This window comes from Orbicella faveolata, unplaced genomic scaffold (assembly GCF_042242905.1).
Source record: "Orbicella faveolata isolate gen_17 unplaced genomic scaffold, um_ofav_v1 contig_48, whole genome shotgun sequence".
Lineage (NCBI taxonomy): Eukaryota > Metazoa > Cnidaria > Anthozoa > Scleractinia > Merulinidae > Orbicella > Orbicella faveolata.
Genome location: NW_028301578.1, coordinates 2,683,272 through 2,755,360, shown reverse-complemented (window position 1 = coordinate 2,755,360; position 72,089 = coordinate 2,683,272). Strand labels below are relative to the sequence as shown.

The 72,089-nt window shown below is 39.5% G+C and overlaps 2 protein-coding genes and 3 pseudogenes across 6 annotated transcripts in view; 3 read left to right on the top strand and 2 right to left on the bottom strand.

The window, feature by feature from the left end:
• The window catches only part of LOC110053456 (uncharacterized), a 32,628-nt gene extending 18,891 nt beyond the window's left edge, over nt 1-13,737 (top strand). For all 3 annotated transcript variants that reach the window (XM_089280805.1, XM_089280803.1, XM_089280804.1), the window contains 5 exons: nt 1-611; nt 3,928-4,167; nt 6,057-6,500; nt 7,988-8,152; nt 11,507-13,737. The exon at nt 1-611 is cut by the window's left edge and continues 573 nt beyond it. In XM_089280805.1, the coding sequence (XP_089136931.1) occupies nt 1-611; nt 3,928-4,167; nt 6,057-6,500; nt 7,988-8,152; nt 11,507-12,360 (2,314 nt within the window). In that variant the 3' untranslated portion in view covers nt 12,361-13,737. The remainder of the gene's footprint in view (nt 612-3,927; nt 4,168-6,056; nt 6,501-7,987; nt 8,153-11,506) is intronic.
• A 4,868-nt stretch (nt 13,738-18,605) lies between these two features.
• LOC149095959 (uncharacterized) lies at nt 18,606-20,206 on the top strand (annotated as a pseudogene).
• Nucleotides 20,207-33,240: 13,034 nt separating this feature from the next.
• On the bottom strand, nt 33,241-44,351 carry LOC110053455 (uncharacterized). The gene is made up of 4 exons (XM_089281304.1): nt 43,534-44,351; nt 40,761-41,204; nt 39,287-39,454; nt 33,241-35,886 (listed from the first exon to the last, which is right to left on the bottom strand). Exon 4 carries the CDS (start codon nt 35,882-35,884, stop codon nt 35,033-35,035), a length of 852 nt encoding a protein of 283 aa, XP_089137430.1. The 5' UTR covers nt 35,885-35,886; nt 39,287-39,454; nt 40,761-41,204; nt 43,534-44,351; the 3' UTR covers nt 33,241-35,032.
• Nucleotides 44,352-51,054: 6,703 nt separating this feature from the next.
• Nucleotides 51,055-62,418, top strand: LOC110053442 (uncharacterized; annotated as a pseudogene). Its single transcript, XR_016204650.1, has 4 exons — nt 51,055-51,298; nt 54,620-54,968; nt 61,362-61,552; nt 61,673-62,418. The product of XR_016204650.1 is annotated as an uncharacterized LOC110053442 (transcript).
• A 923-nt stretch (nt 62,419-63,341) lies between these two features.
• On the bottom strand, nt 63,342-68,744 carry LOC149095958 (uncharacterized; annotated as a pseudogene). Its single transcript, XR_016204574.1, has 2 exons — nt 64,299-68,744; nt 63,342-64,149 (listed from the first exon to the last, which is right to left on the bottom strand). The product of XR_016204574.1 is annotated as an uncharacterized LOC149095958 (transcript).
• Between the last annotated feature and the right edge of the window lie 3,345 nt (nt 68,745-72,089).

The following is a 72,089-nucleotide window of genomic DNA, read 5'->3' as shown; positions in this document are numbered from 1 at the left end:
TGGCGGTGGCGGTGGCGGCGCCGGCGGCGGTGGCAATGGCGGTGACCGCGGCGGTGGCGGTGGCGGCGGCGGCGGCAGTGGCGGTGGCGGCGGCGGCGGCGGTGGCGGTGGCGGCGGCGGCGGCGGCGATGGCGGCGGTGGCGGCGGCGGTGGCGGCGGTGGTGGCGGCGGCGGTGGCGGCGGCGGTGGCAGCGGTGGTGGCGGCGGCGGTGGCGGCGGCGGTGGCGGCGGTGGCGGCGGTGGCGGTGGTGGTGGCGGCGGCGGCGGCGGTGGCGGCGGCGGTGGTGGCGGCGGCGGCGGCGGCGGCGACAGTGGTGGTGGTGGACGTCCCAAAATTGCTATTTCTATTCTTGTCTTTCTACTTGTTCCAGTAGTTTTAGTTCCTCCTTTGATAGTTCTTCCATCCCTGGATCCTTCTCCATCTAACCCTAACAATCCCGAACAGACCAAACCGAGTCCAAATCTGCCAACACTGAAGCCTACACCCCCCGAGGAATGCAAGAAACCAAAATCAGTCGATGGGCAATGGACTCAATGGTCGGCTTGGCAGGACGCAGGAACGCAGAGTACACGGTTCCGATACTGCAATAGTCCCAAACCAAGAGATGGAGGTAGGTGCACACTGATAGATGTTTGCACTAGAAGTACATACTAGAAGTTTTCAATGAGAAGTAAAGTGCTGCCGGTAACACATAAATAATATGGGAATGTAAACAGGTGAACTAGGGCCAAAAGTTGCATATGAAGTATACCGGTAAGCCATAAGACAATGTTGAAAATCAAAATTCCCACGCATGTCAATCAAAGTATGAAACTCGTACTTCTACAGGCAAAAACTAACGATAGACAAATCCGACGTTTCGGCGACATCTTGGCGCCATTGTCAAGGGAAACTAATTAAATATGCGATTTCAAGAGTAACTAAGAGTTCAGAGTTTCTAATTTGCATAAGTTAGACAAAGACTTTAGCGCGAACTGAGTCTGATTGTACATTTAAACACGGTCGTAATTGTTTAATGAGTAACATCTCATTAATGAGACAATCAAACTTGTTGTGGCATTTTTTCAACACGCTAAAACAATTGCGAAGGTCATCCGGAATCCTGCCTGCGTGTCTATTATCATAGTGATTGCGTACTGACGAGGTCTTGCTTCTATGTCCATCAACGCGTACGAACAGATGGCCACGGGTGTAACCGACATAACCAGCATCGCACTGGTCACACTTGAAGTTATACACAACGCATTGTTGATCAATGAGCTGAGGCTTAGGTTCGCTTGTCGGGAACTCCTGAGCAATCTTGCGGCTCGTAAACACCGGTTGAACACTAGTCTGCAGCTTCACACTGAGATCTTTCAACTGTGTCTTCACGATATCAGCAGACTCCTGGTCTTTAAAGGGTATGACAACCCGAGTAGTGTTTTAATGTACAATCAGACTCAGTTCGCGCTAAAGTCTTTGTCTAACTTATGCAAATTAGAAACTCTGAACTCTTAGTTACTCTTGAAATCGCATATTTAATTAGTTTCCCTTGACAATGGCGCCAAGATGTCGCCGAAACGTCGGATTTGTCTATCGTTAGTTTTTGCCTGTATATGTTTATCTAAATCATTGTTGATTAGAAACTCGTAATCTAGTATATTATATTTTAACCTGATTATGAAATTTTTTTTAAGATTTTACACAACGATGCTTCTAAAGAGTGAACTGAATAACAAAGACAAACTAAAACTAAAAAGATTGAAAAAATTTATTAACGAAGCAAGCAAGAAGCAAAAAGCAAGCAACTGAAATTGCCTAAGTGCGCGTGTGGCAACACACGCTTGCATATTTTTAACGGACGATAACATCAAAGCCATAACACGCAAAGACAAACGAAAGTATAGTCTCAAATAATCAGGCAAACGATTGTTATTAAACAAACTGTGGTGATTTCCTAAGTTGAAAAAATCGATTTCAAGTTGATTTATAAGCTTGCTGTGTTCTGAGAATAAGGGACTCCCAAACGCAAAACTGCCGTTCATCGCCTTTGCGACGTTGATGTCCTCCTTTTGTTCGATCGAATGTCCTTTAGGGTTGTTTTCTCCCGTTTTGAATTCCAAAAAGGAGAGAAATATCGCAGGGAGATATCGTCTTGAAAATTCAGCGGGGCAAACGTGATAGACGCCATTACACATATAAAAGCGAGCCGCTGATTGGATAACATTTACTCCTTGAAGAAAGTGCTCGCTGATTGGCTTCTTCTTGGATATCCCAGATATTCGACCATGGAAGGAAGGAACCAAGGGCGCGTTCCATTCGACCAAAATTTCCGGAAATTCCGGTTCAAAATCGAATAAAACAGAAAGTTTCCGGAAAGTCGTTTCGAAATTCTGGTCAACCTCTCGAGGTTGTCCTTTTTTTCGGAGATTTGGAGATTCCGGAAATTTCCTGTTCCATTTGGCATTTCTACCCGGTATGAATCGGCCCCAGTTCCTCTAGTCGTGAAAAGCTACAAGATGGCGGCCAATCGACAATACACTGGATGCAAAACGATCTGCCACAGTTCGAGCCTTTTATTGCTTACTGCACTTTAATAAGACAGCCACTTTGTCATTATCCTTCAAAATTTTGTCGAGTAAATCTTGGCGGGAAATGTGCCTAAGCGGGAATAGAACGAGATTGGTCCGGCCTGATGGAAAATACCGTTCCGTTCGCCATACAAATATTTCGGTAATTCACACCGGAATTTTTGGTCGAAAGGAACGCGATCCAAATATCTCAAATTCTTCCCAGAAAATGTGTGCTGCCTTGCTAATGCTGCGGCAGTAATTAATGCTGAAGTAGATGGACAATTTGACAAACTTTTCTTTACTTAAATGCACAAAACGGAAGGGATAGTTACTATAAAATCTTACATCAGACGCCCAGGGAAATGATGAACCGAAGGCATTCGAGATAAACACTCTAGGGACCATCCAAGCATCTGTAAAGACAACTTTTAAAACAAGTAAAGGCAACAACTTATCCAGGCAGTGTCCGTTAAGCCAGAGCTCACTGTTTAAACATCGCCCACAATGCTATTGTCTTTTGCGACATGTACTTGCAGTGTCCATTTCATATATTAGTGCGCGGCGTAATAATTTGGATATTCAGAACTAGTCAGCCGTGATTGGTCAACAGACTTAGCTCTGGGAATACCTCGAGTCTCTTCGCGATTCCACTGCTGTCAATCAACGGTTGGGCGTGTGAAGCAAATTTCAGAGTGCGATAAAGTGGACAATAGCGTCCTAATTAGTCATAGTAAACAAAAAAAGCGGTTCTTAAAAGCGGTTGAGACGAACGCAAAACGTCACTTGCTGCCTTGGGAGGACCGCCAGAAATTATTTCTCGCGCTTTGTTAGAATTAAATTTCCAGAAAATCCGGCCTGTCAGTACCTGTGTTGGCTTGCGAGCTTGAGTCACAAATCCGGACAAGCGTGAAGAGTACCTTCACCACGCGCCTTTGAAAAGCGATAACAAACAAAACTTACGCTTTGGAAAAATAAATTTTACTCCCCGCCCCCCGAAAACAAGCTTTTGCTAGCTCGTAAGAATCAAGTAACGGGGAAGAATTTGTCACGCGCGAGTGAAGGTACGCGAAAAATTGATATTTGTTGGGATCTTTTGCTTAGATCCTGTAGCCGACTTAGAAAACATGATATTTGGTGACAATAACACTCTTTAGCTTGGTATATTGTACAAATAAGTTGTTCTTCGGGAGCCTGCAATCGTTATCCTAGCTAGCATTTTTAATTTGATTTAATATTCCGCCTTCCCTATTTCTGTTGACGTTGTAATAATGAAGGAAAAAGACTGTACAAGGCTGATCTTTTTCTTGATAAACTAGTAGGGCAATTATGCTATGTGGATAATCCCTCTTGTTTTTTTGATCTTGTTCTTCCTAGGGAAAGTGTGCCCGGGTGAACCATGTGAGAAGCGAGAATGCGAGCAGAAAGAAAAGGTAATAACGTGTAAGAACGGGGAAAGCTACAAGACAAAACGATGGCAATGCATTGCAGGCGATGAGGCAGAAATTGAACAAGAACTCTTTGTTCGTTCGACATGGGACAACAACCGTTACCGGTTTGCTTTTGATGACAAGAAGTCTGTATTGGAATTAAAGCAAGACATTGAGCAAAGTCTTGGTAAGGTCGCTGTATGTCTATTTTATTCAGCATTAGAAGCTGAGTCCATGTTTTTGTTAGGTAGATTGGACCGATATATCGGTGGATGCATCGGTTGATAGTCGGTCGACAATCGACCGATACATCGGCCGATAGCTGGCAGATAGTCGGTCGGCAATCGGCCGATAGTCGGTCGATGGTCGGCCGAGAATTGGCCGATACTCGGTCGATAGTCGTGCGATAGTCGGACGATATATAGCGACCAACTCTCGGCTGAGTGTTGGTCGATACGTTGTGGAGGCATCTCGATCGAGTGTGGGTAGTATGTTGGAGGTATGTCGGTTAAGTGTCGGTGTTATATCGGTCAACTGTCGGTCGAATACAGTCATTTGTCAGGTATCGGTCAAGTGGGATAGTTTAGCTACTGAGTAGCAGTTGTGCACTATCGGGGGTTGAAGAGGAATAATGGAATAATGGTTATTTTACGGCTTGAATAACGGAATGATGGCTTTGTTTCGGTGGGATAATGGAATAACGATTTCATTTTGGAAAACTCTCCAAAAATAGTGTCTCCCAGTTTACAATACTTGTGCTGTAATGGTTCAGCACTGCAACCTTATGTAGGTTGACGATAAAAAGCTCTGGCATTAGGCAACTGCTTGAACGTTGTTGATCATGTTATTTTCATCTTCTTTGCTGAACAACTTATCGTAAAATGTCATAACCTGCTGTCGAAAACGAGCTTGGTGCTCTTGACGTTTAGTCCTATTTTTCATACAGCTATCCAGCTACATATAACTAAATAGGCGTGTTTACTTTGTATAAACCGTAAACATGTATGTAATATGTCCATGTCACCGTATGGCACACAAATCAGGTTTTATATTGAAGCAACCTTGTGCATTAATAACCAAAACAATTGATTCTAAAGGGGTTTAAAATAGCAATAGAAGTTTGCCATTTCTTAATAGAGTAGACTTTATGTAATAGGCCAAGACTGACCTGTACAGATGGGTTGTGCTTTAGTTTTATACTTGCTTCACGTAGTAATTCGACAACCCTGGAGGGTGTTCAGCGTTGCATTTTGTATCGACCGAGCCGGTTGGCCGACTGTCGACCGAGTGTCGGCCGATACGCGTTGAATTATCCGCGAAGTGTCCACAAAGTGTCGGCAACGTGTGCGCGAGGTATCGGTGAACTAAAATCTCTCGACAAACACCTCGACCGACTATCGACCAATTGTTGGCCAACTATCAACCGACTATCGACCAGAACATCAACCAATATATCGGTCAAGACTACATGATCCGCTGAGTCCTCACACTGCTTTTGATGGATGGAGTCACTCAAATTTTAATATTTTCCTTCAGTATGTTGACAAAGTTACCAGACTTTGATGGTACAAACTTGGCATTGTTCCCCGCGATCTATGGAAGACAGAGGAGCCGGGAGTGCCTAACTGCATTTACCCTGTATACAGCTACATACACTCACTGAGAATAGATATTTCATTCTAAGCCTAACATGTTTTGTGTTATTTTTACGAAACATCTGTAACCATGCCATGTTTTCTTTATTTTCAAGCCTGTCTATCCAAATTTTCGAGATGTCTCAAAACCATTTTGGATTCACTGTCGACGGTGGGAAGAAAACTTATGTTTAAGTTAATTAGGGGTAATATGGATCAAACGTAACTTTGTGAATTCTTAGCTACTTTGAACTGAAAACCAATGTTGAATGAAATGCTATGCGTTTGCTTTTACTGAGCTGCCCGCAGTACTCAACAATGACATGATAAATCCACCCTAAGAGAATAATGCTCTGATAATGCCATAATGATGATGATAATGATGATGATGATGATGATGATGAAGAAGAGGATAATGCGCGATTTTCCTTACTTTTCCTAGATATCACGACGGTCCGACAAAAGCTATCCTTTCACGGCTCTATGTTGGAGGATGCGAAGATGTTGTCATATTATGGCCTCAGCGCTGGTGATATCGTCGATCTGCAGACAAAATGCACTGAGTGTGATCAGTCTTGTGATGTCGCACACAATAACCTGGGTCTTCGCAAAAGACGAGATATCACCAAGAGAAAAACCGTCTTTGACCATCAATCAAAACCAGAATTCATGGCCGCATGTGGTAAAGATTTCTTTTTGGACGGGAAATTTCCGGAGGGATTTGAAGAAACCGATTCCAAAAAATTTATATGCCAGACATACAAGAAGGGCCTGCCATATTTCGCCACTAAGTTTGACACGACTAGAAAAACTGCAGACTTTTCAGCCTACAAGCCGAACATCGGATATGATGGTAGACCCACCTGGAAGGATTTGTATGAGCACGGTACATATATAAGCTATATGATATACATGTATTTCTCCTCCCATATTCCTTCAACCTGGGCTTTTTCATGCTGCCTTCTTCAACAATATTCAAAGCTTAGAGGTATGAAGAACAAGCCTAGTCTCGGTTGTTCCGTGGATAAATTGCTATTCGGTGAAAATAAACTAAAATGCTTTCACTCGTGATTTGACAATGACAAATTTTATCCACCTGGTTAACAGCTATCTGCGCTTTGAACAACTGGGCCTTGGTTCATCATTAAAAGGTTTCTCTCCAGCTTACTAGCTGAAAAAAGGCAATAACAATCAAATTTGAACAAAACCCTTGTTTCCGCAGAAACAGTAAATGTTCCACCGGATAAATACTCCTTGAAAAAGTAAAATTGGCACAACTTCGTATAGCTCCATCATTGGTCAAAACGTTCTCGTCATTTTTGTGTGCTGAAAGGCTACCACAGCAAAAGTATAACCCATTAAAAACACCCTTAATTTCAGCTTTTAGTGCTTTTAACTTTATAGTTAACTCGGTGACCCCCATTTTTTTATAATCGAGTTATGATCAGCATGCAATGTTACAGCTATTAGCAAAGTTACCAAAGATTCTATTCTAGGGCGCCTAAATTTTCAAAACATCATGGTGGTTCTAAACCTCTCCAAAAGAATTATTTTGAACTTTGCAAAACGTTGTACCATAACATGGTGATCATAGCCCTATAATAAAAAATGGGGGTCACCGAATTAACTTTTAAGTTATTAGCTCTTAAAGCTATAATGAAGGCTGTTTTTAACGGGTTATACTGTTGCCATGGTAACCTTTCAGCTTACAAAAATGATGACAATATGTTGACCAATGCTAGAGTTTTAGTTTGATATCATTATTGTAGCAGCATTGGATAAAGACTGGCAGTTATGACCCTTCAAAGTTTAAGGGCTAGAAAATGATGGAAACTGTAACCAGCCACTTTAAGTTACATGAGAATAAATTTAAGGAGCTTTCGTAACGTTCTCATATGCACACCATTGCCACGGTCTTTGCCCTCATCATCAGCCAATATCACAAACAAGCATTCAAAGCTCAGTCCAGTCATCTATTATATGTCGCCTTGTATAGGGTGTATGGGGGACATGCTCCCTCAGAGGTCTGTGAAAATTGAGAGCATTTAATACACAATTGGCTGCATTTTCAGACAAAAATAGCCAAACTACAGCATGTTTGAATTTATGATTTTGCAACATACTTGAGCCCCCACCTTACTTGCCCTGAAATGAGCACCTCCTGCTTTTGTGAGGCTGATTTTAAGTAGGGCACTCCCTACCACACTCGTTCAATCCTCCTACACCCCGCCTCCCTTCCCTAGACCATAAATACAGACTGGTCCCTTATTTAAAAATGAATTCTGAAAGATGAAATGAGACGTTCAGCATTGATTCTAGGATATCCACAGATGGCTAATGTTCCTGTGTCAATATTTCGTATTTTTCCAACAGGACTTTACGATAACGATAATGGAATACAGTGGTACGGAATTGACACAAGGTGTGCCTGGTCAAGGTATCCTTACTCAGCTGTAGCATCCACGCAAGGCACAGACAAGACTTATTACAGGGCAGGAAAGACATTCAGGGTTGACCGAGGTCACCTCAATCCTTCAGGCAAGTGGAAGCCAGTCTGTTCGGAATTATTAAAGAAATAAAATCGCGCCCGAGTGCATTGTCGAGTTATATAAGCATGCGGGAATTTTCTAAAACACAAGAGAAGTGCATAGAGAAGCACGAAGCGCAGCCGAGTGCTTCTTGCACTTCTCGAGTGTATTTAAAATTCCCAAGTGATTATCAAAGGGTAAATTCTCTTCGGTCGCGCCATCATTACGTCAACAGCTCGTGCTAGCTCTGTGTTTCTATCGAGTTATAGAATCACGATTTCTAACCAGTCAGCGCGCGTATTTTCTTAGCACTGTTTTCTAAACAGTTACATTGAAAGGGAATTGACCAATCATAGCGCGCGCAGTTCCTCCCACATTTTATAATGTGAATAAGTCACGCTCACTTTAACCATATATAGAAAGCTTCAATGGATGGCTCGACCGACCCCTTACTTTGTTTGTTAGACCTCGACCTTTAGCCGTTTGCAAAGCATTTGCCATAAACTTTTGCAAAACTGTTCCGAGGGAACTGTTACAAACTTTTTCTTAGTTGCAGCACGACAGCCTTCCCACCCACGTTTAAGCCAATACTGCATATATGTTATTTGCGGGCTGGGAGGTCCGTAGAGTGAAAAAATGTGACCGAGGTCTTCAAAATGCATTTTCAAGACCGAGGTCACAGTTTTTCACTACACGGAATGACCCTAGGCCGGTAAATACCTTATTCATTTTTTTCCTACTTAAGTTTGTTTGGGCAATCTATTTAAAGCAAAAGATTGTGTTGCAAAATCTTTGTTTACGCGCGCATCCAGCTCACTCGATTGGTGAAAATCATTTGCTAAGTGCTGTATACACTTTACACAGCCAAACAGATTGACTTCGCTACGGTGAACCATAATAGTGGAAAACTTCATCTAAAAAAAGAGAAAAGCATTAAAAATGTAGCACCAAAACAAAGCATGAAAACTGGATAAAATCATCCATATTCATGAAATTTCTTTCAGCCGAAGATCTAATCCGACTTCGGAGTTTGTCAACTTCTCTGACTGAAAAGGACTTACATGGCAAATTTTCTACCTGACCATATTTGTATTTAACGTATTAATAACCTTTACTTTGATTACTACACTATTTATTTTGACAAACGGTGGGCGAAAGTGAAATCAATTAAATGTGTCAGGTGGCCGCATGTGTACAGCACAACATAGTACTGCGAGAATTTATAATTTCACCATTGTTTATTAAAGCATCTCATTTTCTTGAATGGTGGCAAACAGTATTTTATTTTGCCAAAAAGTACAAGAGAAGCACGGCGTTTTAAGTGATAAAGCAATGACTTGCAGCTAATCTCAAATGGCATGAAAATCAGAGCGAATGCACACATACACAACGATCAACAAACCAAAGCCGTGAACTAGAACTTGATTCTGTCAATACAGAGGATGAACACTCACCTTTTGTAGAACTTTATGGCCTTTAATTCCACTGCTAAATTTTTCTTTTCCATTTACAACGGTTGTTGAGCAACTATACCGTTTTTTGAGACGATTTTTTTTTTTTTTTTTTTTTTGGATGATTTTTTGAGATGATCTCGGATCAGTTGTGTTACCGTGCCCGTGGGCAGAGATAGAAAAATCCGGACCGCACTTAGAACCAATCAGATCGTAGGATTCGTTACCGTGCCCACTCAGAAAAAAAGAAAATAAATACTATTATTTTGCATCTGGGCCGCCAGCACCAGATTAAGAATGACGGCTTTTGCCCAGGGATAATGTTAACTGAATAGCAAAACAGTTTCGTATTTCAATGGGACTACCATTATTTTGCGTATTATTAAAGGTAGGGCTTACTGTATTATCCACTTGCATTTCCATGATATAAACACCTTGCATCTAGATCAAGAGTTGGATATAGTATTAGTGATTGCTCGGACGACAAACACATACGGATTACAGTTTTGTGAAGTACAAAGTTTTGAAATGTATGCCAGAAATACATTTAGGGGCATTGAATGGCCTTTGCGAGCATTTGCGAGCATTTGCGAGCAAGCCGACACCATGATACCATTATTTTTTTGCGAGCGTACGAGCAGTTGAGCTGCATGGACTTGCAAGCAGCGAGTAAATTTCAAACGAAACCACAAAAAAGATTATGAGCATGTGAGCTTCTCCAGAAACTGTTCAATATACTACTAAAATTTTGCGAGCAATTGTTGCGACGTTTCGCGAGGACCTTAAACTACCCTGAATAAAGAGAAGCAAAACGAGGTTCAATATGAAGACCAAATGAAAACCAACAGAGTGGTTGCGTTGGAAAAAGACAATGAGCCGAAACTCAATGTGTCTTATGTTTCAGTCTTAATTTTAGAAGTCCTTTGCCTCCTCCGATTCTTAAAATTCCCGAGCCACCGGGGATGACAACTCCAAAAAACGCTGTTTGAGTAGTACTATTTAAAGAATAGAGTGTTTCTATCGAGGAACTATCGGCTGATAGTTGCCCCGCGGAAATTTGATGTTCTTAAAACAAATATGCTAGTTTTAAGAACATCAAATATCTAAAGGACAACTATCAGACCGATAGTTCCGAGACATAAACACTCTATCGTCTTTGTTGCTCACCACAAAATTTTCTTCCGCGCCCCAGTTCAAAATTCATTTTGAATTATTTTCAGCTCTTTTAGATGAAAGCCGTGAAAGGTCGTTAAAGCCAAATGTAAAATTTGAAAAAGAAAACAGACAAAACCCCCTTAATACATTTCAGTTGTTTACTTTCTGTAAGCCCGCTTCTTTACAGAAACATTTTCACGGACGAGTACTATCCATCCGGGTATTTTCCTCGGACGAGCACTGTGGGCTGATAGTGTCTTTCCGCAGATGAACACTATTGCGTCACGTGATCAATTCAAACCAATAAGAATCGGAGAAAATTTAGTGGTAAACTATAAAGGTAGATAGTGTCTCTCCGCGGATGGGTACTATCGCGTCAAGTGATCAATTTAAACCAATAAGAATTGGAGAAAATTTAGTGGTGACCTGTCAGTGTAAACAAAAGTCCTCCCGAAAATTTCGAACATCATCCCGACTTTTTTGAGACATGCTTGAGACATTACTTTATGATTCCCGAAAATATTCCCCGAGTCTCCCGATTCCGGGCAAAATCTTCAGATTCCCGGAAGAATTTTGTTTTTCTTCCGAAACAGGCCTTCGTAGAGTTGACACCCCCCGTCAAGCCATCAACAAAGTTGTTGCACCCTTTGGAAATTTTAACAAAAGACCTAAAGCACTAAAGGCATCAAGCTGAACAGCCAATCCATTTCTTAATACATCTACATGTTTATTGTGACCTCTAAATCTTCTCTTTGCAGGGATGAACAGCAACAATGTCAACAGAATGACAGCGAGTCTCACTTACACCAATATAGTGCCACAATTTTCTGATCTCAATCAAAAAGCCTGGCGACTAGCAGAAATCGCCATTCGGGACCAGTTTGTGGGGAAAAAATGCGACCCCAAGAGTACTTACCTACTTACTGGCACCGTGCCGTCAGAAATGTATCTAGGCTATGACGCGCATGATGTTGACACGGAAAAGGACAAAATGCCAAAAAATAAATACCCCGAAATTTGCAGGGGAGGAACTTGGTTCTGTAATACGAAATACAAAGTAAATATCCCAGCGTACATGTGGACTGCGGGCGCATGCTATGACTTGACAGGAAATTGTGCGACGTTTTCGCTTTTGGCTAAGAATGACGGTCACGAGAATTCTGTAGGGTTTTACAACCTCGACACATTGGAAAAATTTCTTGGTGCCAAATCCTTGACTTTAAGCACATGCTGGACAAACAAGAAGGATGATGAGGATTCCTTTGTAAATCTTCTTCGCCGGCAAAAACAAGAAGGTCAGAAACTAATCGACCGCGCTAGCAACGCAAGCGTTAAGCTTTTTCCTGGGTGTACCAAAGAAAATACTGATTATTCACAAGCACTTGTAGACTACTTCAAGAGCAGCGGTTGGTCCCATTTCCTGCACAGCTATATTCCTCCTTACGTTGAGAAGAAACGACAACAGGTGTGGCAAAATTTGGAAGCCACGAAGAAAAATTTCCCAAATCTCACTAAGGTTCTAGAGGATATACAGATGGCAGTCGACGACCTAGATACTATTGTGGAAACCGATTTAACAGCCACACCGCTGTCTAACTGCGATTTTAACTGATTATCGAGAAGTTTATTCTGGACAAAAGTCGATTTTATACTCGTGACGGCAATATGCATATCATTTATTGGATTACAAAGCAGTACATAGGTACAGTAGAAACCAGCAAAATAGGAACATTAGTTTACAATTATTATCTCATTAGCATACCTGTCAATGGTTCTGACCGAGCCATAGAAATTAAAAAGCTCAGAATATAGAAAGAACTTTGAAAAGAGAATTTTTTTAGTTAATATTACTGCGATTTGTTCACTAGTCTGAAGTAGAACTTGAAGTTGACTGCCAGTTGATGACACTTGGGTGATAATTAGATCGCATAATATTTCTTTCAAACAAATTTTAGACTATGAGCAGTCGGTTTTTGTGCCGGAAATCGAAAATATGTGCCGGAAAAAATTGAAAGTATGCAAATGAGTGAAAGAATGAGGAGGGAATGGAGCGAGGCGCGCTTTTCGCGGCTCGCGGCTTTATCGGTCGCCGCTCGCTTTTTGCTCGATCGCATTCGTTTTTTCCCATCGCACACTAGGAAACGAAAAAGACTGCTCGCGGTCTAAATAGATTTCTATGGATGTTCTTATCGCCTGTACGCATGTTTCGAAATACCAAGTCATGAGGTTACACTAAACTGAACCGGCAAATCTTAAGGCATGTCAAATCGTCTCCGGTTTTAGAGATATTACAAAAAATTAGCCCTTTCAGACTTGTTTTTTGGGGGGGGCGTGCTGGCACTGATGGGCACTTCTACACGTACGCCTGATTTAAATTTGCTAAATAAAGTCGGCAGTAGAGCATACCTACCACTTCATAATAAAACAATTTACGCAATTGAAGCTTAAATTAAGGAAAACAATAATGGATGAAAACTAGACTGAACGGTGTTCAAGATTTTGTTTTCTATGCCAGAGGCTTTATAAGTGAAAAATAAATGCCTATATCAGACTGTTCCTAGATAAATTTTGGGAAAGTCAGCAAATTGGAGCACTGTTATTTAAAGCGCCAAAGGCGGGGAGTAGTCACCTAACCCTCTCCCTCCCTCCATCTTGTTGGTTAAGAAGTAAAGGTTACAAAGAAAACGAAAAATGGGGGAAACGTGCGTAACAAAATGGTCTCAGACTTGCAGCGCTAGATTGAAATTTTAATAATCTTAAAAGGGCCAAGAATGTTTGACTTTTAAGTCATCACGTTAGAAATTCGGTAACTTAATGTCAGCGATCATACATCCTAAGAAGACATTACCAACCAATAGCAAGGTTACATCTCATCGTATTGAATAAAGTCAGGTTTTGTTATGTGCGAAGTTTAGCCGGAGAAAAGAACATTGTGTTTGAACTCTCCTAGCTGTTAGACCAAGATTAAACGACTCAGTATAATTTTCAACGGGATTATTTTGCTGTATCCAGACGTTGCATTCAGAATTTACCAAAGATTCTATCAAAGATTGAGCAACGTTGCATTTAGAATTTACCAAAGATTTTATTAACCTTTCGACAAAGACTGCAGGTAGCAGTAAGCTGATGTAACAGTTTTGCATTAACCCGCAGAAACAAAAGCCTCTACGTTATGGTAATTAAAATCCTCTCTCCGGAGAATTCCTTTTCCCTTTCACTTTAATCGGGCCATTTGATTAAAATCAAGGGTGCACCCCTTGTCAGATCCGCCCCTTTTTATATTGATAAAACTGTTGGAGCGATCTGTGTGCACGATTTATTCTTAAAAGAGATTTAAAACAGATCTAAAAGTGTTAAAACTGAATTTTCGATCGGCCTCTGCGGCCTTTTTTTAGAGAAATGTACTCTGTGAAAGAGCAACGGAAAGAAAATCTGTAACTAAGACGTCATTGTTCCTTGCCCCCTAGGGAGGAAACCAGTGATGCATAAACCCTCTGAAGGGTGCCCTTTGATTAACAGAGTCCTTGTCCAGGAATGAATGTGATGACTCCTTGTCTTTTTACGCCCGTTTTCAAAACTGAAATGCGCGCATATAATTAGGGTGGATGTCGTGGCCAGGGGTTACGGTATGTTGGTTTACCGCGGAGCCGACATTCCCATTTGTTCCAGGTTTGTGTCTCCCCCCCGCCCCCCCACCACCCCCCGCCCCGAGACTTCCAATTTCTTTTACTCTCTCCAACATACGTATGTATGTACGTATTTAGGTATTTATACGACGTACGCGTTCATAGGTGTGTAGGTATGTGCGTATGTACGTATGTACGTATTCAGCTGCGAATGCAGTGGACTTCTTCTACTGATTTGCCTGTCAATTTAACTCACAAGTGAATCAGAGGCCCTCTCCTTTTATTATTTATAATAAATAACAAGAGTCAGTAACCTCTTACATCACCATGTCTATACTTGGAAAAGTTTGAATGAGTTTTTAGGCTAAGGCTTATTCCGCAAATCGCTAACCAGTATATCTCTGTTGATTATTACTCGGCAGTTTTAACTTGGAAAATATTATTCTCCAAGTTGTAGTGGTGGCACGATTTCACTCCATCACTCCTTCACTCCTTCACTTCCTGTTAGACATTTGGAAACCCCAGGGGGGACTGCCATATGAAAAGGTCAGGGATTCTCGTCGGAAAATTTGAATTTAACTCCTAAAGGAGACTAATGTCTACGTTGCTTGAGTTTAGACCCCTAAAAGATACCATTTAAGGACGGTGCCTACTAAATACAAAGGTTTTTGCGCCAGGTTAGGACCTTGCGGTAAAAGTAGATCTTTGCGAGGGCTATTGGAATCCACGAAGAAAAATGGGGTTAGCCACGCATTTTTTCGAGATAATTAGCCTTGAATCTCAAGAAAAATGCTGACATCAACATTTTTCTGAAAACAGAAGGAGAGGGTATTTCTTCACAGCTTCTTTAGAATTCGCCTCTACATACAGAGAAGCAAACACATTTATAAAGATCTGAAAACTACATGGTAAATGGTAACATAAAAACCATTTTGGTTTGTTTTCAATGACAAAATCGTTGCAACAGCGCTTTTAGCGTCTCTGACAGCCTTCCTCTGTTTCACCTGAAATACAGTCTAAATATCTTTTGCTCACAACCAGAAACTAACCACGTGCTGAATAGGCTTGCCACTTCCATTTCCTAACATAAAATATAGGGGTAACCACGCGCTTTTTAAAGTTATTGATCCTTTTTGGAACTTTTCACGGCGCTCGTTACATTTTTTCCTGTCACATCCCCAGTAAGTGAAACATTTGCGCATCTCGCACTTGTTTTGCACGCGCACTACGCCATCTGCAGGCACATGTTTACAGTTAGATTTCAGTATAATTTTCGACAGATAACAGCTAGTTTTTCAGCTGGAAGGCGTTAACAGTTAGTGGTTAGCGATATGCTGCTGTTCTGGTGTTCCTGGTTTAAGTACAGGTTCATCAAACTTGATTTGGTCCCCAGTAGGAAAATTTTGCCTTCAAGTTAGTCGTGTACTTGGTAGCGTAGTTGATTGCGTCATGTCAACCCAGCGCGCCCGTGGCGCTTAAACCGTGCCTTGCGTGATGCGCATAACGTGTGCGCACTAACAAAAGTAGGCACCGTCCTTAAAACGGAATAAGCTCGATTACTAGCCACTGTTCAAGAAAGGATCCCGGGCACAATTGTAGACCCGACTCATGTAATACCAGAGACGAGCGGAAATCAAGCCTAAAACCAGGAAATAATGAGAGTGTTTCTTTCATTATTTCTTCGAGTGCACCTTAAAGGATACTTTGAGAGCTAAAAATGGTGACTTTTCGTCATCAACACTCTAAGTGAGACCAGAATCCTTGATTTGTACCTGAGACGACGAGCATTCCCGACCTCTTCATGATAAGATTCCCCCGGGGTTTCGAACATCCGCCGTCTAAGGCCGTTTTACAGTCGCTTGCACCGCGTCAAGTTAGTTATTTTGGAGAGGTAAAAGATGAAACGATTCTTCCATTGTAAGTAAAAAACTTATGATTTGATTCAGAGAAAGTCTTCGTGGTTTGTGCTTCACAAACCTACATGACATTTTGAGTTCGAAAGCAATCGATATAAACGAATGATCAAGAGCTCCACACGATTTTTTAATCACAACTGAGGAAGGGAAAAACAAACGCTACTTTTCGGCAAATGATTTCTTGACAAAGAAAAAACACTGAACAAGAAAAGGAAAAAGAAACTCGAGTCACCACTTGAATTCGAACTTCCATACTTCCGCCTAGTTAGGCCAGCATGTAGTCACATTTACCACTGTTTTTCAAGATGTCTTCTCAGGTTACTTCAGTGAAAATACTTTTTTTTAACATAATCAAATGGTCAGTTCTCAGTTTCAATTGCTGCTTGACTGTATTGATTACACTAATTTAAATAAATTAAACTCATGTTTTTTCATGTTGTGTCCAGTCTTCAGACTGATTTTATGTTTAAAGTAAAATGGAATGACCTATTAGTCCTGGTGCCCCAAAATGTTATCTGCTTTCTGACACCACTTTAAATATTTCAAAGAATACAACCAATTTACTTGGCGCTTTTTTTCAGCGTTCAATGGCTACGTTGTTGGTAGTCAGTTCAACACCTCCGGAATGAGTCAATTTAAATGCAGTTAAGCCGTGATTAATTTCAAATGAACATTCTACACAAACAAATTTCTCTCTGTTTGGTCATAGCAAGCAACATTATTGGGTTTGAAACCCAGAAAGCAATAAAAAGTTCTAGTTGTTTTTGAAGATAAAAACCCGTTCTGGTGAGTGCTTCTGGTTGTCGTGGTTTCCTTGTATGGTGGCCCATCAGTTTCACTTTCAAATCCAGAAAGAGTAAAATACATGCGAAATTTCACTCCATCTCAAGGAAACTTGATATTTCTTTTGAGAAACCTAAAGGCTTCAATTGCATCCTTTGATTCTACTCTTTCTGGATTTGAAAGTAGTTGCAGACATTTCCCCCTCACTCTTGGCTCAATAAAATCAAACAAGTCTCCATCCATTACCATTGACAACTCGGCCACCCCCCTCAACTTATCCTTGTGTAATGGGATTCCCATGTTGGGGCCTCCATTATGTCCAGGGAAAGAGAATATGTGGTCTGGTACCCCAGCTGGAATTTCCAACTTATCTTGCACTGGGATTTTGTGAGAATTCCAGTACCTAACAAAAATGTCACACTCGCGCTGGACAACTGGTATAAAAACATAAGCAAGCAGTTGTCTATCGAGTGCACCGTGTGGGTCATACTCTCTTCCCCTTAACAACACTGACAATTGTTCTCTAAAGAACTTCTCTAGTCGTTCATGTAGTTCACGCCACCATCTCTTGATCTTGTTGCTTGTTGAGGGGCCTTTAATTATTGCATCAGCGGGATCATTCATGACTTCGTGCTTGTTTAACAGATATATGTGAATAGACCAATTTCGATATATTAAAATTAAGCCTAAAACAATAGACCTCAGTACGAGGCTCTGGGGAGTAACTACAGAGTTTGTGGGTATTATTCCCCAGAGCCTCGTACTGAGGTCTATTGTTTAAGGCTGAATTTTTTATTATATCGAAATTGGTCTATTGTGGCCATTTTACCAGTTTCCGTCCCTCTGTCAACCCTGAGGTTTCTCGGAAGCATCTCTGTCTCGAATAGGTACCGAAGATACCTCTTGCCTACAACTAAAGGATTTGAGTTCGAGTGGCACACAAACAAGAAAAGAATTTTGCGAGAAAACGTGTCTGTACAGCCTTATACAATAAGAGGAAAGGTGGCATTTTGATAACCACACAGTTTATCATGCCCATCTAAGGGACCGGTCATTATTGATCACCTGGGGTGGGGGGGAGGGGGGGCGGAGGATTTTGGAGGGGATCACATGGTTTTCTGAGGAACGGAAGTGGGGATCAGGCGTAATTGACAGGCACAAAGGGGGGGGGGGGGGTGGGGGGACCAGAATAAAAAAATGGAATTTCTGGTGGCGGTGGGATCTCCATGAATATTTAACATATAAAACCATGTCAAATGATCGCCTCCTTTTTACGAAAATATGCTATTTAATTATATAATAAAGTAATCAATTGTTGTGCATGTAGTATCAGTGACAATGGATTGAAACTGTTCAATTTTTAATATTTCAAATATCAAAGTTCCATGTTTCAAATTCTGTTATAGAGAATCGAATAGAGTCAATGGAAAAGAGTCAATAGAAAAGTTCATTGAACGCGGCCGAACGACGTGGAATTATTAAAAACAACAACAGCAACAAGAAAAAATATGCATATATCATAAAATGTGTTTTTTGTGTGTGACGGTAACGGAACGGAAATGTCTGAGCACAATAAGTCTCTGCTTGCCTGTCGTGTGTTTCCGACCATCAAAGGCATTTTAAATGTTATTGACGAAGTAGCAAACAGTGATGGCTCAGTTGACACTGGAGATTCCAGAGCTGAATCTATTTTGAAAGTAAGCAATGCTTGCAAACAGGGCCTTGAAATAATCAGCGATCTGTGCTTGCCACCCGTGAAGCCAAGATGGGCAGATCTGACAGATGCCGGACCTGGTGATGGCGTTTCTAATTATGAAGTTCGCTTTCGCGATACTGAGCTGGCTCGCATTCACAACTCGGATTACCGAGTACGATGCTACTGCTCGAGAGGTGACAGCGGGCAAGGCGAGGCCGAACGAACAAACTCGGCCATTTCAGACGCTCTTGTTGACGGTGCAACGCTGGAATGGGAGAAGTACCGTCGATTCGAAGATCTCTCTGAAGACGAAATCAAGGCCATGTCTCTCCATTCCTACGAAAGGAACGAAAAAGAGTGCATGGAAAAAAAACGCTTGGCATTTTTGCAAGCAGGTCGCCGAAAGGATAGACGACGCCCCTGTCCTGAAGAATTACATCAGTAGTAGGCTGAGTGAGTCTTCCGAAGAGTTGTTCTTTTTTAATGCTTCTGAGTTTAATGCGTACCGAAATGCTTCAGAAAACAGTAAGGCCGAAATACCTGGTGCGGCCCATTTTAGAAAGATAGAGAACTTTATTGAGGACCACTATGTCCGAGGAGAGCTCTTTTTTGAATTTGTCGGGATGCCTGTAATAGCCAAAGAGATGCAAGCTCCACACTCTGTTCCTGGTGTACCAACAACAGATGGGTGGGACCAGTAACAGAGAGAATCCCCCAGCCTGTGCCAGACAAAGAAAATCCAGGACATTTTATGGATGTGTACGAAACGCCAACAACAGATCGTACTCCAGACGATTATCAACAGAGGAAATATCTGAAGGACTTGTACGAACAAAACGCTATCTCTGCGGACAATCCAAACACCGTCGCTGCTTTCTGTACTACCTACAATGTCGAGGAAAAGCATGTCATTGAATACCTTGGTCACCTAAATGATATAAACATCAGGAAGGATATTGGAACGAGGGAGGCTAACGAGAAAAAAAGATTAGAAGAGGAGCTAACATACAAGGATTCCAAGTGGGGCACACGCATTGAGAATGGAAAAGTTGAGAAGCTGAAGGTGAGACAGCTTGACCTTTACCTTAAAGAACATGGCATGACCACTGTTGGTCTAAAGCTGGACAAGATAAAGGTAATTCGCTGTCATTACTTTACACAAAAAAGTACAAGCAATGGAAATGAGTTGTCCAGCAGTGAAGAAGAGAGTGAAGAATCAGAGGCGGAGTCTGATGACGAGTCAGATGACGAAGAGAATACCGAACAAGATCTTGTCATTGCTGACCTCGATGAACAGTAAACTGTTCGTATACCAGATCTAACTTTTGTACCAAATGAGCAAATAGCTGAAGTCACGGTACAAGCACACACTGAATGAAAAGCCAAAAAAGCAAAAAGAAAACAAGAAAACAAGAAAAAGTGGGAAAAAAAAACAAAGGCTAATCTAACACTACAGATCAACAGAATAGTCGTCTCATTTCACTCATTTTTGCCCTTCCAGATGGCCGAATTACTGCTGAATATGACATGCTCATAGGTACTTGGTGGACTCTTATTAAATTTGCACTCTATTAAAAAAGTAACTTTGCACTGTTCAAACATTTGAGATTGTTATATTTCTGCATGTCAGCTGACAACAGATAATGGGATCCAGACTAGAAAAAGACACGAATCAAGAGACACTTTTGAGACTGCGGGATAAGGGTCTCATTATACTGTAAGTACATCATAAATTGAAATTCTACCTGAATGTTAAAAAACACTGGATATACACCTCAAAAGTTGAATATGGATGCGAAGACATGCGGGGGGGGGGGATCACAACAGCTGTCAACAGTGTTGAGGGGAGATCACTTCGGTGATATAACATTTAAAGGGGGGATCGGCTAAATTTCGCCGTGTTCAGCCCAAAATACGCCCCCCCCCCCCCCCCCCCCCCCCCAGGCGATAAATAATGACCGGCCCTTAAGGAAACTACCCATAAAGGCCCTTCAGATGTAAAATGACCCTTGGGATTTTTTTTCGTCCTTCGCTTCTTGTCTCGAGTCCTTCAGGATCCAATTCAGCAATCATGTTGTAAACAAGTTGACGCGGTACCTGAACATTGTGCTCTATTCTAAGCTTCTGATTCATTGCTCTGTAACCTAGTAATCGTCCCGGTCGCTCTAATTCTTTCTGCACCGCATCTGACACTACTACAAGTGGAGTGTTGTAATATATGTAATGAATACCAAAGTGACGAAGACGAATGTCGAGGGTGGCAAGACTCCAATTATATTGGGGAAAATCTCGCTGCATAAAATCAAGAACCTCTGATCTCTTTAGATTTTGACTAATTTATGTTTTTAAGCCTTGTTCCAACTGATCGTCCTAGTTTCATTCACTCTTTGAGGCCATGATCAGCGCAATCCGGAATTAAAACGGAAGTGAAATTATAAAAATGACGAAATGAGGATTCAGTATACATTGTAAATTGAATTTGAAATGAAATCGATAATGATAATCAAATTCGGCATTGGTATTCAGTTATCGCCGCAAAAAATCAAGTGATAATGCTGTGCCACCATACACCATCATACCGAGTAACCAATAAACAAACATGTATCGACTAATGATCAACATAAAATAAATTCAAATAAGTAAATAAATGAATAGAAAAGTAGTGATGAAAATATGTGTAAATTAAGAAAAATAAAATCGGCAACTCTTAACAGAACATTGCCAACTGTGTAAAGCTGATAATTAGCGCAGCCATAAGTTGGCTATTAGCCGGACAAAATAAAGGAAGAGTGGTGAAATTGTTAATAAAGGAATTTCTGATCAAAAATGTCTTTGATTGAATGTATAAGCTATGAATATCGCTTCTTCTCGCCCCACGAAAAGACAAATATCAGAACACTAAAGGCTGCCGTTCTCACTGGCCCTCACTGTTTCCTGATAAAAGTAAATAACTTTTTTTATCCTGTGAATATTTGAATTTTTTTGGCCAATCGATCAAAAACGTTCAGCCACCAGATCGGCATCGGCAAATATCCACAAAAGAAATGCGAAAAAAAAAAAAAACAACAATAAAATAAAATAAAACAAAACAAAAACGCCTGTGCAAATATTTGAGGGAAAATAGACGCTTTTCAGTCCCCCTCCCAACGTCATCATCTTATCTTTATCACCTCCGGATCCGCTAATGGACGTCTATTCATCAGAATAGACTTACAAAGTTCAACGCGGTTATTGATTGCGTAACTGCCTTAAATACACTTTACAAGATGTAAAAGAATCAAAATGCAAAACAGAAGTCAGCCACCGTCTGGCCGTTGTACGCTTTTGGAATGTACATGCAATACTGCCCAGTTCTTACATGATCTGGTCACCTATCAGATTCTATTGGTGGGTGACAACACGAGCATTACAACAACATCTTTTGTTTTACACACAAAATTCCGGGACGAAAAACAACTTGGCGGTACATGTAAATCATACTCTATTCCCAACCAGTGGGAGCAGTAGCAACGAATCCTCTGGCGTCAACTCAGCTACTGTTGAAAAAAGTTCTTGGTTCATAAAGGACCCGTTGGGCTGCATCAGCGGGCAAGTAAAACGCTTATCTCCACCCCATCTCCTCCCCCACACATACATGTATTTAGCTTTCGTTAGAGCTCTAACAAACGTTGACGAAGGGCTAACGCACAAAACGTCAGCTTCACATACTCCCTATGGGGGTGAATGCACCATTATCAACTTCAACGGAAATCGGCAAACAGCAAAGTGTTCAGTTATGGAGAACTTTCAAACATATTCGTCAAGCAAACGGTCCATGAACACTATACCAATAATTTTACTACTAGAAATTCAAAGATTCGACCCAGGAAACTTGTTTACCTAACGTGAAATGACGGGACTAGCACTTCTAAGCGATGACAACCAAGGTAAACGGCATGACACGCGTACGTGTGTGATTCCCCGTTGACATGATGATCGCATGTTAATAGTCTTTTAACCGATGGGAATTTTTCCTTTCTGAAGGAATGGGGAATTCAGTCCACGAACCTCCAATACTTCTCTCTCCCACCCTCCCATGGCCACTGCTTGTGTTCTCGCTCGTTTAAATCTCCAGCAGCTAGTATTTCGCACGCTGTCTCAAAGAGCTTTTGCGAAAAAAAAAAAAAAAAAGATGGTCTGTAGAAAGATTATACGTCCTCGAGGCGTTTCCTGGTTTCGACTTTACGGAGGTTTGTTAAGATTGCACAGTATTTGGTGATGATAAACATTTCACAGTTCATACAACACTTTCAGATTAATCACAACTCCTTCATGTAAAAGGAACAGTGCATTTTGTACCAACATTCTACCGTATTTAATAGAGGGAAATGGCTAAGACACCCGCTAAACATTAAAGAAGCAAACAAACAGGCTTAGATTTATGTTAGAAGATCCTCAACCGTGCACATCTTTTGTTTCATGCTCATTGACTACGTATGAGCTACATAATCGCAATACTTCCGTTGGTTTATTGTATGAGCACTCATAAACGCCATTTGTATTTTTTCAGGTCTTGTACAAGACGCCCCCCCCCCCCGCCCCGCCCCCAAAAAGAAAAAAGCCAACAAACACATACAACAAAGGACTTTGCCACGTTTCACAACCATCCCCTTCTATTAACTTTGCTCCCACATTACACGTCTTTTAACGTGTCTGCAGGTCTGCAGCATGCAGACTGCAGTCTGTTTTTTATCAGTGGTCTGAAGTCTACCGTGTAGTCTGTCATTCACTCTAAGTCTGCATGTTATCCACGAACTGCAGTCTTAAGTCTGTAATCCACAGTCAGAGTTCTACGCTGAACGAACACCGAGAAGACAGGGGGAGTTTTTGCACCGAACCGAGGCCACCTATAGTACACTTCAACCCTTTTACGTGACGTTGTTTAAAAAAGAAAGAAACAACAATTAGCTTCTAGTTCGTCGACGCGATGTGTGTATCAGAGGTCGTGTATTCCAGTTGTTTCTGGAGAATGTTATAAGAACAGAAAGAGGCGCAAAAATCGTTTGCTTGCTTCTCTAAGGGAAGTGAGTTTTTTTGGTTAAATTGTAATTTTATATTGTAATTAACGTGAAAAGTAAAAATGGAAACATCCATGGCTTACGTCGATGAATGTTGATTATTCTCTAGTTTCTCAAACGTCACCTGAAACAGTTGACAACGAAGTTCATTCAGGTAGTTCGGGTCCTTTCAATATGTCTAATTCTTTACCAGCTAAACGTGGTTTCAAAATGGCCTGTTGACGAACTTAAAGTTCTTCTTGTTCAGAAACTTGACGAATCCATAAAAAGTTCCGAACTCCATATACCAGGCTACGAATTTATCCGTCATGATTTACATAAAGTCCTCTAATTCTTTCATAGTGAGCTCTGATCTAAACGTAATTAATCTTGAAAATTTAACCATAAAAATTCGTAAACCGAACTCCAAGCCTTTTCTTGTAACGACGTGATACAGACCTCCCTGTTCTGCAACCGATCTATTTTCGAGTTGTGAGTCATTTATAGGTAACTTAGATTCTCTCGACCTAGAGTACTATTTATTAGGTGACTTAAACTGTAATTTGGCCTCTCCTACACCTGATGCAAACACTCATCGTTTACTTGAGATTTCGGATTTATATGGGCTTAAACAACTAATTAATGAACCAACGCGTGTTACAGAATCCTCATCTACATTAATTGACCTGATCTATACAAATTATATAGACAGGGTAGGCTGTTCCGGAGTGTCCCATATTGCCATCAGTGATCATAGGCTCGTCTATGTTTATCGGAAACTACCTTCTGATTTACCATCTAAGGAACACTCTTCCATCTCTTAGAGAAATTTTCGAAATTTTCGAAATTTTGATCGTGGTATGGTCAAACTGGAAAACAAACTTTTTGCGCATTGTTAATTCACATGCTCCTCTTCGAACTAGACGTATTAAATTGAACAAAACACCCTGGATTAATTCAGCCTCGAAGAAAGGCATGCGTTGTCGCGATGCTGCTAAAAGGATAGCGGTAAGAACAAAGAATCCTCAAGACTGGGCCAATTACAGAAAGCTCCAAAATCGAATCAACAATGAAGTGAAAACCACTAAGGCATCCTATTATCACAATAGTTTTATTCAATCCGAAGGGAATGCTCGAAGGACTTGGAGAACTATAAATAACCTGATGTCTCGTCGTCAGAACAACCAGATAGTAAAGGAAGTGAAAGTAAATGACATCTCTATATGTGACTCTAACGAGATATCCAACGCCTTTAACGAACATTTTTCAACTATTGGGCCCAGACTAGCCCGTGAAATACCTTTAACTTCGGACGAGGAGTCGGTTTATTTATACTTTGTTCCTGAAAACTACAACAAATTCTGTTTTTGTCCAACTACTACCAGTGTTGTCTTTACTCATCTAAATAAGTTAGCAAAAACTAAAGCTACAGGGCTAGATAATATCTCTGCTAGGTTGATTCGTGAGTGTGCTGATATCATCTCAGGCCCGTTATGCGATCTGTTTAATAAATCCCTGATGTCTGGCATATTTCCTGACGTCTGGAAATGTGCCAGATTGACTCCGTTGTTTAAACAGGGCGAGTCATTTGATCTAAACAAGTATATACCGACCTATCTCAGTGATTTCCGTAGTCGCCAAAGTGTTCGAGAGGATTGTGTACGATCAGTTATACAACTTCTTATATAGTGAAGAAATCATCTCTAAACAACAATCTGGCTTCAGGTCTTTACACTCAACTGTTACTGCTCTTCTTGAAGCCACTGACAGCTGGGCGTTTAATATCGATCGTGGTTACGTCAATGGTGTTGTGTTCCTCGACTTAAAAAAGGCATTCGACATTGTTGATCATGAGATATTACTAACTAAAATGAATCGGTATGGCATTCAAGGGAAAACTCTTGATTGGTTCAAATCGTATTTGACGAATCGCACACAACGGTGCTCAGTTAACGGTTATCTCTCTGACTTCACTACTCTTAAATGTGGTGTGCCACAGGGAACGATTCTTGGTCCTCTTTTATTTCTAATTTATATTAACGATTTGCCTAACTGTTTATCGTTCAGCGTACCTAGAATGTATACTGATGACACCCACATTACTTATGCTGGTTCTGATTTACATTTGATTCAGTCTAATCTATCTCACGACCTTGAAAAGCTAAGCAAATGGCTATTGTCTAACAAACTTACCTTGAACGCTACAAAAACTGAATCTATGCTGATCGGCTCCAGGCAAAGATTAAGTACTCTATCTGATACACTCGAACTTTCCATTAATAATGTTCCCATTGAACAAGCTTTTTCTGTCAAATCCCTTGGAATACATATCGATGAATATTTAACGTGGCATTCTCACATTGATAAACTGTGTAAAAAGATCGCTTCCAAGGCTGTTGGAGCCATAAAGCGAGTTAAGCCATTTGTGCCTCAATTCACCCTACTCAATACTTACAACTCACTAGTTCAATCTCACTTTGATTACTGCAGCCTTGTCTGGGGTGATTGTGGCAAAACATTATCTAAAAAGCTACAAAAACTACAGAACCGTGCTGCCCGTGTTATAAATTCATCAGACTATGACGTGGATGTCGATTCCTTATTTCACAAACTCAGCTGGAAAGACTTGAAATCTTAACGTCAAATTCAGAACGCCTTAATGGTTTTCAAGTCTTTAAACGGTCTTGTTCCGGGATATCTTACGTCTAAATTTATAAAGGGAAACGAATCAAGCTATTCTCTGAGGGACTCGGTAAACAAACTTGTTGTCCCCTTTCCAAGAACTAACTACATGAAAAATAGTTTTAGTTACAGCGTTGCTACCCTTTGGAACAGCTTGCCCTGTAACATTAGAGTGTCTGGTTCATTAAACAAATTTAAACGCCTTCTCTACCATAATTTTTAAACACGGCATTCACGGAAACCAGGATTTTTCTCAAGTGGCATATTAATGTAAGTTAATATAATGTTAGGATTTGGATTTTTAGTCATTATTATGTAATTTTTTCTACCTGATGTTTTTACCGTGTATAAATAATGATTAAAGATTAAATATTAAAGATGACTAACAATGCCGCCTACCCTCCACAATTTCACTGTAGCCTGCTTGTAAAAGGGTGCTCTTCTGACTGAGTTCTGGGAAACAAACATTTTCCGTCAAAGCTTTGCCGAAACTCGCATAGACAAAGTAAAAGAAGTTGTTGTTCTAGTGCTGCAATTCAGTACGTAAATAATTTTGTTTCACATGTCTGGGATAGCGATAAACCGCATGACCAGTGTGGAGTATCACAGCAGTTTGTCGTTAACATTCAGTGGTCTCGTGGTACGTTCTCGCGAGTAGCATACGCAAACTGTATGTCTACTGTGTTTTACATTGAGCAAAATTATTCCGTTCGGTTTGATCAGGCTTTTGTTTTTGCTTTGAAATCATTTGCTATTTCCTGATTGGCTATTTCTGCTGTAACAGCCGTAAAGTACATTGTGCATTCGTTTAGAACACTGTCCTGTTTACAATACAAAAATCCGTGTTATCGTAACCTTAATGTAATGTACGATCCTTTGTTTCTCCGTAAGTTTCCTTACAAAATGACATCCGCTTAACGTTCCTTTGCCCATACACAAGCGAAATAACGTAATCAACGAAAACGTGCAGCGCCGAAGTTTGACCTAAACTGGAATGAACCTCGGTCAAAGCAGGTATCCGATTACACAGGACAACCAACAAATGAAACTAGTATTTTTACTTGTATCGTAATGTGGATATATGATTTCCACTGTGTCAGGCTTTTCTGCAAGGTTTATATAATTATTTTGCAATAATAACGTAGGTAGGATCTCAAAATAGTTATGTTTGCAATCCTCGTTGATAGCGTCTAGCTACTACATAGGTATTTGAGGACGTAAGTCTTACTTGAACCACTGCGCACAAATTTCCAGGTTTACGAGTGGGCGACAAAGAACAAGGGGGTCGTAGCTGATGAGGTGAGATGAGGTGTAATTTAAATATATGCATCAGTCAGCCCTGCAATACTTTTAGCAAATTCAAGAAACATTTCGAAGAATTTCTTTGTTTCATAAGTAATTACTCTTGCATTTTAAGGCCACGCGTACGGCAGAAGAGTGACGGGATGGATGAAGTTTTAAAACTGACACTCGGAGCAGGATATTTTAACAAAAAAATGCGTAATTGAAGTGGTTCCTCGGAGAAAGTGATAGTAGCACTTTTGTCCAAGAGGTGAACTTGGTCTGCAAGTATTAGAATAAGTCTCTTTCAACTAATCTACACTTAATAGCGTAGAGATGTGTGGCATTTTAATACTGAAAACCCAAGCAGGTTATTTAAACAAAACATGCGCAATTTAAGTGGCTCCTCTGATAAAAGTGAAAATAACAGTTTAAGCTTAATTGGCTTATCTAGTGCCCGAGATTTCAAGTCTACAAGTGGTAGGGAGGTACCATTGTTAAACCCATTGTTATAGGATATTGTCGCTGCACGTGGTTGTTATCAGTTTGATAAGCTTGATTGGCTTATATACGTCGATGGAGTTGACAATCTCTCAATGAATGACAATCTCTCAGTCTCTCTAGTTGGCCTTGGTTCAGACGTCTTCTTTAAATTTTAAGGTTTTATTTTTATATACAGATTTTTGTACTCTTGTTATGACTGCATCTTGAATAAAATATTTATGCACTTTGCTTTCTTGGCTTTTGATAGTCTGTCTGGTTGAGATCTCAGGTGGGATTCACACAGTACACAGTACAGCTTTCACTGTGCGGATACCATGTATTGGCAAGGGTGGCAATTTTTATTTTGCCTTGAAGATACTTTTTTCCCACAAATTAGTTGGCACAAATAAAACATGGATGAACATTGGGCGAATCGAACAAAACAGACACTTCCCAAGCTTTACCCACTTCACTGACGCTTCCACTTTGCACTTGTAATCCTTAATTTTCTCTCCACAAATTCGACAAAAAGCCTGAAGTCTCTCATAGTGCAATTTCATGCCAAGACGAAACTAAAAAGGTCCATCTTAGTCAGCAACAATGTGAAAACCGGTCAAGAATAGCTCAATTCGACCGTGTTACTCTCGAGTGTAATGGAAGAACGATAGTGGTCTGACTTCTAGAAAACTCTACCAAAAATGTAGCTTGTCTACCATCCTGGCACTTGGCATGATGAAAGTTTATCAACTTAATAACGCAGGGAAAATACTGCGAGCTTTATGACAACTACGTGTCAGAAAAACGTGCCAGAAAAACGTGTCAGAAAAACGTGTCAGAAAATCGTCCTACATCATTGCGTTTTTAACGCGCAAACTGCATAAAACCTCTTCGAATCTCCTCTACTAGGATTCAGTATGGTCACTGAAAACTTCCTCTCGATGTTTTTTTAGCTGAAAGTCCCGGATTGGGGCTTATACAAAGCACAGAACAGCGGAACTCGACTTTGCCCGGGGTTTTTAAAAAACGACCAACATTTTCCTTGAGAACAATGGCTTCGTGACGTCACGGTTGTCCTAATATTTAACAATTATTCCATGAGCGTACCTTGGCTATAACCAATCTCATATTCAACAAGCGCGAATGGAATAATTGTTTTATTAAATTCGGTACGCTTGTATACTTGGAAAATATGTCTTAATTTTATTAGATTTTAATTTTACAAAACGACCGGAAGTTGATGTGGCAAAAACAACAAGTGGGAAATCACATGACATGCGCGCCGTTTGTTAACTTAGTTGAATGAAAAATTTGAAAGCGAGCCAGCGAGTCTGCTGAACGAAAATTACAATCATCTATAATTCAAGGAACGTCAACCAAATAAAGACAGAAAGGCAGGAAGTTTGAAAAGCGTTCAAGTTCGAGTCATCGAGAAGAGTAATAATTGTAAACTTGCACATTGCAGTTGTAAACTTTGATCTCCATGTGACACAGACCTTGGGCAAAATTATTATCAACAAGAACTCTTTCAGCGTTCCCTTGCTGTGACTGCTTTGGCATTTTGAGCTGGATGTGTGGAGCTGATTATTAATAATAATAATAATAATAATAATTATAATTATAATTGCAATAATTATATATAATAAATAATAATACACTTTATTTAAAGAGGGTAGCACAGAATACTTACAGAAACTAATCAACTTATCCGAGGTTGAAAATTTAATAAATATATGTTATTTGCCGGCTGGGAGGTCCGTATGGTGAAAAACTGTGACCGAGGTCTTGAAAATGCTGCCCGAGGTCACAGTTTTTCACCACACGGACCGACCGCAAGCCGGCAAATAACATGTTCATTTTTTTTTTCCTGCAGTAAATTGGTTTTACAGATTACAAATGGGTTTGTTTACACAACTCTTCTCATTGAATCGGCTTGCGCGCCGTCTACTAACGATTTGAAAAAGATCTTGGCAACGAGCGAGTAACTCAGATAGTAGACAAAGAAAGATGTATTAAAAACAGATTTTTTTAACTACTTTGTGTTAGTTGCATATATTTCACCAGTTAAGTTCTCCAAAGTTGTTTTTGCGGTGTGAAATTTCGTGCGAAGTTTGAAGTTTTACTACAAAAACAATTTCTGTCAGTCGTTACTTTTAAAATCACTTCGTCACTTTTCTACCGTAAATTGAATAGCAGAAAGCGAGGAAATTCGCTAAGTGTATTTCACACAAATTCTTCTAAATACAGCAACGATCACAGAGGTAAACTCGACTCACATTTTACGGCGATAGAAACACAGGATTACGCGCCATTACAGCGCCAAGGTACAAACAATTATAAAGCAAACTCTTACAACTTCAAAACACTCAATTGAATTTACTTACATTGACTTTCCTTGCCATTTTAAAATGAACACAGATAAACTTGCATTGACTAATCGTCGACGGATGTGTACAAAAGGCAAAAGATTAACGATTACCGTTAACTTTTCGGAGCGAAATTTGGGCAGCGGGGAAAAAAATCCGACCCGTGGGCCGTATCGTAAAAAGCTGGACCGGTCACGTGCGTATGATTAGCCAATCAAATTCGAGGATTTAGGATTTCGGCCCGTTCAGATGCTTGAGAAAAAAATAAATTGGGATATTCCGGACTGGTATGGACTAGGAGTAATGTCCAATGCTTGCTTGTAGTCAGCTCTTAGTTGGCTTGAGATTGTTAGATGCAAGCATAGATTTCGTTCTTTGGTATAATTTGAGAAAATCCTTTCTCTTAAATAATTATTTCTTAATATTTTTTTTTAAATAGATTGAACTAGAAAGTTGACCAAAAAGTGAAGACATTGGGATCAAGGTAAACATTGCTTTTATTGGGAACGTAGTTTTTTTGCACCAAATCCACTGAAATATTTACTGATTTTGGTAACAATTTTTGCTAAGTTATCAATACAATGATGCTGTTTCAGCAGCAGTGTAGATACTACAAAGGTCAGTATAAAAACACTAAAATTTAACAAGAAAATTCAACAGGCTGACGTTGGAACACAATATTAGGATACACAGCTTATAAATCAAGTTTGAATAGGATGGATTTCTACCAAGTGATATATGAGGCAGCTAGGGCAATCCATTTCAGTCTGCTTTAAAATAGATTGCATATTGTACATTGAAATTTTATGTCCTTTATCGTGTTGAGTTCAAGTACGTACATTCGCTTATAGCCCTAATGTAAGGACTGAAGTTAACTCCCTTTCCATGAAATAATTCGAGTCCATTTGTAGTTTGTGTATAAACTAGTCGTTCGAAATTAGTACATGGAGCTGTAAGTAAGTCACCTGCAACTCCATTGAGTCCGTTAAATGACCACTTCTTAATAGATCCACGAATGAGAAACATTGCCATCAAAATAATTCAGCTTGTGAGTAAATAAAGTCACCTCCACCTACACAAGCTCGACAACGCCTGAACCAGCCACGAAACTCGGAACTCACTTGAGCCTGCTATGCTAACTACCCAGCGTTTCAGTACGTACATCAATTTTTGATAATTTCACATTTTGGAGGAACTGATGAACACGCAGCACAGCGTGATAAGCGCTGGCTTAAGCAGGCGGGACTATGAAAGTTCGAATTCAAGTGGTGACTCGAGTTTCTTTTTTCCTTTTCTTCTTCATTCTTTTTTCTCTTTTCTGTCAAGAAATCATTTACCGAAAGGTAGCGACTGTCTTTCCCTTTCTTGTGTTTAAAAAATCTTGTGGAGCTTTTGATCATTCGTTTATATCGATTGCTTTCGAACTCACAATGTCAAATAGGTTTGTGAAGGAGAAACCACAAAGACCTTTTCTGAATCGAATCGCTAAGGGAGAACCATATGTATTTTCCTTAGAACAGAAAAATCGTTTCACCTTCTACCTCTCCAAAATAACTAACCTGACGCGGTGCAAGCGACCGTAAAACGGCCTTACACGGCGGATGTTCGAAACCCGGGGTGACTCCTTTCATGAGGAGGTCGGGAATGCTTTTCGTCTCAGGTACAAATCTAGGATTCTGGTCTCACTTAGGATATTGATGACGAAAAGTCATCATTTTTAGCTCTAAAAGTATCCTTTAAGGTGCACTCGAAGAAATAATGAAAGAAACACTCTCATTATTTTTTGGGTCTACAAGTGCGCGCGGGATCCTTTCTTGAACAGTGGCTAGTAATCGAGACTATTGCGTTTTAAATCGTATCTTTTAGGGGTCTAATGAAGCTCAAGCAACGCAGACATTAGTCTCTTCCGACGAGAATCCCTGACCTTTTCATATGGGAGTTCCCCTCGGGTTTCCAAATGTCTAACGGGGAGTAAAGGATTGAAGGAGTGAAGGGGCGCAGGGGCGCAGGGGCGCAGGGGCGCAGGGGCGCAGGGGCGCAGGGGCGCAGGGGCGCAGGGGCGCAGGGGCGCAGGGGCGCAGGGGCGCAGGGGCGCAGGGGCGCAGGGGCGCAGGGGCGCAGGGGCGCAGGGGCGCAGGGGCGCAGGGGCGCAGGGGGCGCAGGGGCGCAGGGGGCGAGGGGGCGCAGGGGGCGAGGGGGCGAGGGGGCGAGGGGGCGAGGGGGCGAGGGGGCGAGGGGGCGAGGGGGCGAGGGGGCGAGGGGGCGAGGGGGCGAGGGGGCGAGGGGGCGAGGGGGCGAGGGGGCGAGGGGGCGAGGGGGCGAGGGGGCGAGGGGGCGAGGGGGCGAGGGGGCGAGGGGGCGAGGGGGCGAGGGGGCGAGGGGGCGAGGGGGCGAGGGGCGAGGGGGCGAAGGGGCGAAGGGGCGAAGGGGCGAAGGGGCGAAGGGGCGAAGGGGCGAAGGGGCGAAGGGGCGAAGGGGCGAAGGGGCGAAGGGGCGAAGGGGCGAAGGGGCGAAGGGGCGAAGGGGCGAAGGGGCGAAGGGGCGAAGGGGCGAAGGGGCGAAGGGGCGAAGGGGCGAAGGGGCGAAAGGGCGAAGGGGCCTGGAAAATCTCTGAATCACAATGATATTGTGATGTTAGGAGTTTTATTCTTCCTTGTTTTAAATGATGAATCGTCCAATAGGTTTTTGATAACGCTGGTTGTAGGAAACTGACTTACAAATTAACGGAAGACATGGGTTAAGTTAAAACAGAAACAATTAATAAAGTATCTAGTTATAGTGCGTTTTACAATGAGTTGTTATTAAAATTGATTACGTTTAAACTCTCGGTTTAAGATCGAAATCAAAGATTCCTAGAAATCGAGTTTTTAATAAATAGCTGGAGAGTTCAAAAACATAGGCGAAGTCCAAAAATTAAACTAAATTATCTCCAGTAACAAATATTTCTTATTCTGGTTACCCAGCTCAAATTACACGACAGAATGAAGGTCTGGTCAATGGACAATAAATTGAAGAACACAGTCAGTACTGGCGATAAGCTTCCCATACAACCTAGAATAACGAATACAACGTTTATTAACTTACCGAAATCTTGATACAGTAAAATAATCCTGTTGAAAATTAGACTGAGTCGTTTAACCTTAGTCCAACAGCTAGAAGAGTTCACACACAATGTTCTTTTCTCCGGCTTAAGTTCGCAGTTAACAAAACCTGACTTTATTTAATACGATGAGATGTAGCCTTGCTATTGGTTGGTGATGACTTGGGATATATGATCACTGACATTAAGTGACCGAAATTCTAACATGATGACCCAAAAGTGAAAGACTATTGGCTATTTTATGGTTAGTCAAATTTCATTCCAGCGCTGCAGGTCTGTGACCATTTTCTCATGCACGTTTTCCCCTTTTTTCGTTTTCTTTGTAACCTTTACTTCTAAACCAACAAGATGAGGTGAGGGAAGGGAGAGGGCTAGGTGACTCCTCTCCGCCTTTGGCGCTTTAAATAACAGTGCTCCAATTTGCTTACTTTCCCAAAATTCATCTAGGAATAATCTGATATAGACATTTATTTCTCACTTATAAAGCCTTTCGCATGGAAAACAAAGTCTTGAACACCGGTCAGTCTAGTTTTCATCCATTATTGCTTTCCTTAATTTAAGCTTTAATTGCTTAAATTGTTTTAATATGAAGTTGTAGATATGCTCTACTGCTGACATTATTTAGCAAATTTGAATCAGGTGTACGTGTAGAGGTGCCTATCAGTTCCAGCACGCCCCAAAAAAACCCAAGTCTGAAAGGGTTATTTTTTTTCTTGACATCTCTAAAATTGGAGACGATTTGACATGCCTTAGCGATAAGAACATCCATAGAAATCTACATAGACCGCGAGCAGTCTCTTTCGTTTCCTAGTGTGCGCTGGGAAAAATCGAATGCAATCGAGCAAAAAGCGAGCGGCGACCGATGAAGGAAACGCGCCTTGCTCCATTCTGGCCCCTCATTCTTTCTCTCATTGCATATTTTCGACTTTTGCCTTCCCTCGTACGATTTTCGGCACAAAAACCGACTGCTCACAGTCTAAAATCTGTTTGAAGGAAACATTATGCGATCTAATTATCACCCAAGTGTCATCAAGTGGCAGCCAACGTCAAGTTCTACTTCAGACTATTTAACAAATCGCAGTAATATTAATTACAAAATTCTCTTTTCAAAGTTCTTCCTATATTCTGAGCTTTTTAATTTCTATGGCTCGGTCAGAACGATTGACAGGTATCCTAATGAGATAATAAATGTAAACTAATGTTCCTATTTTGCTGGTGTCAACTGTACCTATGTACTGCTTTGTAATCCAATAAATGATATGCATCTTGCCGTCACGAGTATAAAATCGACTTTTGTCTGGAATAATCTGCTCGATAATCAATTCACATCGCAGTTAGACAACGGTGTCGCTGTTAAATCGCTTTCCACAGTATTATCCAGATTGACGACTGCCATCCGTATATTCTCTAGAATATTAATTAAATATGGGAAACTTTTCTTCGTGTTTTCCAACTTTTGCATCAACTGTCGTCGTTTCTTCTCAACGTAAGGAGGAATATAGCTGTGCAGGAAATGGGACCAACCTCTGTTCTTGAAGTAATTTACAAGTGCTTGTGAATAATCAGTATTTTCTTTGGTACACCCAGGAAAAAGCTTAACGATTACGTTGCTAGCGCGGTCGATTAGTTTCTGATCTTTTTGTGTTTGCCGGTGATAACGATTTAAAACGGAATCCTCATCATCCTTCTTGTTTGCCCAGCATGTGCTTAAAGTCAAGGATTTGGCACCAAGAAATTTTTCCAATGTGTCGAGGTTGTAAAACCCTACAGAATTTTCGTGACCGTCATTCTTAGCCAAAACCGAAAACGTCGCACAATTTCCTGTCAAGTCATAGCATGCGCCCGCAGTCCACATGTAGGCTGGGATATTTACTTTGTATTTCGTATTACATAACCAAGTTCCTCCCCTGCAAATTTCGGGGTATTTATATTTTGGTATTTTGTCCTTTTCCGTGTTAACATAATCCGCGTCATAGCCTACATACATTTGTGAGGGCACGGTGCCAGTAAGTAGGTAAGTACTCTTGGGGTCGCATTTTGTCCCCACAAACTGGTCCCGAATGGCGATTTCTGCCAGTCGCCAGGCTTCTTGATTGAGATCAGAAAATTGTGGCACTATATTGGTGTAAGTGAGACTCGCTGTCATTCTGTTGACGTTGTTGCTGTTCATCCCTGCAAAGAGAAGATTTATTTCTAGGTTACAATTAACACGTAGATGTGTTAAGAAATGGATTGGCTGTTCAGCTTGATGCCTTTGATGCTTTTGGTCTTTTGTTAAAATTTCCAAAGGGTGCAACAACTTTGTTGATAGCTGGACGGAGGACGTCAACTCTAAGAGGGCCTGTTTCGGAAGAAAAACAAAATTCTTCCGGGAATCTGAAGATTTTGCCCGGAATCGGGATCGGAGACTCGGGAAAATTTTCGGGAAACATGAAGTAACGTAGTTAAAATTCCGGGATTTTTTAAAATCGGTGGAGGCAAAGGGCTTCTAAAATTAACACTGAAACAAAAGACACATTACGTTTTGGCTCATTGTCCTTTTTCCAACGCAACCACTCTATTGGTTTTCATTTGGTCTTCATATTGAGCCTCGTTTTTCTTCACTTTATGCAGGGTAGTTTTAAGGTCCTGGCGAAACGTCGCTAGGATTGCTCGCAAAATTTTAGTAACATATTGAACAGTTTCTGGTGAAGCTCACATGCCCATGATCAAAATCTTTTTCGTGGTTTCATTTGAAATTTACTCGCTGCTTGTAAGTTCATGCAGCTCAACTGCTTGTATGCTCGAAAAAAGTAATGCTATCACGATGGTGTCGGCTAGCTCGCAAATGCTCGCAAAGACCGTTCAATACCCCTAAACTTGTATTTCTGGCATACATTTCAAAACTTTGTACTCCACAAAACTGTAATCCTTATGTGTTTGTCGTCCGAGCAATCACTAATACCATATCCAACTCTTGATCTAGATGCAAGGTGTTTATATTATGGAAATGCAAGTGGATAATACCGTGAGGCCTACATTTAATAATGGTAGTCCCATTGAAATACGAAACTGTTTTGCTTTGTAATCTGGTGCTGGCGGCCCAGATGCATAATAATAGTATTTTTTTTGTTTTTTTTTGTTGTTTTTTGTTGTTTTTGAGACGGCACGGTAACGAATCCTGCAATCTGATTGGTTCTAAGCACGGTCCGGATTTTCTTATCTCTGTCCACGGGCACGGTAACGCAATTGATCCGAGATCATCTCAAAAAATCATTAAAAAAAACATCTCAAAAAAAGGTATAGTTGCTCAACAACCGTTGTAAATGGAAAAGAAAAATTTAGCAGTGGAATTAAAGGCCATGAAGTTCTACAAAAGGCGAGGGTTCATTCTCTGTATTGACAGAATCAAAGTCCAGTTTTTATAATTACGGCTGTGGTTTGTTGATGGTTGTGTACGTGTGTATTCGCCCTGATTTTCATGCCATTTGAGATTAGCTGCAAGTCGCTGCTTTTCAGTCTCCAGTTATCACTTAAAACACCGTGCTGCTCTTTTACTTTTTGGCAAAATAAAATGCTGTTTTCCACCATTCAAAAAAATGAGATGCTTTAATAAACAACAGTGAAATTATAAATTCTCGCAGTACTATGTTGTGCCGTAAACATGGGACCACCTAACACATTTAATTGATTTCACTTTCGCCCACCGTTTGTCAAAATAAATAGTGTAAGAATATAATCAAAGTAAAGGTTATTAATACTTTAAATACAAATATAGTCAGCTAGAAAATTTCCCATGTAAGTCCTTTTCAGTCAGAGAAGTTGACTTAAAGTTTATAATATAGCTTATGGTTAACAAACTCCGAAGTCGAAATAGATCTTCGGCTGAAAGAAATTTCATGCATATGGATGATTTTTATCCAGTTTTCATGCTCTTGTTGGTGTTACATTTTTTATGCTTTTCTCTCTTTTTAGACGAAGTTTTCCACGATTATGGCTCACCGTAGCGAAGTCATTTTGTTTGGCTGTGTAAAGTGCATACAGTATTTAGCAAATGATTTTCACCGATCGAGTCAGCTGGATGTGTGCGTAAACAAAGATTTTGCAGCACAATCTTTTGGTTTACATTGAGATTGCCCAAACAAACTTAAGTAGGAAAAAAAAAAGTTATTTACCGGCTAAGGGTAGGCCCGTATAGTGAAAAACTGTGACCGAGGTCTTGAAAATGTAGATTTTCAGATTCAAGACCTCGGTTACAATTTTTCACTATACGGACTTCCTAGTCCGCAAATAACCTTTATCCAGTATTGATTTTAACGTGGGTGGGAAGGCTGTCATGCTGCAACTAAGAAAAAGTTTGTAGCAGCTGCCTCGGAACAGTTTCGCAAAAGCTTATGGCAAATGCTTTGCAAACGGCTCAAGGTTGAGGTCTAATAAACAAAGTAAGGGGTTGGTTGAGCCATTCATTGAAGCTTTCTATGGTTAAAGTGAGCGTGACTTATTCCACATTTTTAAAATCTGGGAGGAACTGCGTGCGCTATGATTGGTCAATTCCATTTCAATATAAGTCCTTAAAGTACTCTGCTTACGTCACGCGCGTGCTCTGTTGAGTTATAATTCACTCTGTTTACGTCATGAGCTGGAGCTCGCGCAATAGACCAATTTCGATATATTAAAATTCAGCCTTAACCCTTTGACGTCCAAGTGGCCATATACGGCCACTTAATGGTCATGCTCTTTGTACCAGTTGTGACGTCATCAATTTAAATGTCATCAGATATTCTTGATAAGCAGATAGTAGTACTAGGCTGGACCTTTCCGTACAATGGTCAGCTTTAGATATCGACGACATTCCCACGTCGCAAATCGAAAAACAACGTTATCAGTTTTGGTGCAAAAACGGTGGTAAAATGGTCCATTACGCCTATGATTGATCAAGGCCCATTTCTAGGCTTCGCCCGTAATTAACATCCAACTTTTCACGGCAGCCAGAAAGAACATACAACGCAAAAGGTAGCCAGTGTAAAAAGGGCGGAGAAAAACAGAAAGGAAAGGGAGAAACAAACAAAATTGAGAACGGTTAATGGCCTAATCCTCGAAAAATCTCTCCTTTTAGTAAAAAAAAGCTTTCTTAGCAAAACTTAGGCTTATTTAGCGTCATGGCAGCTAAAAAACCTGACTAAACGGTTAAAAACGGTATTTTTTGGTTTCAGTTTGGTGTTCAAAGGGTTAAACAATAGACCTCAGTACGAGGCTCTGGGGAATAACTACAGAGTTTGTGGGGTTTATTCCCCAGAGCCTCGTGCTGAGGTCTATTGTGTTAAGCTGAATTTTAATATATAGAAATTGGTTTACTTCTTTAACATTTTATAAAATATATAAAGAACTTGCCCGTATGCATTGTTAAGTTCTATAAGCACTTGAGAATATTAGAAACACTCGCGAAGTGCAAGAAGCACTCGGCTGCGCTTCGTGTTTCTCTGTGCAGTTCTCTCGTGTTTTTGAAAATTGCCGCATCCTTATATAACTCGACAATGCACTCGGGCGCGTTTTTATTTCTTTAATAATTCCGAACAGACTAGCTTCCACTTGCCTGAAGGATTGAGGTGACCTCGGTCAACCCTGAATGTCTTTCCTGCCCTGTAATAAGTCTTGTCTGTGCCTTGCGTGGATGCTACGGCTGAGCAAGGATACCTTGACTGGGCACACCTTGTGCCAATTCCGTATCACTGTATTCCATTATTATTTTTATCGTAAAGTCCTGTTGGAAAAATACGGAAAATTGACACAGGAACATTAGCCATCTGTGGACATCCTAGAATCAATGCTGAACGTCTCATTTCATCTTTCAGAATTCATTCTTAGATAAGGGACCAGTCTGTATTTATGGTCCAGGGAAGGGAGGGGTGTAGGAGGATTTAACGAGGGTGGTGGGGGGTGCCCAACTTAAAATCAGCCTCACAATAACAGGAGATGCTCACTTCAGGGTAAGTAAGGTAGGAGGCTCAAATATGTTGCAAAATCATAAATTTAAACATGCTATAGCTTTGCTGTTTTTGTCTGAAAATGCAGCAAATTGTGTATTAGAAGTTCTCAATATTCATAGATCTCTGGGGGAGCATGTCTCCCATACCCCCTATACAAGGCGACATATAAAAGATGACTGAAATGAGCTTTGAATGCTTGTTTGTGATATTGACTGATGATGAGGGCAAAGACCGTGGCAATGGTATGCATATGAGGACATTACGAAAGCTCGTTAAATTTACTCTCATGTAACTTAAAGTGGCTGGTTACAGTTTCCATCATTTCCTAGTCCTTAAACTTTGAAGGGTCATCACTGCCAGTCTTTATCCAATGCTGCTACAATAATGAAATCAAACTAAAACTCTAGCATTGGTCAACATATTGTCATCATTTTTGTAAGCTGAAAGGTTACCTCGTTAAAAACAGCCTTCATTATACCTTTAAGAGCTAATAACTTAAAAGTTAATTTGGTGACCCCCATTTTTTATTACTGGGCTATGATCACCATGTTATGGTACAACGTTTTGCAAAGTTCAAAGTAATTCTATTGGAGAGGTTTAGAATCACCATAATGTTTTGAAAATTTAGGCGCCCCTCGAATAGAATTTTTGGTAACTTTGCTAATAGCTGTAACATTGCATGCTGATCAGAACTCGATTATAAAAAAATGGGGGTCACCGAATTCACTTTTGAGTTATTAGCACTTAAAGCTAAAATCAAGGATATTTTTCATAGGTTATACTTTTGCTGTGTGGTAACCTTTCAACACACAAAAATGACGAGAACTTTTAGACCAATGATATGGAACTATACGAAGTTGTGCCAGTTTTACTTTTTCAAGGAGTATTTGTCCGGTTGAACATTTACTGTGTCTGTGGAAACAAGGGTTTTGCGATTTATCCACGGAACAACCGAGGCCAGGTTTGTTCTTCATACCTCTAAACTTTGGATATTGATGAAGAAAGCAGCATAAAAAAGCCCAGGCTGAAGGAATATGGGAGGAGAAATACATATAAGTATCATATAGCTTATACATGTACCGTGCTCATACAAATCCTTCCAGGGGGGTCTATCATGATATCCGATGTTCGGCTTGTAGGCTGAAAAGTCTGCAGTTTTTCTAGTTGTGTCAAACTTAGTGGCGAAATATGGCGGGTCCTCCTCGTATGTCTGGCATATAAATTTTTTGGAATCGGTCTCTTCAAATCCCTCCGGAAATTTCCCATTCAAAAAGAAATCTTTACCACATGCGGCCATGAAATCTGGTTTTGATTGATGGTCGAAGACGGTTTTTGTCTTGGTGATACCTCGTCTTTTGCGAAGACCCCGGTTATTGTGTGCGACATCACAAGACTGATCACACTCAGTGCATTTTGTCTGCAGATCGACGATATCACCAGCGCTGCGGCCATAATATGACAACATCTTCGCATCTTCCAGCATATAGCCGTTAAAGGACAGCTTTTGTCGGCCTGTCGTGATATCTAGGAAAAGTAGGGAAAATCGCGCATTATTCTCTTGATCATCATCATCATCATCATCATCATCATTACGGCATTATTAGGGCAGTATTCTCTTACGGTGTGGATTTATCATGTCATTGTTGAGTACTGTAGGCAGCTAGAAGCTGACGCGTAGCATTTCATTCAACATTGGTTTTCAGTTCAAAGTAGCTAAGAATTCACAAAGTTACATTTCATCCACATCACCCCTAATTAACTTAAACATAAGTTTTCTTCCCACCGTCGACAGTGAATTAAAAAAGGTTTTGAGACATCTCGAAAATTTGGATAGACAGGCTCGAAAATAAAGGAAACATGGTATGGTTAAAGATGTTTCGTAAAAATAACACAAAACATGTTAGGCTTAGAATGAAATATCTATTCTCAGTGAGTGTATGTAGCTGTATACAGGGTAAATGCAGTTAGGCACTCCCGGCTCCTCTATCTTCCATAGATCCCGGGGAACAATGCCAAGCTTGTACCATCAAAATCTGATACCTTTGTGAACATACTGAAGGAAAATATTAAAATTTGAGTGACCCCATCCATCAAAAGCAGTGTGAGGACCCAGCGGATCATGTTTACTTTAGGTAGTCTTGAACGATATATCGGTTGATGTTCTGGTCGATAGTCGGTCGATAGTTGGCCAACAATTGGTCAATAGTCGGACGAGGTGCGTGTCGAGAGATTTTAGTTCACCGATACCTCGACCCTACGTTGCCGACACTTTGTGGACACTTCGCCGATTATTCACCGCGTATAGGCCGACACTCGGTCGACAGTCGGCCAACACTCGGTCGATACAAAATGCAACGCTGAACACCCTCCAAAGTTGTCGAATTACTACGTGAAGCAAGTATAAAACTAAAGCACAACCCATCTGCACAGCCCAGTCTCGGCCTATTACATAAAGTCTACTCTATTATGAAATGGCAAACTTCTGTTGCTATTTTAAACCCCTTTAGAATCAAAACGCGCCATGATAAATTTTTGGGAAATGTATAGGGAGGGAGGAGGAAAGTTGAGAGCAAGCGAATGCTTGAACAAAACGAGATTAAATATGATATTTGCGATCATTGGTGATTAATGATTAGAGAAGTTCTTTGATTGAGTCTTTATTTCTCTCTATTCCAATGTCTGTTTGTGCAGGTCAAATCATCCAAATAGATTAGTTGAAATACAAAAGTACTTCACACAAGTGATACAAAAGTATGAAAGCAACGTTTCTCTTACCATTTGTCTTTTCCATGCGAAGTCTCTCAGCGACAACACTCAATACCATCAAAACAATAACAAGTAGAGTGGGCAAAATATTTTTAACGAACGCTTGAAAATCACATTTAAAAACGAAATCTAGACTGCGCCAACACGAAATTTAGGATCTCTGAACTCGCTGTTATTAAGTAAACACACATGGAGTATGGTGCAATTTTTTTGCTTATGCTAAAAAATACTTTCAGGAATTTCGTTTATTGAATAGGTTGTCCAATCACGCTGTAAAATTATATATTTGGCCAAATAAAGCTAGATTAAATTCAACGTGTGAGTAATTCATTGCATGGAGATTTGTGACAGAAGCAGGTAAAACGTTCTTGGATTTCAAAACATGGACAGAGAAACCTTCTAAGATATTCTATTTCAAGGCGAAGAGGACCTTAAGCATGCAACGAGATATTTTCGATCTTAGTTCGCTTTTCGTAGATTAGACTGTGAAAAACATTTTCTTCATATAATTTCTAATTTGGCTAATCCAAATTTAATTACCTAAAATCTCGAAACGAGCGATCAAAACCACTGCGCGCCAGTCGGCGCGAACGAAATCAAACATTTAAATGTTAAACTGTCCGATCTAATTGGGGGAAGATCTATCCCCTGATAATAAATATAGAAATGCCAATGTTAAATGATGCTTTGAAATGTCGTTAAACACAAACATTTTCTAACGTTAGGGACTATTGAAGTCCTAGCGAAATATTCTTGGTATTTGTGAGTGTTTGTTTCATCTTTTAATTTCGTGAATCAGGTCCAGTTTCTCAACATGTTCATACTCGATCGCGTGATAAATCGATAAAGGTATCTTCCTTTAACAAATTCGGTCAAAATTCGTTTGCCAGTATTAAAAGAAGTCTTAGTTGAAAGGTAAGAAAACGAAAATAGACGTAAGAGCTCCGAGAACCTGTAAGAACTTGAACAAAACTGATTACGAAAAACAGGACATCCTAGTTCCTCTATGATTCCTTTTTATCCTTTTCCGGTAGATGTGCAGGATAAGCGGTCAGTTAGACTACAGGAAAGAAACGTTTTTTCTTACCGTTCTTGCTTTCATGATGAACTTTCTCAGGCACAACACAGGTTGTCATCAAAGCGATAACGAGGAGAGAGGTCAAAATCTTCATGGTGAAAACGTCCATCTCCAACCGAGACTCTTGAACAGAGACAGCGGAACACACAGCCCGGAGGACAGAATGGGACAACGTAACTGATTTACTTTGTTAAATTTACTGTTGGAGTGAATCGATTGTCCAATCACGGAGTTTGTGGATGACATATCTCTTCACAATGCGTTAGTGAAATTCAACCCCAAACTTCATAGCTCAAAAATGTCAAATATCTCCTCGTAAGTAAAATCACTAAGTCAAAAACGATTTTTGAGTGTAAATTGAAGGCCCTCAAAAAGGCATGCTGATCAAAGAGGGCTTTGCAATGTTTCCTGCAATTTGATAACGGCAAAAGGGGTGAAAAAAATCAATATAGAGAGAGTCCATAATTATGACATGTTGTTAACGCCAAACTTGTTTAGATTTCATTACATTGAACTTAAAACATCGGACAAAGAAACCTTATAAGATACATTCGATTTCAAATAAAAGAAAAAGTTTTTTTTTTCTTTCAGTTCCCTTGCGTTCATTTCGTTTTACAAGCAATATTCTCGTCAGCTGACCCCGGTAATTAGAAAAGAAACCAACCCAATATTATACATAATGGTGATTAACGGTCTAAGCAGACGCCAAAGGGCTTACAGGCACACGATGTTCCCAATCTCAAATACTCCTGCCACAGCCACTTAAAGTAGAAAGTTCATATATTCCAGAAAAAGCTGGTTGACTGGTTTTTTTGTTTTTGTTTTTTTTCTTTTATTTTTTTCTTTTTTTTCCGGTTAGAAGAAAATCAGAGATTTCAATTTTGACTAATGCAAAATACCCCGCATTTTTTCACGACAATTCGGTTGGAACAATGGAAATTGCGATTTTAAGCTATGCTACCACACTAATTGGGAGCAGGTTAAGCTTTGTTTTACTTCAAACAATGGACAGGAAAAAGCTTTAAGGCTACTGAAATTCAAGGCGAGGAAGAATTTCTAGAGAACTTCTGACAAAGTTTATTTCCTCTCTGTTTTTATGAACAAGACAGTAATACATCGAGCATTCGGTCATAAGTGATCATCTAGGAATGAGAAGAAGTTATCAACACGACTTGATGATGTTATAGTAGATCAGGAACAAGAATAGAAGGCTTGTATCGGCATTCTATGGATACATTATAGAACCTAACATAACTATTATTATGTAGAGAGATTTCTACACACAAGATAATCATCTCAACGTACGAGCTAGCCTTTTAACTAGTTGATTTTTTTTTTTTTTTTTTTTTTATCTATCGCTATATGTTTTAGCTGTTAAGCAATAAAATAATCGGTTCTATTGACGTCCTCGGAAGGTTAAGGCAGACACGACTGTTTATAAATATTCTTAGTTTCCAAGAAAATTTACTACACCGACTAGAACTCCGACTCCGACTCCGTCGCTATCGAAAACCACCTGTAAATTAACACACCCCCCACAGAGAGAATAAGGCAATTTTCCATAGATCTTGAAAGATTAGCAAAGAAATGGCAAATATTCTCACCAAAGTGATTTTAACAGGTGAAACGGTCAAAAAAGGGACGAACGAACCTTTTTAAGATATTACACTGCAAGGCAAAATGTAACTTTTTGCGTGCTAGGAGATAGCTTGTTTTCTGTTACCATTTCCTGCTCGATTAAGATCTTATGATCAGAATTCAGTGAAAAAATTACTTACCCTAATTTCACTGACTATAAGCTGGAAAGGGGAGATCTTAACTACTGCCAGTCGAAAGAAATTAAATGTTAACATGATAATGGCTTTTAGGCTGGTGATAAAATGTAGAATTGCTTGCGTTAAAAATTGCTTCTTTACAAAGGAGCAATGGTTATTAATAGACTTTTTAACAAGGTTAACAATTTTCAAACAAAATACATATAGACTGTTCTTTAGAGAACATTTGACTCTCTCTTGCAGTGAGGGTTTCCAATGGGTCGCTCGGTTTCTTCAAAGTTTATGTCGCGATAAAATATCAAGCTTGTCGATTCTGGAATACTTGTTGATGACGTCCAGCTTCTAATTTACAAAGAAATCTTCGATCGATGCGTCATTTTATAATTAAGCTTCCAAATTAACCTTTTCGGTGATACGTGGGCCTTTTTTAATTTTATTCTTTCAAATATCTATTAGGACAAGGTAAACGGGCAATTAGTATGTATTTGCCCCTGAACATCCCATAATAGCTATTTGAAAAAATAGAATTCAAATTGGCCGCCGTATCGCCGAAAAGATTCGATGTCTAGGCTTAAAAGGGGACGATATACATCTGGCAACAATGAAGAAAACATGTCACCAAGTGGAGGTGACTGCTAGGGTGAATTATATAATAACCCAAGTTACTCTCGCATTTTGATTGGTTCTCGCCTATGATCTATTAGAGGACAGACGCACGATTGACGTTATCATTTAAAAGTTTTTCCTCTGTGTTTTAAAATGGCGGAAAGTTTTGAGAATTTAGATACTATTTTACACGACTGGGCAAAAGATAAGGCACAAGAAAGTCTTGTCCAGGCATTGAACAGGTACCAGAAGCATAGTCTAGCAGGAAGAAGAAACATAAAGCCGTTTCTGTTTTAGAAAATGACTCAGAAAAAATACTCGAGCAGTCTCAGTCGGCAGTCGAGCGAGATTAAACCAAACACAAAATTGGTCTTGGTAAGCCGAGAACCATTGCTTTATCTCGAATTTAGCAAAGCAATAAACAAAATGCTTATGAGATTAATTTATTTAAAACATTGAACTTTTCTCAGTCTCAAAATAATTGTTGACACAATGATTGTCTGGAATGAAACATCAAAACCACTTCTTAAAATCAGTGAAAATAAACACATAACCTTGCTTTCCGATGCGAATGTTCCGGTCCGTTTCAGGGCACAGCAGAGAGCAAAGTATAGCTCACTACAGCTCACGGCCAACTGTATCGCACGTAAAAGGTGTCTCCGACACTATTTCACACTGATTTGAGAATCGCCAACCACAGAGGACACAAATTTCCACCATCACTAACGTTCCTTTCATTCAAAACTCGAATCGAATGACCTCCAGGTTGATCGCAACCACCAGTTTTCCGAGCGTAGTTTTTCAACTCCTGCAATATTCTAAGCAACATCAAAGCTTTTCGGCTCACGGGGTTGCTCTGATGACAAAACCTGACTTGACTTATCCAGCATTTTCTTTGAGAATTGTAGATTTCGCAGTTCAATTCTGCTTTCGCTGTAAGTTTTCACTTCACGAGAAGCGACGCTCGAGTCAAGTTTGACAGTGGCGTGATTTTCCCAGACCAATCAAAATTCTTTGCTACGCATAGCAGCCAATGAGATTGCTTCAATTTGTATAGACAATAGATTACGTCAAATGGCTTTTTTCGTGTTCGCCAAAGTGGGCAAAGGCCGGCTTTCGAGTTATGTTGAAAGATTTTGAAATAAAAAAAAGCTTTATCTGTAGTAGTTTGTTTCGTTATTATATAAAACAAATAGATTCCATGTTACCGTGCGTCTGTTCAGTAATAGATCACAGAGGACGTCAAAATGTGGTAAGAACATCAGTGACACACTTGGCTATCGCCTCGTGTGCCACTTGTTTGTTCTTACCACATTTTGACGTCATCTGTGATCTATTACTGAACAGACGCACGGCAACATGGAATCTATTTGTTAAATAGTTAATTAATATAAATGCAACAAGCGGCGTGGCGATAGTTTTTGTAAACGTTTCCAATTTAGGGAATTAAAACTGCTAAGGATGCGCGGTGCATCATGGTGAGCGATGAATTGTGGCAGGCCAATCTCACGCGAATTTCTATTTTCAAGGAAATTGTTTTTCCTTTGGATTTTCACTCTAGGGTATCAACTCTTTCGATACATTGTCAAGCCCATGTGTAACTGAAGTGGTGTCTTAGACAAAGATGTGATGAACATTGTGTCCGAGATGTGAAGTGCTAGATACGGGGTTTATGACTGTCACCGCAAGTAACTCATGATGCTTTTAAGCTTTTTAGTGAGCTTTATTGGCCTGTACGTCTAAATTGTTATGCAGTTTCAGTCTTAGTTCTGGGAAAATGGGTTCTAGATTTATAAACATAAATTAATTTACTCTATCTTTGGGACCACTACACGGACATAAACATTATTTGGATGTCTCAAGATTGAATAACTTGAGCACCACGATATGTTACTAACATAGATCTTGTGTGATTGGTTAAACTATTTTGCTTGGGGAATGAAGCCCTAGTGTCAAATTTTAATGTCACATTAAAGCCCGTTCGTTCCGTAGTAAAACGAAAACAGGAATAACATTTATGTCTAACATTAATTTTGTTTGGCTGGCCTTTATGTAACGTTTGACGTTGTGAATTCAATTTCAAGCGTGTTTTCCAAAGCAATAAGATGTCGGAATGTACTTTTCTCTTCACAAGAAATCTTAAAGCAAATTGGATATTGAAGACGAAAGGGAAGACAATATTGTTTTCTCCTAAATCTTCCCTAAGAAATTCTACCTTGCCTTGAAATGTAATGTTAAAACGGATTCACTGCGTGTTAATTAAGTGGAAGAAAGTTTAACCGTTTCCCTGATTTGATTTTAAGATATCCAGACGTCTTTTGACATGAATTTGGCCTCTCTGAGTAAACAAGACTGATTGAGGTCATTTACTACTCGAGGCGAAGATTTATGCTAAAACAATTGGATTATTTGCTCTCTATTTTAATACGTGATAGATATCTCGGGCTAATAATCTATTTGTTAATTATTCGTGCCAAGTGCTGTTTTTCAATATCAATTAATTTTCTAAAATGTTGTCCGAAGTTAAGGGATGGAATGCACTCTTTCCTTCACTAGAAGTATGAAAACAAATTGAATATGTATGAATAGCGACGAAAACTCAAAAACAATTTAGTCTATCTCCTACCTCTTTCCTTTGAATTTGCACCTTGCCTTGAAATCTAATAACTTAAAAGGTCTTCCTTGTGTGTTAATTAAGTGGAACAAAGTTTAACCTGTTTCCAATTGATACTAAGACATTCACACGTCGCGGTCATATCTCGGACATTTCAACTTGGTAAGAAAACGTTTAGTTATAATAATGACACACTTAACCAGAATCTTTTTTTTTTATTATTAAATTACCTAAAGAAGAAGATATCAAAAGTCATGATGCATTTATTCCGAGTGATTAGAAAATTTGTCCAACGTTCTGCAGAATCAAATTCCGTTCCATTTCCTAAGAGAAAAATTTAACAACGGTTACATTATACTTCATGGATTAGTTGTATTGCTATTTCGAATAAGTTAACCGAGGGATTATGGATTTCTTTTTCTTTCTTCACTGATAGACTTAATCGGTTCGCCGAACATTTAGTATTCGATACATCAGAAATATCTAAAATACAACTTGAAGGCTGAAGATCGAAAATGAACAGAAATGCATTTCACGGAAGCTCGTTAAAAAATCCACGTTCCTTTGATATTTAATAGGTCAATGGGGTTGGTGGTCACATTGAAACTTTCCACTTTGCCTTGAAATCTTATAGCTTAAAGGGTTCTCTTTGTTCCTTCATTGAAGTCCAAGCATAACTATTTCTAATTTATCAGTCGCGATTTCCGTGAGGAGGCCCTCGATTTAGGCTAGGTGGTGGCTTTAATTCTTTGATTATTAATATAAGTAAAAAAAAGTCTGCATTCGGCAGTCTGCGTTTTACTGACCGCGAGGAATGAAAAGTGCTAATGTTCTCGCTAAGTAAACAAAGCGCGGTGCATTACGGTGAACAATGCGCGGTGCATCACCAATCTAACGCGAACCTCTCCCAAGAAAATTGTTTTTATTTGGATTCTCACTTCGATATATATCGACAATTTCGAGGCATTTTCAAGCCCAACTATAACAAAACCAGTGTGCAACTGAAGTGCTGGCTCGAACAAGGATATAAAGAGCCGCTAGATATGAGGTTTATAATTATTATTGTAAGTTACTCCTGATGCTTTTAAGCCTTTTACTTAGTTTAATTGGCCTGTAAGTTTAAAGTGTAATGAATTTTCAGTTTTAGTTCTGGAGAAACGGTTCTAGATGTAGAAACAAAAATTTACTCTGTTATTGAGACCGTTACACGGACATTAACAGGATTTGGACATCGGCTTAGTCGATCTGTGTGAGAAAATCTTGACCAAGATTGTAGTACAGAGCGAACGTAGTAAATTCTGTATAGAAAACTAAGTTCAAGATAGAAATCTCGAGCTTATAATCCATTTGCTAATTGTTCGTGCTAACTGTTGTTTGTCATTATCAATTAATTTTCGAGAATGTTCTTCAAAGTAAAGGGATGGAAAGCAGTTTTCGTTCCCTTAAGTCTGAGAGGAAATCGAATATGAATGTATGAAGACGAAAATAAAACAAAAAAGAGTCTTCTCTCCTGATACTCTCCTTTTCTTCCACCTTGCCTTGCAATCTAATAAGTTAAAAGGTCTTCCTTGCGCGTTAATTAAGTGGAACAAAGTTTAACCTGTTCCCAATGGATATTATGACATCCAGCCGTCTTTTAACGTGGGTTTGTTAATTTTTTTTTTTATGAATTCACATTAAAATTTTCTTCAATCGAACATTTTAACTTTTAAAATGTCCTTATATATGCTCTACACGTATTTGGACATTTCTAATATTTTAGGTAAAAAATTTAAGTTACCCACTTAACCGGAAACTTTTTTTTCCAATATTCAGAGAAATACATATTTAAAGTGACGATGTTTTTATTTCATTTGGCAGGCAATTTGTTGATTGTTCTGCAGAATCAGATTATGTTCTATTTTCTAAAAAAATTTAAATTTGATCAAAGTTCTGTTTGCCTCTATCTTGCGTTTAGCTTTTTTTAATATACGCTGAAGAATTTTTACACCCGACTTGGTCTGAGTGAAATTTAATTTAAACGTTTCCCTCTTCGCCTTAATCGGTGCGTCGATCTTTTAGTTTGGATCTAGCGAGAACATCTAAAATACAAGTTTAAAGCTTCAGATCAAATATGGACAGAAAATGGGCTTTCACGGAAGGATGTTACCGAATTCTCACTCCTTTGAAATCTAAGAGTTCAATATGCTTGGTGGTCACATTGTGTCCTTAATCTCTATTTTGTCATTTATCTAACATCCAACCACAACTAAAATTATCGTAATTCCAGAGGTCGTGGCAATAAGGTCACGGAGTTGTTAATTATTTTCTAACGTTATGAAATGACTAAGTTGAATTCTTCGTTAAAGAACCACAAAAATACTGTCTGAAAACAGAGGTGTAAACTTCCAAACTGCTGATATTGACACATTTTTACAGAAATCTGTCATTGATACTTCCGCATCCAAACCCTATTAGAAAAATATTTTGAATTTCTCAACAATGAAGCACTCTGGTTGTTATATTATCAAGAGAAAATCATTCTACAGCGCGATTGGACAATCCATTTAATCGGAAAGATTCTGTGAAGGATCTCAAATAAGTAAATTTTTACATGGTACATTTGTCTCACTCTGTCTTGGTAGTCTGTTAGAGACTTATCAGTCCACAAATTTACTTTTTACATCGCTAACAAATGAGATGGAAGCCTTCGTTGTGAAGATTTTTGTCTCTCTGCTTATTATTGTACTAATCACATCCAATGTTGTGGCTGAAAAACTGTCCATGGAAAGCAAATTTGGTAAGAGACAGACTGTATCTTGTAAAATACAGCAATTTCTGCATGTAGACTTAATTGGTTTAAGTCATGAATTGGAAAAGGGGAAACTCTTTCAACTCTATAAACTTTATTTTACCCTTTAAACCAAATGTCGTTGAACATTCTGCAATTTTCGAATTTTTTTTTAGTTAGCTTTAATATTGGTGTTATTTCAGTAAGAATATGAAAAACTCGTCATCACAACAAGGAGAACCGATTTTACACAAAAATAACATAAATATAAATGGTTAAATATGTTTGTTTTGACTGTTTTCATTAACTCATGTTTTTATCAAATCTCATCTTTTCTCCTTGGCGTAAGGATTAGTTTCCTCGTGTTTGCTTGTCATCTCAATATTTCAACTGATGTAGGTATACAACATATCAGGTATTCTTCGTTGGTTTTTGAACTGTGGTTTTACCATCATTGGGGTTTCTGTTCGTTCATCAGTTAACTGTCGAAGGGGTCTTACAAGGAACGAAATAATTGTGTGATATTAACAGGGAGGGAACAAGATGGAGTGACATTCGACGTGGGAAATGTTCTTTCAGAGTCTGATTCGTGGGTTTAATTTTCGTCAAAGGTCTGAAGTTTAAGCTTTAGGAATGAACTAAGTGCTGCTTACCTAGCTTTCCAGTTGAAATCCAATCATTCTTGTCCCCTGATTGAACTCTGACGTTTTCATTTTGTTTTCTTCGATGTAAATGAGCTATAGAATGTTTGTCATTGTTTAATCCATGAGAAATCTCAAACCATAGCTTTTTTTCCAGAAAAGGAGATTTCAAAAAAATTTCCATCTCAAATCTTGTGACTTTTCTTAACTTATTGATATAAGTCGGTCGACTTAGTGACATTTTGATAATGGCCAAACTTTTACTGGCAACTAAAAAACTATGAACGATCAGAATTCATAAAGCAATTAATCCCTTGTCGAATAATTTTTTTTACGTGCAGTCCGCGTTTTACATGTACGAGCGTTTTTGCCTTTTCTTCTAGCTTTAAGAGTATCTCTTTATATGAAAAGTGCAGATTAACAGCAAAAATTCAAATTTCAAGTGAAAATTGACAGAATTTTTCCTCATGATAGACATCTAATAGTTTCAGTGGTTTTCTTTAATTCTCCATTAGCCGACAAAGGCCAATTAGATTTCACCTGCTGACCTGCGCTTTTTAACGTTAAGAGGCAATTTTAAGAGTTAGCGATATTTTGCCGTTTCTTTTCTTAACCCAATCTACAATCAGTTCGATGTGTTTAAGATTTAAAATTTTGAATATTCCTTGTCTCTTACTGAAAAAAAAAGAAGAAATTCAGAAAACCTCCTCTTCACCTTGGATTTTGACGAAACCTCGCAAACACTGTTTTACGCTCGACCAAATTTGGCCTTCAAAAATAATGTTTTCAATTTCTGAGGAATGAGACAGTTGGAATTAAATTTATGAGTGCATCATCCTACCAATTGATTGGATAAACTATTCAACCAGCGGAATTCTATATTTTTTGGCATCTGTAAATCTTTATCAATTTATCCCGCTCAGTTTTGGCGTTAAGTTTTATCGCTCTCTTTAATATCGCATATTGATGTAGTTTTCACCCCTTACTCAACTTGAAGTTTGACTTAGATACATTCGTTCATTGATCTGAACATTTTAAAGCCAGTTGAAAAAAATGAGCTACTCTTAGAATCTCCAGAAAGATTCCACTTTTCCGTGGGTTTTCCTTTTCTGTTTTTTTTTTTTTTCCTTGCTTGTTTGTTTGGTTTTTGTTTTGTTTTGTTTTGTCTTGCTTTTTTGTTTTTGGAAGTTGATCAAAGTTTTACTTCCCCTTACTTGGTGCTGAGCTCTCTTTATTCTACGTTGTAGTAATATTGACCAATCCTGATTAAATAATCGAAAATTTAAGATCGTCCTAAAATTAACCCCAAGTACATATTTTTTAAAACTTTAATTGTCAAATGTTGCGTCTTATCCTGGTGAACAAAATTCGAAAATAACGAGTAGGAGGCCCCGAGTTCGTTTTTGAGTAATAGGCATATTTCAAGCCAAAATTAAGGATGTTTTTAGCAGGTCATACTGCCTATTGTCTCACGAATACGGCAACAACGTGTTCAGCGCTAGCAATGATTGGGCAGTTTTTTGCAGCCATGATTGTAGTATTGACTCATAATGGGAGGTAAAAATGATTCATCAAAATTTAAGCTATGGTCTTGAAAAGTGTTTGGAACAGCCACCTCAAAATTATCCCCAAATGTTAAAAATGCTACAATTAGGAATAAAAAGCTTCCCCTTTTCTTATAAACGTACGCTTAATAATGTCCAATTTAAGGACGGTGCCTACTATTGTTAGTGCGCACACGTTCTCCGCATCATCCAAGGCATGGTTTAACCACCACGCGCGCGTTAGGGTTGGTATTAGGGACTTTAAGATTTAGAACGCGACGGCTCTAAGACGCCGCCGCAAGTAAATTGTCAAGCAAGATGCACACTGCGCATACCTAAGCCGTCGTCCTACTTGAGTCACGTCGCTTCGAGAACGAGAGTTTTTGAACATCAGCTTTGTGTACAAAACGTGAGTATTAATCATTCTTGTGTCAAAGAAAACGTTGTTTTATTCTCCTAAACATTTAAGATTTATATCTTCCAAACACGTAGGCAGTTTTTTGTCAATTTAGATTGCGAAAATGTCAATATTCTGACATTTTTTACGACATTGTTTACAGGAGTCTAAAGCATCAAAATTATGGCTTCGTCGACCCAACCTTCGATACCAATTATTAATAAAAATTTATCGTCTATAACATGTACGAAATGTTATACTTGTGAATGGCACTAAGTTGGAAGCAGTTTTGTTGTTTTTTTACACCCATCGTTCCCGAAATTTGACCGGTGTATTAGCCGAGAAAAAAACCTGTCGATGTTTCGCCGCAGGACACTTGTCTCGCAAAGGCGCTGCAAAATTGTTAGATGATTGTATTCTTGCACTGTATTTTTGTCCGTTATGTTTCTGGACAAGCGACAGGCTTACCCTGTGTTGAGAGTTTACACACCAAAGAATAGTTGCACTAGGGAAAGTAATAAAAGCAAGTGAATATCAAACATCGATCAAAGAATAATAAATGCAAATAAATGAAAGTTTGTGACCACTTAGAATGCACAAACATTTTAAGTCAGAAGGTCTTTAAGTTAAGAAAAATTCTTCTTTTCCACCAGAAAAATCGCCCTTATTTTTGATTTCCTTCTTTTTTCAGAAAAATGCTGATGTCAGAAATGTTTTCAGTGAACTTTTCATTTTATTTATTAACCAGGTAAAAATGGTCGCACACTTGGTATTAAAAACAACACAAAAGAAGAAAATAAACAGCATACCATTGGGAATCGAAGGGTGTCAACAACGAAAGTCCAGAATGTGTTCGTTGATCCTAACGTTGGGTGCTATAAGATGTTCTTTGCTGCCAATTCACCACCAAATGGTTTACGTAAGCCCTATAGTAAAGCTATAAAATACATCTGTCAACCGGATGATCAGCAGACTTTCTACTCTACGATGTTCGATGAGGAACAGGGGATTGCCGTTGTTGCCGTCTACAGTTTGAGACCTGGAGACGTATCGTTTCAGAAAACAAAAAAAAACATTCACATGGACCCCGACCCCTGGTATGTATTTGCATCTGTATTGAAACAAGATGCCTTTCTGGTTATCTGTGACTCTTTTCTTGGATTGAGGTATCAGGTGACACATTATATACCCTCCTACAATGCCAGCTAGATACCAGTTACAGCTTCCCCTAATTCCTCTACCTTTGGAATCAAATAACAACTCGGTGTGGTGATTCGGCAGTCAATTTAAAATTGTTACTCAAAAATTACCTAACAACACGTCAACTGAGATTTATAAAATTACGGAGATTTTTCGGTATAAAAATTTAGGTACCAAAGGATTTGTGGGTAACGCTAAACTGCGAGTTATCAGGTTTTGGTACTAGAGCGACGCTTGATTATGGAGCTGTTTTACGGACAAAATATCGAGCGGTCCTGAACGGTCCTGAACATCGAGCTCAAGAAAGAGACAAAATCTCCATCAAATTAATACAAGAAAGATAAGAAAGTCTCTTGCCAGACGTATAATTTTCTCCAAGTCAAAAGCTAAACCAGTCTAACAGTTTCTCCTATCTCTCTCCCTGAAATGAAACAACATACCGTATCGTACTGTACTTGCAACAGTTCTAATCATTAAAACGAACAGCCGGGCCCGGAGTGCAAGTAAGCAGCACGTTCGCTGATTATTTCAAACTTTCTCCCCCCAGAGCTACTATTAAGATAGAAACGAGCCGAAACAAAGTATAAGCACATGACCAATTACAAATGTCTCGCTCTAATTTGCACCCGAGCAAAATGCTTAAAAAGCTCTTCGTACAGACCCAGAGGGAAATGGTTATAAAGCCCGGCAAACATCAAAGTGGCAAACAAAGATGCCAAGATTTATTTTGGAAGGTCCACGACGGTGCACAATCTCTTGTTTTGCGCGCATACACTATGCGTTAATTACGTAACCAAAACGTTTCTATTGGTTAGCTCCTCAGTACGGAGTACAACTACTGTGTTTTGTGCACGGTCAAGGCCAAAAAAGAGGACAAAAACATACAACAAAGAAATTTGTCGGGTTTCATAACCATTCCCCTCTATTAACTATAGTACAGGAGCGCTTTTCACGCAGGCTAAGAGGTTTTCACAGAAGTGCTTTCCCAGGCCAAAAACTTATTATCTGCGACCTGCAAATGTTGAACAGCGGAAACCATACAGAAATATGACCTCAAAAACATTTGCTACGGCATAGTCCAATGGCTCCTTCAAAAATATTCAGGCTTTGAACGTTCAAAGCCTGAACATTTTTTCAGGTCTTTTTTCCAGTAGTGTTGTTGTGTATTGAGCCAGCGGTTGACATTATGAGCATGCGCACTTATGCGCATTCTGTTCCATGTGCTTCGATTGCAATAAACCAAATACATGACAGTGGCGACGAGGATGAAGTCGTAGGAAAACGTCGAAAATATGACTGCTATCGGGAAGATAGAGAGTTTTGATGAGACACAAGAGAAATGGGAAACTTATGCGGAACGCGTAGAACAGTTTTTCTTAGCAAACAACATCGATGAGGACCGCCAAGTGCCAACCTTGTTAAGCTTGATCGGCAGCAAAACGTACACATTGTTGAGGGACCTTCTTTCACCGGATAAACCAGCCACGAAGAGCTTCCAAGAGATCGTCACGACCCTTCAGCAACACTTAAGTCCTAAACCATTGGAAATAGCAGAACGCTTTCGTTTTTACAAACGAAATCAGCGAGAAGGAGAAACCGTGTTGGCCTACGTAGCAGAACTGAAGAAACTAGCGACTCACTGCAATTTTGGCGCGAACCTTAACGAAGCTTTACGGGATAAATTGGTATGTGGCCTTCAAAATATGCAGATACAAAGGCGTTTGCTTTCAGAAGCAAAACTGAAATATTCCAAGGCTTTGGAGATAGCCGTAGCGATGGAAACTGCCGTTCGTGATGCTTCGGAATTGCACAGTGAGCTGCACGCAGAACCTCGAGTTGACAAGATCTCAGATAACAGCAAACCACCGCCAACGCCACCGCCGCCGCCGAACCTCACGCCTAAAGGTTGCTATCGATGCGGAGGAGACTCGCACGCATCACACAATTGCAGATTCAAGGACCAGACATGTTATCATTGTGGGAAGGTGGGCCATATTTCCAGAGTTTGTAACTCGAGACGACAAGGTAAGCCGAAGCAACCACCCAAAACACCACAAAACACTCAAGTCCATACTGTTCAGTACAGTGAAAGTGATGAATTTGAAGATGTGTTAGGAAGCATGAAGATACACAATGTGAGGAAACCGAGCAGTAATGTAATCTGGGTAGATCTGAAAGTAGAAGGGAAACCGTTGAAAATGGAACTGGACACAGGCTCGGCTGTGTCGATCATTCCACATGATTTGTACAAGGAGAAATTTAACGACAAACCCTTGCATAAAACGGAACTAATGTTGAAAACCTACACGGGGGAAAGCATTGTTCCACTGGGAGTGCTTAAGGCAAATGTTGAGTACAAAGGTCAGCAACCCTTACTGTTGGATCTGTATGTGGTTAAGAATAAGGGCCCGGTGTTGATGGGAAGGGATTGGCTCTACAAGATACGCCTGGATTGGTATGCTATTAAATCTCTGAAAGCTTCACAAACCCCACCAATTGCTAACGAGCGTCTGCAGACCATGCTAGACAAATACTCTGATGTTTTTGAAGATAAACTTGGAACATTCAAATCAGCTAAGGCAAGGCTAACCCTCAAAGAAGATAGCCAAGCTCATTTCTGCAAAGCTCGTGCCGTACCTTACGCCTTGAGGCCCAAGGTTGAAGAAGAACTGAGAAGACTTCAGAATGAAGGTATTCTCACGAAAGTTGAGTGGAGCAACTGGGCAACGCCCATTGTACCCGTTCCAAAGAAAGATGGGTCTGTCAGAATTTGTGGTGATTACAAGGGCACAGTGAACCCAGAACTACAAGCTGAGCAGTATCCTTTACCCCGCATTGAAGATATCTTTGCAAAGCTTAGTGGTGGGCAGAAATTCTCAAAGATTGACCTTCGTCAGGCATACCACCAACTAGAGATGGAAGAAGGTTCCAAGAAATACCTCACCATCAACACACACATGGGTCTGTTTCAGTACAACAGACTGGTGTTTGGCATCACATCAGCACCTGCAATCTGGCAGCGCACCATTGATCAAGTGCTGGAAGGAACATCTGGCACAAGCTGTATCCTTGATGATATGATCATTACTGGCAAGGATGATGCAGAACACCTGGCTAACTTAGAAGAAGTTCTACGACGGCTTCAGCTTCATGGGTTGAGAGCAAACAAGGCAAAATGTGAGTTTTTCAAGGAGAAGATAACTTATTGTGGACATGACATCGACAAAGATGGCCTACACAAGTCAGCAGAGAAGGTAGAAGCAGTATTGAATGCGCCACGTCCAAACGATGTAGTTGAAGTGAGATCTTTTCTCGGGCTAATCAATTACTATCACAGGTTCCTGCCTAACCTATCGACAGTAGTGCATCCCCTGACACAACTTTTGGAGAAGAATCATCTGTGGAAATGGACAGAACAGTGCGAGATAGCATTCCGCAAAGTGAAAGAAATGATCACGTCAGAGCAAGTTTTAACGCATTATGATCCCAGCCTACCACTAAGGCTTGCTTGTGATGCATCCCCTGTCGGTATTGGAGCGGTGCTGTCTCACGTGATGCACGACGGTACCGAGCGACCCATAGCTTTTGCTTCAAGGACACTCACCAAAACTGAGCAAAAGTATGCACAGATTGACAAAGAAGCCCTGTCAATAATCTGGGGGGTAAAGAAGTTCCATATGTATTTGTTCGGCCGCTCTTTCACATTGTACACAGATCATCAGCCCTTAACGTCAATCTTTCATCCGCGGAAAAGCATCCCTGTGGTCACTGCAGCTCGACTGCAACGTTATGCCTTGTTCCTGGCGGGCTATGATTACACCATTGAATACAAGAACACTAAAGTTCACAGTAATGCCGATGGTCTTTCCCGCCTTCCACTCGTAAAGGAATCCAGAGATGAAGAAGTTGTCGACCCTGTGGGTGTATTTAATTTGATGCAGTTTGATCCACTGCCAGTCACAGTGGATAACGTTAGGCGAGAAACACAGAGAGATCCTGTTTTGGCTCAAGTGTATGAGATGACCAGTAAAGGTTGGCCACACAACACTGCTCCTGCACTCAACCCCTATTTTGTTCGCAAAGATGAGATCACATTACAATCAGGCTGTCTGATGTGGGGAATAAGAGTCGTAGTACCTCCAAAGTTGCGCCCTCAAGTTCTCGAAGAACTGCATCAGGGACATATGGGGGTCGTGAAGATGAAGGCCCTCGCCCGAAGTTACATCTGGTGGCCTGGAATCGACAAGGAAATTGAACTGACGGTTAAGTCCTGCTCAGGTTGCCAACTAACACAGAGAGAGCCCAGTACAGTACCGGTACACGCATGGGAGTGGCCTTCATCCCCTTGGCAACGAATTCACATTGATTTTGCCGGTCCGTTCCTCAACAGCATGTTCTTGGTGGTAGTGGATGCACATTCAAGATGGCTAGAGATAGAGAGAATGACTAGTACAACCTCCGAGAAGACCATTGAAGTCCTTCAGAAGTTATTTGCCAGATATGGAATACCAGCCCAGTTGGTAAGCGACAACGGGTCGCAATTCACATCAGAAGAGTTTCAGCAATTCCTTAAGAGAAACGGTATCAAACACATCACGTCAGCACCTTACCACCCTGCCACCAACGGGCTGGCGGAACGCTGTGTGGGGAGCTTCAAAAGTGCGATGAAGAGTGAAACTGAAATGAAATCCTTGAATCTTAAGTTGGCAAGATTTTTGCTGGCTTATCGGAACACTCCCCACTCAACCACTGGAGAGCCACCATCCCGGTTGTTCTTGGGAAGAAGATTACGCACTCGACTGGACCTTTTGAAACCAGATCTCAGCGTCCAGATAAACAACCGTCAGATAGACCAGTCTGTCGCCAAGGGTGGCTCTGTAACGCGTCATTTTACCATTGGCCAGAGAGTAATAGCACGAAATTACAATGGAAAATCAAAGTGGGTACCAGGTACTGTGCGTGCACAACTAGGACCCCTGTCTTATGAAGTGGAGATTGGGCCTAACCTAGTTTGGCGTCGACACACAGACCAAATCAAAGATTCCAATGTCCCTGTTGCAGACAACCGTACACCAGTTATCCAGCCGTTGCTGTTCCCGCCCCCCATTGAGTACCATGGTGACCAGGTAGCTGAGCCGCCTGAGCAGACAGAAGCCGTCCCACGGGAAACGGGCTTTCAGCCATCCAATCCAGCGGCTAAACCTTCAGTTAGCAGCCCGCCGAGCCAGATTGAACATGTTCCTGTTAGAAGATATCCTACCAGAGAGAGGAAGCCCCCAGCCCGACTGGACCTTTGAACATTGAACTGCCCATTTCTAGGGCTCTGACTTTATTTTTAAGAGTAGCATGTTGTGTTGAACTTTTGGGGTATGAGACTGGCTTAAGGGGGAGGAGTTGTAGTGTATTGAGCCAGCGGTTGACATTATGAGCATCCGCACTTATGCGCATTCTGTTCCATGTGCTTCGATTGCAATAAACCAAATACATGACAAGTGTTGTGGCTGCATTCGCATCTATCATCATGTATACCATAATATAGTTCTCAACGAAAGTTACTTGTACTTAAGTATCCACCTCAACAGCCCCTGGCTCACCTACATGAGGGTCAAATATGTATCTTTAACTACACTTTTTTATAAGAATTTTTTTTTTTTCTGGCCCAGGCTGAATATTCTTATTTTTCTGCCGATTAATTTTAAGCTGAAAATATTCTTGAGAATATTCTTAGATTATAGGAATAATAAGTGGATAATCCCGACAAAACTTCAAATTATCTGTTCTGCCATGACTTTGATGGCGTTGAAGTACTTTTTGAGCCAAACTGCAAGCAATAAAGCCTGACAGGATACACAACTTCTTGCAGAAATTTTATTAGATCGAGCATCTGGTTTTACCGTTTAGGGAAGCAAGAATTTCAGAAATTTTATTGTACTTACAAATTTGTAGCCCCAAAAATTATATTATTTTCAAAATCTCGTCCACGGGTTTAGTCTTAATATATTCTTAAAATTTCTCAAATTTCAGCCCTATTATTCTTATAAAGTATATTCTTATATAAAGAAACAGTGTAGTTCGTGGGACTGAAGTAGGCAATGATAGTCAACTTACGATAATAATCAGCATCTTGGTGCACAATAAATCTCATAAAAAGGTCACAATATCTTAATTGTGTCCGTAAAGAAATACCTTTTACGTTACTCGGGTCTCTAAGTCTAAACAGGACTTAAGATTGGTTCTCGGCACGGAGATGCAGACAATATTTTCTAATGTCTATTTCTAATTTTTAAAAGGTATCGCACGTCAAGGAAGCGAAGGTATTTATGGCAGCAAAAATCAATTAAATCCCGATAAATTTCAAAGAGGTCACTTAATATCAAAAAGGACCTTTTCCAGTACCGAAGAACGTTGCGCATCTACTTACACGTACACAAATGCTGTGCCACAAGCACCCAGTTTTAACAATGATGGTTGGAAAGAGTATTAGATCAGGATACGACGGTATGCAAGAGAAAACTGCCTTGTGCAGCAGCAACAGCTGCAACAGGGACAGCCAATTTTGTATCTTTTGACCGGCACCTCGTCCGTGGGAATTCAATAACAGCTGAACAACCCTCCAGAGCCGAACACAAATTTAAAAGTCGACTATATCGGTGATGTTTTGAGCGGAGAGATAAATATTCCTAACTCAATGTGGACCGCGGGTTGTTGTGTACGCCCATACGGCCAGAAAACAGAGAGTTTTGCTGTGATTGGAAACAACGTCAATGATAAACTGGGAACTCTCACTCAGCAGGTAACCGTCAAAAAGCTACAAGATATTCTTGAAGCCGACGTCTACACTCTCAACAACGTCATACTGTTTCCTGGGGATTCAGCTTGTGCTGACGAGAATAATAACGTTGTAAATGTTCCTGAAAGGACCTGGGAAGGCTAGAAGATAATCGGACAGAAGGCAGGTATATACCTTCACACCAGAAGCTAACTGACCAACAGGAAGTTAGAAAGATTAATGATCAAAATGAAAGAAATGATAATAAAAATATATCAATAACTAGATAGATAAACGGTAACTTGAATAAATTAGAGAAAAAAAACTTAAAAAGGGAATAAAAGTGCCTAGTTAACAACTATGAACTGTGTCGACTACTTGAAGCTCATCTTTCATTGTCAACAAAATACTAAAAACATTTTTAAGTTCAAAACTTGTCAGAAAATAATCTTTCGGCTGGCAGTAGGATGCAGCCTTCGAGTAATCAATTAAGAAAAAACGTTCAACGAAGTGTAAATGCAAAAGTGTCTATTAAAAGCTCTATTTTTCGATAGAAATATAATTCCTTCCTTGAAGAGCTCTTGCTTTGCTATTACTAATTAGTATGAACAGTTCGTACTTTGTTTTACTTTTATATCTTCTACTGTACTCTTGTATGTTAATCTCTGTGAATTTGATTTTATAAGGGACATGTCATTATTTATTGACTCTGGGGAGGGAAATTTGGTTGCACCAATTCGAAGCATCACGTGATCCAGGTTTGAATGACAGGGAGATCACTCACGGTCAAATCATAATCACTGAAAACAGAGCTTATAGCGGGGAATGGTTATGAAACCCGACAAAGATCTTTGTTGTATGTTTTTGTTAACTTTTTCAGCCTTGAAAAAACACAATTGTTGTTTACTTCTGATTAAGGAACAAAATAAAAGGCCCCTGTGAGGCAGCTCATGGATGAACGTTTCCTTGTGCTTTTGTTTCACAACGATTCTTCGTGCGAAACCTGAGTTTGATTGGCATGAAAAATGAACCTGTAGGTGGAAGTCATATGAATGGTTTCGCATTTAGACTCGTTTTGACACAGAGGCAAAAGGCAACTCGGAAATGACCCATTGGATGAATGTAGAAAAGGTAGTAGAATAAAAAGAGAAGAGTGAAAAACAGGAAAATAAACATCTGTTGGTCAAATGTGATGCATAGGTGCCGATGTCCAAATATGGTTGCTTATTGACACCCTTTAGGTGGCTGAATTCGTTCTCTGGTAAAATCATTTTTGATAAATAATTATTATTACACATTTGAAAAAGATTTCAAGAGAGTTCAACAACAAAAATCAAGATGAACACTCCTTTTATTAGCAACATTGAAATACTGACCACCATAACGTAGCACATAAAAGCTAAGAGGAGACATTTTAGCCAACAGTCTCCTATACATGCAGGTTATCAATTTTTTGCTGAGTTATAAGTAACATAATCTTTACAGCAGCAGGACACACATGTAGTAGAAGTACAGCAAGATAACCATTTTAAGAATTGAATGAGAATTCAACAGGTATAAGCTGAAAAAGTTAGGATACCTTATACTTGAAATAAACATTGCAAGATTTGTATTTAATTAATAGAGACAGATTAACACATTCTATTTTTGCGTTTCTTTATGATGGGGTCTAGTAGTTTCATTTAATTACAGTCCTAATATGAAGGACTGATGTTACTCTACATGTACATGTACATGTTCATGTATATGAATATTATATGGCGCTGCTAATTTTAAGTTGAAGTTGTATTTCTCTGTTCCACTGTAAAGCTATAGGTTCATTTCTGAGTTCAGTTTTGACGCATGTAGTGACTTCAGGTGGATTTCACTTGTTGACATTCTTGACTTTAATCACCGTACAAGGATGAAGTTCCAAAGTGTTTGCAACTGTGTAATTACAAGTGCAGTTTGGAGAGCCATTTTATATGCTTGTAACCATGTCTTTTGCGAAGAATGAGTTTCAACAGCTCAAGTGGCAGCTAACACAAGCGTTGAAAGCAACTCTCTTTGTAAGCGGGAGTATTTTACATCCATCTGTAATTCTCAGATTAATTCCATGAAGTCTTAAGGATGACAAGTTTGTGTTGTTAAAGCCAGTTTCTATGAAGTCTTTTGAAATTATTTTTTGCAGCTGGTAAACATGTATACCACCAGTAATGGTGTTGTTAATATTAACATCTGCTTACTGTCACTTGCATATTATACCGTAGTTGTTATTGCAGTGTTCATCTGGGTTATATGCATCTGCACAATAGTACAACTTGCTTCACCTGCAATACACAATAAAGATAATAGTCACATATTTTAAAAGGGTATGAAAATGAATGCAGAAAAATGATACATGTATATCTTTAATTTGCTGCTCTTTCCCCTCCCCCCCCCCCCCCTCCCCAACCCCCAATAAAAATAAGCTACTTACCTAAATGTGGTGTCCAAGGGATATTTCCTGCTTTTCTGGAAAGGGTTTAAGAAAGGAAAAGCCAGTTATAAATGGTATGCTTTCCTCAAGAAATATTGGAGCTAAATAATCTCTTTGACCTGAAAAATTTATTCTTATGTACAGAATCTGCAAATTCTGGTAGAGTTACATGACAAAATTTTGAATCTCTATGAGGACTAGGAATTTGAGAACATGAAAAGCACAGGAAATCCAAACCATTCTTTGTTTCTGCCAATAAATGTTGTGACTGTTTTCTATATGTGATTCAAATAGTTGCTTGTTACATTTAGATATTTATTTGGTATGTAAAGTTTTATATTTAGCTAAATTAAATATAATTATAATGATCTCATATGATACACATGGTGAATTTTTTTTTACCAAATATTCAGACATCTTTCATTGAAATATAAATAGGCTTATGATCACTGTAGTAAGACTCCAGGGTACCTGCTGATTGTACACATTGTGGTACATTTGTATAAACATGATCTATCTGTGTACGGTAGTCAGTAGTATTCTGGTTAATCAACTGAGTGTATCCTTTGTCTGTTGTAAGATATTTTGTTAGAGTTTTTTGTTCTGTGTTTGCCTGCATTAGATCAATATTGAAATCCCCAAGCAGTACAGTTGGAATTGTAGGTTCTATTAATACCGAGTTGTGAAGATGTGTAAGAGCATCAATTAACTGTGAAATTGTAACTTTAGTTTTCGAGCGGTAGATACCAATGACATGAATATTTGGAATTGGTTGGCTTAAAACTGTAACAGTAATTTCCAATTTATTAAAGTTACATCTGTATAGAATTTTAGTACAATTCAAATCATTCTTAATGTACACAGCAGTTCCATAGCAAGTTCTTATGTTAGACTGACTAAAGTGTTTTCTGTAAAGAGTAAATTCACGAAGCTGATATGTATCATCTCTATCTGACAAGCAAAGTTTTGATTCAACAAAAATGTTGACATCAGCTTTTTGAATGTTGTAATCACTTCGCACATCATCTATGTGGAGGTGGAGAGATCTAACATTCTGAAACAAGATTGTTTTTGTTTGGGGTGAATTGTCAGTCTTTGACACTGCTAAAGGCACAAGGCTAGCTTGTGTTCTTAGTCTGCTCATTTCACTTTTAACCTTCTCAGTAACCTTTATTTTGTTTTCATTCAAATTAAGAATATGCAGTGAAGAGCTGTTTCGTACATGGCTCAAGCCAACATAATGCATGTGCTCTCTTGTGGACGCTGGAAAATCAACAACTGCCTCATTTAATGTGTTGCCTTGACAACGGTGAATAGTCTTGGCAGCAGCGGGTCTAAGCAGAAATTGGCGCCAGAGAATTTGACTCGAAATTGTCTTGTTACCTCCAATACTGGTGTCCAATTTCTATTTATAGTTGCATTGTACAAATGTGCATTTTCTCTGCACTGGTTTCTGCCTATGTCAGGATGTGGAAAAGAGACCCAGATAATACTTGGTCTGGTGGAATTTTCAACTCTGTAGTCTATGTTTTCTATGACACACTTTGCACCATTGGTGAGTCCATCAGTCACATCAATATTAGTTGTCAAGTCATATTTTGCTGCAGTTGCTACCGACACTAGCGAATATAAATCCGTTGTCTTTGTTGGATCATCTGGGATTTTGTTTTTCATTTGTTTCTTGAGATCATCAGAAATCTCCCCAACAAAATGTCCACAGCCTTAATCTGAGCTTTATCAGCTTTAGAGAGGGTAGACAGAGCATTGTTGTGAGCATCTACTGATGCATTTGTAGTAAATAAATGTGCCATGTTCATAGGATAATTATCTTGTTCAGGCCATACATTCAGAAGTCGTTGTTTCAAAATGGAAATATCATCTTCAGAGTGATTTCCCTCTCTCAAGCGATTGAGTAGCTGAGCAAATTCTTTGTCATCTTTTTGCCTCATTATTTCTGTCAATTCAAAGAGGGTGAAGTACTCTGTCCAAATGTTAGTTGCAAATTCATCATAGCCAGATTGGGAATTTTCAAAGATCCACTTATCAAAAACTGGCTTAAGCTGGAAAAGATCTCCAACAGTTACCACGCTTATTCCATCACACGGTTCATTAGTTCCCATAATTTATTGCAACCTTAAGTTCAAAAAGTTGAACATACCACTTCCAACCATAGAAATCTCATCGATAAATATCACCCTAAGTTTCTTTAGCTTTGTTCTAATGGTATTCAGTCTGTCACTGTCCAGTGCACAATACTCAAATCTTCTATTGGCAGGTATCTTAAAAGCAGCATGTAGTGTATTGCCTTTTATATTGAATGCTGCTTTACCAGTAGGGGCAGTCTTGACAACTTTCACATCATCTGGATTTTCCCCAGCGATGCTATTTAGAAATCTGATCAGAGCTTCGTACAATGCATTTGTAACAGTACTTTTGCCAACTCCAGCACCTCCACTTAAGAATAATCTTAGAGGATCACCTTTTGTTTTAATTGAATGTAAGACGTGATAAAAAAAAAACTGTCTTTGTTTTTCATTCAAAGAGTGGACAAGTCTTCGATAATCGTCATCAGACATGAGCTTTACAACAAGTTCTTCCTGATCATCACTTCTGGGGAAAATTCCAATATCATCAAGCAAATCATACTGGCTATGCTGCTTGTTTTTGCCGGGGTCAAAGCAACCAAATAGTTCACTAGGCTTGTCTTTAACAGTACAGTCCTGCTGATTGATATGCTCTGCATTTGGAGCGACATTGTCAAAGTTGTCACATTCAGCATTATTCATATCCTCCATTGCTTTATCTAGTATTTCTGAATGGTATTCATACTGATGCCTATTACTGATAACTTCATCCTTAACTTGCTCAAATCTCTCTTGGTAAGTTTGACAGTCTTAGATCAAATCTATCCTTTCCTTCTGCCATGGTATATAAAGCATCAGTTGCTCTCTGAAATGTTTTTCTGGTTCCTTATCTTTATGGTACCTGACATATCGGATAATTTTAGCCTTCTTTCGTTTTACTAGTTTCATGCCCCCTTTCAGTTTGTATTCATTTAGTTTACATTGTGGGTCAGTAACATTAGTGTCAATTGGGTCATCATCAGTGTTTTCCTCAAAATTACTCTCTGGAAGAAAGTCACCAGAAGGTGTGAGTGATGACTCACTAGAATTTGTGTCATCTTGTGTGTCCTTAACACACTCAAACCAAGCAACAAAGTCAGCAAGGCAAAATTTTTCTAATTGTTTTGGTCTCCATTGATACCGCTTTATTATGTTATCAGATTCTATGTCATGTGAACTATCAGGTAACTCTTTCAGCTTTTCCAGTTTCTTTATTAAGAATGTTCTTTCATCTGGAGGTGAGGTACTTATGAACTGAACATCATGAGATGAACGTCTTAGAGATACTTGTAATACAAGATAAACTGCTTCTTGAGCACTGATTTCAACTGCATTGAGAAATTTGTTTCTGGTATGTCTAACTCTATTTGCAATGTCTTTATTACCTGCCTTTGCTTCTTGGATGCTTTTTCTAGAAGTCTGCTCATACCTCGCTGGCCTTTTGTAATGTAAGACAGTATGTATGTAGCACATGCATAAGGATCTAACACATATTGTATGTCCATGTTTGCTTGCCAGGCTTGGAGTAAGTGAGTATTGTCATTGTTGATCCTTATTTCTGATAGTGATCTTTTAAGAAATAATGTGTCACGCTTTATTTTGTTCCTGATAGCTAAGAGATAACTTTCTTCAGTTAATCCTAACTTTTTCAGGAAATCTTCAAAGCTTATATTTTCACCATATTTCATGCTGTCAAGAACCTGTTTAATTTTACCGGAATTTTCTTTTATAAGTTTACTCTCCTTCTCATCATGATAGGACTCCTCAAGTGGTTTCAGTATAATTGTCCTGGGCATTGGTGACAATGGAAAGTTAAATTGACATACGTTATTCCCTGATCTCTCGCAAGTTTTGGCATGTCTGTGCATTTGCAAATTGACAAGGTTTTCCATTTCACTTGAACTGTTTGGCTTGTGGCAGATGATAAATTTATCAACAAATGCAACAACCTCTTCATTGGAATCTTTTTCATACTGTGGTGCATCCTTTATCCAAAACAGTCCATGAATATGTGGGCTTCCTCTTTGCTGAAATTCTACTCTGTAAAAATAATCAGCTATTTCTCCTATAGGTGCAAGACTGCTCTTTAAAACATCACGAATAAACAACTGTACCATGTGGTCAAAGTTCCCAGCACAGGTCACAGGATCTTTTTGAATAAGATCTGATTTTTGCTCCCAAGTCATTTGTTGGATTTCATCATCAGTGTACTCTTTTTTCCTCAACAATTCTACCTAAGGTTTTTAGAAGATGAGTCCACCTTGTTTCAGCAGCTGAAAAAGAGCAAAACCATGTTGGGTTGCCAAGTTGACGAATCATTGCAAACAGGTCTTGTTTGCACTTTTCAAAATAAGGTGGTGACCCTCGCACACTTTTTAAAACTCTGAAACCTTCACCTAGGTGTACAAGCTTATTGAGAAAATCTTCAGATTTCAAGTCTCCAGCAGTGAAACATTTCCCTTTCATCTTACACTTTCTGAGTGAAATACAAGCACTATCTTGAATTTGCTTGATTTGCAGCTTTTTCAGCTTATAAAAGATATTAGGGAGAGACAAGGCAGCTCTCCTATCCTGACTTCTTAATTCCCACTTTGCAATTGTACTGTATGACACAGGGACCTTTCTTTCATTGTTGTCAGGCCTTCGTTTTCCACAAAATATTGAAGGAAATGAAAGGTATTCTGAGTCCTTGTCCAAGAATATCCCTAATGGTTTGTTTCTTTCACCTGGTGCAAAACTAGTAATTTTGTCTGCACTTTCTACTAAGTTGGATTCTTGCAGTAATGTATCTGTAAGTCCTCAACTTCACATGAATCATCATTATTATCAACTATTTTGTCCTGACTATCAACTCCAGTGTTAGCAATGCTGTTATTACTTACATCTTCCATTTTTTCCTTTGAAAGGGCTTCATCAATAGGATTTAGGACACTAGGGTTTTCCACAAATTCTTACCAATCCTCATTGTTAGTAGAATTAATGTCATTTAGCCATGTATTTTGAACTTCTATACCTTCTCCTTTGAACAAGTCACTTGTGTTTACAAGATATTTGGCTGCATCTAATACTCTCTTAAGTCTAACATTCTGAAAGTGATAATGATGCTTATAACTGAGACGCCTTTTAAGTTTTATAGGAATAGTTTGTGATTCACTCAGTGGCCTTGGAAGACAATGTACTGTGGAAATGACATCACTTGAGACATTTACAATGTTTCCATGAATGGACAACTGACCACCTCACGGATTCGCATAAAAGGTATACGTGGTGATATTAGTCGCTCTTCTACAGATGTCATATTTAATATATCAGGCTTGTCAAGAAAACCCATTTTACTGGCTTTAGAACAGCTGGGTAACTTGCCTTTCTTCAGATTTGAATCACAAGTTATGCAAATCCATTCAGTGTCATTAACACTTTGAAAATCAGTAATACAGGACTTAACCACATCTTGTGAGCATGACTTGTATTTATTTGCATCACATTTTACTACAGAGGACTTGTACCACAACTGATCACAACAAGTGCATACATATTCTGGGCCATGTGCAATGTTTTTGTGAAACAAATTTATCAAGGAAATTGCATTAGTATCTTTGTTTTTTTGTGCTTGCAACCTAGCTGTCACTGCCAAATGTTACTTGTGATACATTTGGGAGATCATGAAAAAGTGTTTCACTAACTCCATTAGCTGTATGGAAACCTGTCACTGTTTTGAGCTTTTCTTTGGAATTTCTATTGATTTGTTTAATGTATTCTGGGTTATTGGCTTTCTTTTTTTTGAAAGACTGTTTATTTGTTTTGCTTACAAGCTCTGGCTTATCTGCTTTTCGTTTTTGAACGGATTCCTTATTAATTTCTCTGACATGCTCTGGGTTGTTTAGTTTTCGTTTTCTAACCGACTGCTTGTTAATTTCCCTTATATGCTCCGGGTTAGCTGCTTTTCGTTTTCGAAAGGACTTTCGCTTAGTTTCCCTCACATGTTCCAGGTTCAATTTCCGTTTTTGGGTACCTTGGTTTTGTTTGTCTTTATTTGTTTCACTATTACTGTATCTCCTTTGCATCTCACGTGTGTAAACATAATGAATTTCATCTCCATGCCCCATGTAAATTCTTAGGCTGTCAGCTGTCACATTTATTGGTTCAACAACAGTAATAGGAGAAAAGACTGGATTTGACTCAGTACTATGAATTGATAAGTTAAGGCAGTTAGCAACTGCTTGAATTATGATTGCATCAGCCCATGTTCCCTGATTTGACATTCTTTCAAAATAATCTTGCCAAGAATGCTCATTGTTACTCTCTATAAATTGTTCAGGGTTATGTACTAAATACTGAACACCAACACTGCGCACATAAAAATGATTATTAGGATTGCCATAAAGTTGATGCGATACAGCTCTAAAAAAGCAATCACCACCTCCTCCAACCTCAACTGCAGTTCTACCTACGTGAGACAATCTTGTTTCTAATTGAGATGCAGAATTTCTAAGTGATGAACTACACAAGGGATAACAAGTCTGTTCTAGATCTGAAGGCCCTGGATTTAATTCAACATCTCCACTAAGTGATATGATTCTGCTAGATAAATGATAAGTTTTAACATGGAGCTGCCTTATTGTTTTGTAAATATTGTTTTCGGTATAAATACAAAACGAAGGTGACTTTTTATACTTCACTGTCCTCAGTCGAAAAACAAAAAATGAAGCTTACATCTAATAAAACACTTCTTTAGGAAAACAGTACATTTTGATCTTGTGCATTGGTCAAAGAAATGATTACGAGTATATCCGCACAGCATAACCTTAAACATAGATGATGGAAGCACATACACCGGCACACGAGACTACCACTGCTCTTGAATTTCGTGGCTGAATTTTGTTATTGTCCAGTACATTTGAAAATTGACGATCACCACTGCATTGAAAATTAAACTTACTTGCGGTCTGGAGTAGAATTCCATTTTGAAGTTTAGGTTTTGTAATACATGTGTCGATATACTGCTCGAGTACCGTAACAGATTCGCTCTGCTCCTTGGTATTTCATGTCTCAGCGATTTCTCGTCTGATAGGTCACAGTTGTTCAGCATTTGGTATTTGGCATTTGTTATTTGGTATAGATTATTTGGCATTTGTACAGCATTTGCTTGATAAGTTTTGACAGTTCTCTCTCAATCTCGCTTTCTACAATTGTAGCATTTAAGTCCCAGCGAGAGGGGAACTCGACGTAAGCTCCTTCGAAGCTACACGTCTCCTGACCTTGCGAATTACCCCGGCCAGTCGAGGGTTTCGATTACGCTTTTGTCCCCGAATATACTAGAGACTTGTTATCAGCATTTTTAGTACAAGCTACATCCATAGCACCGATAATAAAAATCGCCAACAGACAGAAATCAAAACGGTAAAAACAACACCCAACAATAACACGAAATGGCGGACCACAGCTCGTTAGAGTTCAGGAAACCATGTGCTTTGTCATGTGACTATTTTCGGAATCGAGCAGTTTCTGAACGAGAGAATCCGATATTTACCGGCGTCGACAAAACCAGGATCGGACCGGATCGGATCACGGATCGGATCACGGATCGGATCACAGAAAAAAAATAACAAAGTTTTGAAGAAAAAAAAATCAAAAACAAAAATCAAACCGTTTATAAGATAATAATAAA

Coding starts and splice junctions, on each gene's coding strand:
- LOC110053455 (XM_089281304.1), bottom strand. CDS start 35,884: ATGAACAGCAACAACGTCAACAGAATGACAGCGAGTCTCACTTACACC.